Source organism: Columba livia, unplaced genomic scaffold, assembly GCF_036013475.1.
Source record: "Columba livia isolate bColLiv1 breed racing homer unplaced genomic scaffold, bColLiv1.pat.W.v2 Scaffold_206, whole genome shotgun sequence".
Taxonomy (NCBI): Eukaryota; Metazoa; Chordata; class Aves; order Columbiformes; family Columbidae; genus Columba; species Columba livia.
In genome coordinates, this window is record NW_027043202.1 from 123,291 (window position 1) to 193,620 (window position 70,330).

Genomic DNA, 70,330 nt, shown 5'->3' on the forward strand with positions numbered 1-70,330 from the left:
GAATACTGACATGCCTTGCCTCTCCTCTGCCTATGCAGAACCAGCATCACCTTTGCTGGACACCTTACACTTAATCTGTAATCTGTTTTCCAGCCTGCAAACAGGAAGATGCCCCCAGGCAGTGCCCTGTGATCAGGCAGGATCTGTAGGGCCAGGGGGAGGGCACAGAGGGTGGGATGGTCTGTGAGCACTGACAGGGAAGAGACATGGACAGGGAAACACCTCCCAGGGGAGAATCTCCAGGCAGCAGGGAAATGATCAGAAATGAGAGGAAACCAAACCCGGAATGGTTATGGGAGGGAGAACAGAGAAAAGTCCCTGTGACCCCCTGCAGTGCAGATCCCTCCTGTGAGCAGCCCCCTGGCCTCCTGTCCCACCCAGCAAAGCCTCTGCCCTCAGGGCCGGGGGCTCCAAGGCATGAAGCAGCTCCTGTGCAGCCAGAGCTCCAGTTCCTCTGCAGAGCACAGGGGCTGAGAGCAGCTGCCCGGCAGTGTTGGTGTCTGGGAGGTGGCTGCACAGCTGGGGAAGGGTGACGCTGTCTGAGTGCCCGGCTGCCTCTGCCCTGGCCTCTCTCACACCCACCCTCACCGCATTTTCCTTCTCGCTCCCCTGCTCTGGGTCACTGCTGTTGGGATCTTGTTCTTGCTGTCAGGCTCTCTGGGGATGGCAGTTTCAGCTGCAGAGTCACAGCCTGATCTTGTGGGTCCTTTCCTGCAGGTGTGTCCATGGGCACACGTGTCCCAGCTTTGCTCTGACCTGTGGGCTGTGGGCAATGCAGTCTGTGGGGCTGGGGAATGACCTGTGTGTGTCCTGGGCTAAACGTTGGGTGCTGAGACCTTAGGAAAGGGTGAGACCTGTCATGGTCTGAGGTGGATCCCTCTGCTCTCAGCAGTGCCTGGTGGCTTTTCAGGGTAACATGGGAGTGTGAACAGGCTCCATCTCAGAAAGGTGCCAGCCCAGGGCAGCTGGAGCAAGACAGAGGGACAGAGCAGCTGCCCTCACTCTGCACTGACCCACAGGCACCCTCTGGTCTCGCAGGACTCACTCTGTTCTCCCTGAGTGCAGCAGAAATGCTGAGGGTTTCTGACACCCAACAACACTGCCCAGGGTGGGAGGGGAGAAGAAGCTGTAGAAACCCCAAACCTCTCAAAGTCAGTTTCTCAGGCCAGGGGGTACAGATGCTGACAGTCCCTTCTGCACCAGGAGCGGTTCCAGCTGACAAAGCTGAACCCCAGGACCGGCCCCTGCCCACCCGATCACACAGGGCCGGGCTGACTCCTCAGGAGCCCCTGGGCAGAGACCCTGCTCTTCATTGCACACTCATCAAGCACCAACGAGGGCTCAGCCAGGACGTTCTCCTGGAAAAAGAAAAGTGTCTCTTTGTGGGAGGGTCTGTGGGAAATGGTTTTGATTATTCCCAGAGAAGTCTCATCTAAACCTTCACTATATTCTCCTCCTATGACAGGTCCTCATGCCCAAAGGCAGCCAATGTCCAACAGCAGCTCCATCACCCAGTTCCTCCTCCTGCCGTTCACAGACACACGGGAGCTGCAGCTCTTGCACTTCTGGCTCTTCCTGGGCATCTACCTGGCTGCCCTCCTGGGCAACGGCCTCATCATCACCACCATAGCCTGGGACCAGCACCTCCACACCCCCATGTACTTCTTCCTGCTCAACCTTTCCCTCCTCGACACGGGCTCCATCTCCACCATTCTCCCCAAGTCCATGGCTAATTCCCTCTGGGATTCCAGGGCCATCTCATACTTGGAATGTGCGACACAGCTCTTTTTGTTTCTTTTCTTGATCACAGCAGAGTATTGTCTCCTCACAGTCATGTCGTACGACCGCTACGTTGCCATCTGCAAACCCCTGCACTACGGGACCCTCCTGGGCAGCAGAGCTTGTGTCCACATGGCAGCAGCTGCCTGGGCCACTGGGTTTCTCAATGCTCTGCTGCACACGGCCAATACATTTTCACTGCCCCTGTGCAAGGGCAATGCCCTGGGCCAGTTCTTCTGTGAAATCCCCCAGATCCTCAAGCTCTCCTGCTCACACTCCTACCTCAGGGAACTTTGGCTTCTTGTGGTCAGTGTCTGCTTAGCATTTGGCTGTTTTGTGTTCATCGTGGTGTCCTATGTGCAGATCTTGAGGGCCGTGCTGAGGATCCCCTCTGAGCAGGGACGGCACAAAGCCTTTTCCACCTGCCTCCCTCACCTGGCCGTGGTCTCCCTGTTCCTCAGCACTGTCATGTTTGCCCACCTGAAGCCCCCCTCTATATCCTCTCCTTCCCTGGACCTGGTGGTGTCTGTTCCGTACTCGGTGGTGCCTCCAGCAGTGAACCCCCTCATCTACAGCATGAGGAACAAGGAGATCAAGGATGCCCTGAGGAAACTCATATCTTAGTGTTTTCTGAAGCAATGTACTGCCCATCTGCTTCTACACAGGAGTTTTAATGTAGCTAATTACAGGCTCAACCTGTCATCTGGATTTTCTGTTGTTATTTGTTATTTTCTTATTGCGATGATGTTTTCAGCCCCTTTTTAATCCACTGTCTGCTATTCTTTTATAGCCACTGGCTGTTTAAATGAGGAACAGTACACTTCTTGTCTCTAACCAAAATAAAGATTCCTGTAGTGACTTGTTTTTCACTATATCCTTCCTGCAAGGCCTTTTTGCACGTTCAGGGACAGTTCCTGTGCGTGGATGGAGGGGAAAACAGCTCTGGCATGGCAGCATCCGCGAGGGAGCAGCAGCGCTTGTTCTTCCAGAGCTGTTCTGGTTCCATTCCCACACTCTCCTTCTCATCCCTGGTGTTGGTGCAAGGCCTGAGTGCTCTGGCAGCTTGGTCACCGTCCTGCTGTGTGTCAGTGCTGTGGGCGCAGGCAGGGACAGGCAATGGGCACTGCTGTGACAGAGCTGGCCTCACAACAGCCTTTCCAGACATAATGGTGATCTCCTATGGGCAGTGCATGATGGTTTATATCTTCTTGCAAAGTTTCTCTCAAGCATATTCCTACAAAAGTCACTCACAGATGAAACACCGGTGTGCAGCTGAACAGTGTGTGTGTGCAGGGCTGGCACACAGCAGTGTCCTCTCACAGCCAGGCTCCTGCCAGAGACCTGCAGGACCAGCAGAGCAGGGGCTGGGCTGTGCCCCTGTGCACTGGACACCCCATGGAAGGAGCCCCAGGTCAATCACCATGGACTGGCCCCTCACAACCACCATTTTCAATACTGGCCTTTCACCCAGAGAATCTGTTCTTCCCTCCATGGATGGACACTCAATGAATAGTTCAGCAGTCTGTGTTGCTTTGTACAGATGAGATGTGAGCACGCACATCATGGATGTGAGGTGACATGAACACGAGTGAACACAAACACCATCAACTGTTCCTTGGGGTTCCATGAAAACCTGTGGCACACACAAGGTCCTGAGGTCTCTTCCTGTTGGAAGTAACACCCCATGGGAAACTGCCTGAATGCAGCACTGGGTTGTGCTTCCTTAATTGAGCTCCCCGTGTCCATTCCTCATGATGTAGGACATCTCAGATTAGTGCAGAGCAGGTGAAACACCAGAGCTGAGGTGTCTCCCACCCCTCTGGAGTGGCAACGGGACGCCAGAGGGACAATGTGACTTCTGCCTCTGTGTGTAAAAGGGACAGACTGTGTCTGAGCATCCCTGGGTGCATAATGAGCCCTGAGACCAGCTGAGATATTGATGCCTGATGGAACCCTCATATTTCTGTGTGTGACTCCAGGAACAAACCTCAGTGGCCCAGTGAGATTCATCTCAGCTGCTGGGACAGGCTCTTTGCAAGTGCTCCTGTCTGCTCTGTCACCCTTGCCTGTGATTCTGGGTTGTGCTCTCAAAAGTAAGACAAAGTGGTAAGAGGGTTTCTGAGGTCTTGGAAAAGGCAGATATCAAACCCATCTGCATGAAAAGCATGAAGGAGAATTAACAGCTGGTCAACCTGCCGCCATACCCAGAATTTTGCAGGGTCACAGACATGGTGTTCCTTGGTGTCCTAGTAGCCAGATCAGTGATCTCTGGGCTGGAGAATTGGAAGCTGGGTGGGAAGTTGGCTGGACAATCAAGCCAAATGTCATCAGCGGTACAAAGCCCTCCGTGCAGCCAGTTACTAGTAGCATCCCTCAGTGACCAGCACTTGGACCAGCACTGTTAAACATCTTTATTCTCCCTCTGTATGATGTGGCGAGTGCACTTTCAGCTTCTCTGTGGATGATGCATAGTTGTGAAGAACCCTTGAACAACCTCGCCTGGTTCACCCTGCCTGGAGCAGGACAGTGAGACAAGTGAGACAAGGGCTTTCTTCAAACCTCAAGTTATTCTGCGATTCAATGAATCGTTCCTTTGGAGAGGATTTTGAAGGCAGAACAGGCAGAGGAAGAATAAAAAGAATAAAAGACAGAAAAGGAGTTCTAAATGTTGTGAACAAAAATACAGCAGTTCCTCTGAAGAGTGTTTTTCAACTCAAATCTCTAGGAGGGAATATATTTGATAAATTTGATAAAACAAGTATACTTTTATCTGATCGGGTCCTGGGCCATAAAAAAGGTGATGGATAGTTACGGTATTATGAGTTCACTTGTGTCTCAGACACTCATAACCCAGTCAGAATCCTGTGGCTGTGAAGGGGACAGTGAGGTCAGTTCTGTCTCTGGTGGTGACAACCCAGCAGCAGGGACATGGCTGGGAAAGAACCTCAGCCTAAGTATGACAGATCCTACCCAGGAAGAGATCTTGGAGACAGGTTGTCACATCCATCCCACCTGAGAACATGACGGGACAGCAGCAGGGACATGGTCGTGTGTATCAGAGAAGCTGAAAGGCCAGCAGCACTCATGGGATTTAGGAGATCATGGTGAGGTTACTTCTCTCTGGTCCAGTGCAAGACCACATTAAGAATAACAGGTTGGGATCTCTGCTTGATGGGCATTTTCTGAGATGGTAAAGCTTCCAAAGTAGTGGGAAAAAGCAGCAGAGAAAAAAAACTAAAGCCACCAAGTGCAGATTGGGAAGTAGAGACTGGTTATCAGGAAGAAAAAATGTCACTGTAAGAGCAGTGCTGTGGAGCAAGAGGTCACCCAGAGGGAGCTGGATCAGCCCATGGTTTGTGTGCCAAAGAGCAGCCAGTGAGGGTGCAGACACAGCAGTGAAGGTGCAGAAATGCTGGGTGAGAGCAGGTGGGGAAGCGAGATGGGTGTCTGCAGCCTGCAGGGAAAGAGGGGCAGGGGTAGCACCGTGTAGAACAGCCTGTGGTGGAGATGGCAAAGGGCGCTGTAAGGCTGGAAGGGACCCACAGATCCCAGGTCTGTGTCCCCTTGGCCAGGGCAGTTGTCTCTGCCACTGAGGCCCAGGAGAAGACATGTTGTCCTCATGGCACTGGGGCCTCGGTGCCTCCTTGCAGCCCCATGGGCAAGCTGGAAGTTGTTGTCCCAGTGTTGTCCTTCCCTCGGCCTTGCACACCCACATCCCACGGTCCCAGGAAGAGCCCTGAGCCGTGTGTTTACATCTCATCTGTACAATGAAAACATGGAGTTTTGACCTAGTGTTTCATAGAATCATTTTAATTTTTAAGTTTCATTTCATTTAATTATATACATAGTAGTAGTATATTATACTATTTTTATTGTCTTATTAAAATGCTGTTTCTGAACCCACGGGTTTCTCCATTCCCTTTGGTTATCTTCCATATCGCACTTAATAGGTTGGAGGACTACGTGAGCAGCTATTGTGGGCTTAGTTGCTGGCTGGGGTAGAACATTGAGAGGGAAGGACAGTAGTGGCTCAAGAACTCTTGAAAATCACTTTCCAAGATGATGGCACTTTTTTTTTTTTTTGTAGTGGGAAACAGCATGAGAAAGGAAAACCATCAGAAACTGCAGCTCTGGAGGTCCAGAGTGGAGCTCAGGATAAAGAAATGTCATTCTGAGCGCAGTGCTGTGGTCATTCAGAAGGACTCTGGATCAGCCATGGCTTTGTGTTTCAAGAACAGCTGGTGAGGATGGAGAGACAGCAGCACAGCTGGGGACACACTGGGCTGAGAACAAGGTGGGGAAGCGCATGGGGTGTCTGCAGCCTATGGGGAAACAGCCACAGGCCTGGGACAGTGCAGGATGGACTGTGGTGGAGATGGCCAAGGGCACTGGCAAGGCTGGATGTCCCTGAAAGAGCCAAGGTCTTTGTCCCCTTGGCTATGGCTGATGTCCCTGCCAGTGAGGTCTTAGAGGAGACACATGGTTGTCATGGCCATGGCTCCCCATTGCCTCCTTGCAGCCCCAGGGAGTGTCACACCATTGCCCTGCACTGGGCATCGCGCTCCCCACAGCCCCAGGAAGAACCTGAGCCACCTGTGAGGGACAGGATCTCCCTTCCCAGGGGCAGGGGCTCAAGGCTTGGCCATTGTCCTTCATCAGACAAACCAAGGGCTTTCTCAGCATCAGAGCTGCTGCACTTTGCCTTTGCCTGATGCAATCACTGCCTCCAATTATCTGCTCTAACGAGTCCCTGGGGAGGCTTTGTCAGTAACAGCCCTCAGTGGGGCCCATTAAAGCTTCAAGGTACTTTGGAGTTTGTTCTGACTTGGACTTCTTGAGCAGATTCTTCAGCCTGTCCTTGGTATCTGAGGTTCATGGACTCAGCACCAAATACGCCACGGGGCTCATTAAAACACAGAAAGCCCTAACGAGTGATGTTTTTTCTTGTAATTTCCTTCAAATCTTCCAGACATGTAGAACTAACTGGAGAGGTTTCAATGGGACACTTGCTGATGAAGGTTTCAAAGAAGATTTCATAAAGGAGGGTTTTTTCTTTCCAGGGTGTTTTCTGTCATTTTTCAATGTGTAGAAGAAGTGACAGCAGCATTCTACACTGGACATTGATCCCGAGGGTCTCCTGAAGACATCTGGACAGGCAGGAGAACAGTCCTTGAGGCTGGACACTGTATGGACAACCTGGCTCCTCACCCCCACCCCCAGTCTGCCGGTTCCCTCATTGGCCACCACAGATTGCATCACTTTTCCTACATCAGTTTAATAAACAGCAAAACACTTTCCTCAGCTGTGTGTGTAAGCTGGATCTGGTGAGGTCCAGCATCCACAAGGGACACCCACACAAGAACTGGTTTAGACAGAGAGACAGGAGAGGATAGAAATAAACACAATGAACGTGTTGACTGCCATGTTAATTAGAGCTCTGAAGAATGGAGCAAGTTTGTAACTCCCTGAAGCTCAAAGCAGAAACCAGACAGCTGAGAGGCCACTGAATGACCAAAGAGCAAGTGGAGGAGAAACCTGAGAGCACTGGGAAGGGCAAACATCCAGACAGTGCTGGAAAGTTGTCCTTGGACAGGGACATTTAATCAGCAGAGGTGGGAAATCCTGAATGATGAGGGAGATGAAATCATAGAGTGTTGGTAATAGAAGTACGGGGGAAGACCAGTATTTCCTCTCCTATCCTTAGTACACTTCCAGACAGACATCAGTCATCAGCTGTCTCACCATAAACAGCCAGGGCCATTTTAGGGGCCCAGTGTACCTGAGGTGCTGGCCTGGGATTGGCATCTCTCACACAGGACCTGGGGAGACCAGAGCACCTTGCAGTGCAGGTGGAGCCTGGGCAGGGGTTCCCGGGGCATCTACACGGGCACCAGGTGTTTGTGTCCCTGGAGCTGAAGACATTTGTGTCCTAAAGCCATGCCCAGTTCTGGAGAACTCTTTCCTTTCCAAAGAAAAGAGACTCCCCTACAAAGACGTTAAAATGAATAAATAAACAAATAGATAGATAGATAGATAGATAGATAAATAGATAAATAAACAAGCAAATATATAAATACATAAATAAATATGTACGTAAATAAATAAATAAGTAAATAAGTAAATCAGTAAATAAATAAGTAAATAAATAAATAAGTAAATAAATAAGTATATTAATAAGTATGTCAATAAGTAAGTAAATAAGTAAATAAATACATAAATACATAAATACATACATGAATAAATAGAAAGAAAGAAAGAAAGAAAAAGATAGAAAGAAAGAAAGGAAGAAAGAAAGAAAGACACCTTCCTTTGCTTTGGATCTTTGTCTTCAGTTCTTCTTATTTTAATTTTCATTGACATCAACTGACATCTGATGGCCCTGCAGGCATGAAGCCAAGATCATGTTGTGTCTTGCACAGCGCCCCATGCCCTCTGAACCTTCCCTGCCCAGGACTCCTCACACGTTGCCCAGAGCGAGTCACACTGAGGGGTTGGCTGGTTCACTGGCTGAGATGTTGGTTTAGATGGTCACCTACAGCACAGGTGGATCCTGCCCCATCATCGCCTGCTCTGCTCCAGTCTGAAACAGAGCCCAACATCACAATGGAATCATGAGAGAACTGAGGTTGAAGGGACCTCAGGAGTCTGCAGTCCAGCCTGTCACCAACTGGGTCACACCAAGGTGTTCAAGCCTTGATTCAATCAGAGCTTTAGCAGGACTAGAGAAGTGATCATCCCTTTGTACTGGGCACTGGTGAGGCTGCACCTTGGATCCTGGGATCAGTTTTAGGCCCCTCATGGCAAGGAAGACATTGAGGTGCTGGAGAGAGTTCAGAGGAGGGTGACAAGGCTGGTGAAGGGTCTGGAGCACCAGTCTGACGAGGAGCGGTTGAGGGAGCTGGGGCTGTTCAGCCTTGAGAACAGGAGGCTGAGGGGAGACCTTGTCGCTGTCTACAACTACCTCAAAGGAGCTTTTATCATGGAGGGTGTTGGTCTCTTCTCCCAAGTAGCAAGTGATAGGACAAGAGGAAATGGCCTCAAGTTGCACACGGGGAGGTTTAGATTGGATATGAGGAAAAAATTCTTCAGGGAAAGCGTTTTGAAGCAATGGAACAGACTGCCCAGTGAGGTTGTGGAGTCACCATCGCTGAAGATGTTTAAAAGACATACAGAAGAGGTTCTTAGGGACATGGTTTAGTGCCAGATTTAGGTTATGGTTGGACTCGATGATCTTAAGGGTCTCTTCCAACCACAATTGTTCAATGATAAGTCATTTTTGCTATTTTCTTTCTCAAAGGACCATGCAGCCTCCCTGAGAGCCAGGACTTTTCTGAGGTGTTTGGGAGACGTCTCATGGTCACACCAGCCAGTTCCACCAGCCCCTGTCTGTCCCTTCCCAGACCAAACCTTTTCTCCATATCCCAACCCTCCAGGCGAGTTTCTGGGACACAGCAAATGCTGTCCAGGTCCTCTGGGCCTGTTCAGAGAGAGCAGCTTGCCAACATGTTGATGGGCTCTCTGTGCACCTCAAAGCTTTCCTGACCATTTTTCTCAATGTCTTCCTTGTACCCAACCTGTCTGGTCCTTGAACTGTACATGAGGGGATTGAGCAGGGATGTGGGGAAGGAGTAGAAAAAAGACTTTGGCAAACTGTCTCAGGAGGACTGTTCTTGGCATCCCACAGTCAAAGATGTGGGTGTTGGAGAAAACAGTGGCAGTGGTGAGAGGCCCACGTGGAGAAGGCCTTGTGCCTGTGTACACTGGGACAGAGAGCAGTGATGCATTCATGGGATGCCCATGTGAACAGGAAGGGGACAAATGGCTCTAAAATGCCTCCCAGCCAGTTCTTTACCCATCGCACATACACCATCCAGGCCATGAGCTGCAGCTTCTCCAGGAGATGCTGTGGGACACGGTGTCAAAGGCTTTACTGCAGTCTAAGGACACAACACCCACAGCCCGTGTGGCGGATTCACTCCCCACGACAGACTTTCCCTCATCTGCTCAGCCGGTCACCTTGTCACAGAAGAGATCAGGGTGGTCAAGCAGGACCTGCCTTTCATCCAGCCACGCTGATTGGGCCCGATTGCTCGTCTCATGTGTGTGACCTCACAGTCCTTTCCCAGCCCTGTTCCTGCTGTTGGCCAATCCCCTGCAGAGGCAGAAGTGACCTCACAGTGCCCTCCACAGCCATTGGTTCCTACTGGACTATGAGTTCCTGAGACACAGTGACCACATGGCATCGTACCCACCATCACCCTCCTTGTGGTCCAGTGTGTGAGCAGATCAAACTGAGCTGCTTTCATCAAATGTATCCAATAGATTTCTTATCAAGGGTTTGAGTGGAGAAACGTTCCTCAGAGGAGCTGCTGTATTTACTGTGGGGCATTTTACATCTCTGCTTCTGCCTCTTCATTTTTATCTCTTCTTCCTCTGTCTATTCTGACTTGAAAGAGCTCTCCAAGGCAAAGATTCATGGAATCCTACAATAACACAGGTTGGAAGAGACCCCTGAACACCATCTTAGTCCCACTGGCTTTTATGGCACCCCAAGAAATAGCTGATGGCATTTGTGCTCACTTGGGTTCATCTCACCACATGCACACGCTGGACATGCACATGATGTGTATGTTTACATCTCATCTGGACAACGGAAACATGGACTTTTGACCTAGTATTTCATACAATCATAGAATGTCCTGAGTTGGAAGGACCCACAAGGATCATGGAGTCCAACTCCTGTCCCTGCACAGGACACCCCACAGGTCACCCCGTGTGTCTGAGGACGTTGTCCAATCTCTTCTTGAACACTGGGGCCGTGACACCTACCTGGGGAGCCTGTTCAGTGTCCAGCACCTCTGGGGGAAGAACCTCTCCATCATGTCCCACTGACCCTCCCCTGGCACATGCTTCTTCCATTCCCTCGGGTTCTACCATTGGTCACCACAGAGAAGAGATCAGTATGTTCCCCTCCTTCTCCCCTTGTGAGGAAGCTGTAGCCACCATGAGGCCTCCTTTGAGTCTTTTCTTCAGCTCTGATGCTCAGAAACCCCTTGGTTTGCTTTTAAAGCAGAAAGGAGGAGCCATGAGCTCCAGGCAATGGGAAGGGGGATCCTGACCCTCACACACGGCTCAGGGCTCTTCCTGGGACCGTGGGATGTGGGTGTGCAAGGCCCAGGGAAGGACAACACTGGGACAACAACTTCCAGCTTCCCCATGGGGCTGCAAGGAGGCACCGAGGCCCCAGTGCCATGAGGACAACATGTCTTCTGCTGGGCCTCAGTGGCAGAGACAACTGCCCTGGCCAAGGGGACAGAGACCTGGGTTCTGTGGGTCCCTTCCAGCCTTACAGCGCCCTTTGCCATCTCCACCACAGGCTGTTCTACACGGTGCTACCCCTGCCCCTCTTTCCCTGCAGGCTGCAGACACCCATCTCGCTTCCCCACCTGCTCTCACCCAGCATTTCTGCACCTTCACTGCTGTGTCTGCACCCTCACTGGCTGCTCTTTGGCACACAAACCATGGGCTGATCCAGCTCCCTCTGGGTCACCTCTTGCCCCACAGCACTGCCCTTCCAGTGACATTTCTTCCTCCTCATAACCAGTCTCCATCTTCCAAGTCACTTTGTGACTTTTTTTCCTCTTCCTTCCTTTTTTTTCTGCTACTCCACCATCTCAGAAATTGTCCTTCACGAAGGGAACCCAGCCCATTAGGCTTCTTGTGGTCTTTTACCTGACCAGAGAGAAGTCACCTCGCCATGATCTTCTAAATCCCACGAGTGCTGCTGGCCTTTCAGCTTCTCTGACACGACCATGTTCCTGCTGCTGTTCCATCATGTTCTTATGTGGAATGGACATGACAACCCATCTCCAAGGTCTCACTCAGGGTAGGGCCTGTGGGCCCTTGGGCAGAGGTTCTTTCCCAGCCATGTCCCTGCTGCTGGGCTGTCACCTCCAGAGACAGAACTGACCCCACTGTCCCCTTCACAGTCAAAGTCTTTCCACTCAGTTATGAGTTAAGGAGGGTCTACTGCCATCATAATCCCACACCCATCCATCCCCCTCCTCATGGGCCGCGACCTGACTAGATAAAACTATGCTTGTTTTATCAAACTGATCAAATCTATTTCCTGCTAAAGATCTGAGAAGAGAAGCATTCTTGACAGGAACGTGAAATGTTGAAACCTTTTCTATGTCCTCTCCCACCTCTTTTATTTCTTATTGTTTTCCTTCTTCCTGGTTCTTATGGTGAATTCGCTACCTGAAGTGCAAAGCCAATCCCACCCCCAGAGATGAGATCTTGTTTATTCCAGAGTTGTGCAAGTCTGGATGCTGGAATGAAACCAGCACATCAGATAGAGAAGGAACATCTATTATATACAAATCTTATCCCTACATTCACACCCTCCCGGCAGTCCTAAAGAGCCAAGTGCTTACACATTGGCATATTGGTTACATAATCATTTTACCACTACACACGCTTGTTGAGAGAGGGTCCCGGGCTGAGCCTGGGGCTCCCCTCCTGGGGATGTGTGGTTTAGTATTATAATGAGCGTAGAAGGAGCAAAGTTCAGCTAAAGGACACTTTATGTAACCGTCTTGAGACAGATGTTAAAACAAGACTCAGCTATTTGTGCAGGATCCAGAGTGTCTGCGCTGCATGGACAGTATTCTTTGCAGGTTCTGATTGGGTGTTTTAAAAGTCACTTTTATCTTTGTTAGCAGAGCAGACAGACCCAAACTGAGAGGATTTACATATTTTAGGTTAGCAATTGCAGGCAAGATTCATTCTTTTAGCTGGTAAGGACATCTTCTGTCTTCAAACACCTCTCCAAGGTAAAGATTCATTGAATCATAGAATAACTCGGGTGTGAAGAGAGCCCTGAACATCATCTTTTCTCAATCTCCTGCTCAAGGCAGGGTCCACCAGGTGATGTTGTTCTAGGCCTCTGCCAGCTTTGCATCATCCACAAAGGAGCTGAAAATGTGCTCCATGACAGGATGAAGGGGCAGAATAAAGACGTTCAACAGTGTTGGCCCAAGTACTCATCACTGAGGGATGCTGCTGGAAACCGGCTAAACAGAGGACTTTGTACCACTGATGATATTTGGGCTTGGTCATCCAGCCAACTCCCCACCCATCACAACATCCACATCTTTATCCCAGATCTCCCCAATCTGCTCTAAGGCACCACAGGAGACCATGTCTGGGGCCTTGCAAAACTACATGTACACAACACGCCTTTCTTTCCCCTGCCCATTTGGGTTCAGCAATCCCTTCCTTGTCCTTCGACAGCCTGGACATGGCTGCAGGAGAATGTGGCCCTCTCCCATCTCTCTCCCAGGGACAGAGATAGGTTGACCAGACCATAATTCTCCCAGTTCTCCTTCCTGCTATTCTTGAAGATGGGCTTTGTCCTCTGCCATTTTAAAGGACCACTGCACCTCTCTGATTACTGTGGCACTTTTGAGACCACAATCCAGAATTTCCCACAGGGAAAGAGGAGCAGATGCAGGACTGTGTAGAACAGCATGTGATGGAGATGGCAAAGGTGATGGAGCAAACAGGGACACTTGCCGTGAGCCTGTCCAAGTAAGCTGAGATGAATCTCACTGGGCCACTGGGGTTTGTCTGTGGAGTCACACACAGAAATATCAGGGTTCTGTCAGGTGTCCAAGTCTGAGCTGGCTTCACGGACTGTGAAACACATTGAGACATTCAGGGTCAGACACTTTCCCTTATACACACAGAGGCAGAAGTCACAGTGTCTCTCTGGCCTTCTGTTCCTAGAGATTGGGAGGCTCCTCAGCCGCACGGTGTGTTCCCATGTTCTGCATTCATCTTTGATGTCCCTCATCATTAGGAATGGACATTGGCTCAAGGAAGCACATCCCAGTGCTGCATTCTGGTGGTTTCCTATGGGATATTAGTCCCAACATGACGTGACCTCAATAAACTGTCTGTCTCACAGGCCTTCATGGAACAACAAAGAATAGCTGATGGTATTTGTGCTGACTTGGGTTTGTGTCACCTCACGTACGTGATGTGCATGCTCACATCTCATCTGTACAATGCAAACATGAACCTCTCACCTACTCATTCAGTGTAATTCCATTAAGAGACAAAGAACTCTGAGCTGGGGTGAGAGGCCAGTGCTGGAAATGATGGTTGTGAAGGGCCAGTCCATGACAATGCCCTGGGGCAGCTTCTTTGGGGTGTGCAGTGCACAGGGGCACAGCCCAGCCCCTGCTCTGCTGGTCCTGCAGGTCTCTGGCAGGAGCCTGGCTGTGAGAGGACACTGCTGTGTGCCAGCCACACACAGTTCAGCTGTACTCTGATGTTTCAACCTCCAGGCTGCTTTCTTGTGAGAGTTCTTGAAAGAAACTTGAAGAAGACCTAAGCCTTTTGGCACTGCCCATAGGAGATCACCTTTCTATCTGGAAAGGCTGTTGTGAGGCCAGCTCTGTCACAGCAGTGCCCATTGCCTGTCCCTGCCTGCGCTCACAGCACTGACACACAGCAGGACGGTGACCAAGCTGCCAGAGCACTCAGGCCTTGCACCAACACCAGGGATGAGAAGGAGAGTGTGGAGTGGAACCAGAACAGCTCTGGAAGAACAAGCGCTGCTGCTCCCTGGCCGGGCTACCACGCTGGACTCTTTTCCCCTCCTCCCATGTACACATGACCTGTCCCTGCAGCTCCAAACAGGCCTTGCAGGAAGAATATCAGTGAAAAAAAAATCACTGCAGAGCCCTTTATTTTGTTTAAATACACAGAGAGCATGGGTCCATATTTATACAGCCAGTGGGTTTGAAAAAAAGCTGACAATGAATTAGAAAGGGGATGACAAAATTATCATGATTTATTAAAAAATAAACACCACCAACACACACACACACACAAGTCTGGGCCTCTAATGAGTTACATTAAAACTGTTATTTGTTAAAGAGAAGATAATGAACACTTTATTATTTTTCAAATGCATCCCTCCATTAGTTTCCTCAGGGCATCCTTGAGCTCCCTGTTCCTCATGCTGTAGATGAGGGGGTTCAATGTTGGAGGTATCAGCGAGTATAGAACAGACACCAGCAGGTCCAAGGATGGGGAAGAGATGGAGGGGGGCTTCAGGTAGGCAAAAAAGGAGGTGCTAGCAAACAGAGAGATGACAGCCAGGTGAGGGAGGCAGGTGGAAAAGGCTTTGTGCCGTCCCTGCTCAGAGGAGATCCTCAGCACGGCCCTCAAGATCTGCACATAGGACACCACGATGAAAATGCAGCACATAAAAACCAAACAGGCACTAACCACAATAAGCCCAAGTTCCCTGAGGTAGGAGTGTGAGCAGGAGAGCTTGAGGATCTGGGGGATTTCACAGAAGAACTGGCCCAGGGCATTGCCCTTGCACAGGGGCAGTGAAAACGTATTGGCCGTGTGCACCAGAGCATTGAGAAACCCAGTGGCCCAGGCAGCTGCTGCCATGTGGACACAAGCTCTGCTGCCCAGGAGGGTCCCGTAGTGCAGGGGTTTGCAGATGGCAACGTAGCGGTCATAGGACATGACTGTGAGCATAGAATACTCTGCTACTATCAAGAAGGAAAACGAAAAGAGCTGTGCAACACATCCTGAGTATGAGATGTCCCTGGTGTCCCAGAAGGAATTGGCCATGGATTTGGGCACAGTGGTGGAGATGGAGCCCAGGTCGAGGAGGGCGAGGTTGAGCAGGAAGAAGTACATGGGGGTGTGGAGGTGCTGGTCCCAGGCTATGGTGGTGATGATGAGGCCGTTGCCCAGGAGGGCAGCCAGGTAGATGCCCAGGAAGAGCCAGAAGTGCAAGAGCTGCAGCTCCCGTGTGTCTGTGAACGGCAGGAGGAGGAACTGGCTGATGGAGCTGCTGTTGGACATTGGCTGCCTGTGGGCATTAGGACCTATGCGAGGAGGAAAAGGCAGTGACAAGTTAGAAGGACTTCTCTGAGGAAAGTAAACATGCTGTTTCTCAATGAAAACCTCTTCCCTGATAGAAGGATGTTTCAGCTCATTCTCTCTTTCTACCAGCTGAGAAAAACAGCTCATCACAGTTTAAAATGCAGCTTGGGCATCTGGTTTTCATGAACGCATGTCTGGGGCAAGAGCCCCTGAGTTGGTATCAGAAAAAGAAGTGACCCACACTCCCACCCCAACCCCAGAGAGCAAGAGCACCAGGGACAGGTGGAGAAACAGGGAAGGACACTGCAGTGCTACCAGTAAATAAAGCAAGGACAGAAAGGCAGACGGGCATGCTGTGGAACCTTCTCCTGAACCGGCTGTGCTGATGCCACTCACATGACACTGGAGAGCAAGTACTTTTAGCACCTTTTTTGAGTACCCCGTTCCAGGAACCCTTCACCTGGAGGTCCAGCTGCTGAGGTGGAGACTCGTGACCTGGACCCCATGGCTTTGGGGCAGAGGGTCTGCTGGGGAGGAGAGGAGACCAGGGGTTGCACTGGGAAATGTGTCTGCACTGCAGGGGATTGCAGGGGGGTTCCTAAATCCCGTCCCTGGCATATCTGGTAGGAGCTCCTTCTCCCTGCCCATGTCTGTGCTGCCTGCAGCTGTGTGTCTGTCCCTGCTCTGCTCCCTGTCAGTGTCACAGACCCCGTCCCACCCGCTGTGTGCTCAGCTCTGTCCTGCTCACACCTCCTGGCACTGCCCAGGGGCAGCTCTGTGTGTGCAGGGGCTCAGGAGCAGCTCAGACCAGTCCTAACGAGAACTGGGCTCTCAGTGTCTGCTCCAAAGAGATAAATAAATCCCCATCTCCCACTGCACACCCAGCCAACCAAGAGTGGAAAACTGACAGCACAGACTCCTTCCCTTGCAGCTGTTCCTGTCTCGATGTTGTTGTTCAGAAGGACCCTCTGCCATGTCTGTGGGGGGATCTGGAGCTCTGAGCAGCCCTGACCCACACAGCCCCCTTCAACCCCACAAGCTCCCTGCCTGCCCTGCCGGGGGTCGCTCCTTCCACCCACAGCTGCTGCCATGGGATCTCCCGGGCAGGCTGAGCGCTGACCCTGGCAGGCGGCAGAGTCCCTGCCCGGCACAGCCCTGGGGTGCAGGGACCCTGCTCTGCAGGACAGCCCTGGGCACCCCTGGGTGCTCCCCCTGCAATCACCCTCAGCAGAAGCTGCCATCATGCCCTGTCCCTCTGACAGTGCAGCAGGGATGTGCTGGTCTGGAGTGTGTTCTTCTCTACAACAGAGATACTGTGAGAAAGACCTTAGAGATCCTGCAAACTGTGTCTTGTGGCGGCTTTAGGAGATCCCTCCAGGAAATGCAGCTGCCTGGTCCTACAGCGAAAGTCTTACTGTGTCAGGATTCTGAAGATTTGTGTCTCATTGAGTCCATAGCAACCAACCACCTACATTGCCTTTCCCAGGAGAACAGCCCAGCTCAGCAGCTCAGGAGCAGCCCAAGGCACTTTAATGACCCCTCTGGTGGGTTTGGTGCTGAGTCCATGAACCTCAGACCCTGAGGGGAAGCTGAAGAAACTTCTCAAGAAGTCAAAGTCAGATGTCAACTCCAAAGTTTCTTGTAATGTTAATGGGTCCCACTGAGGGACACAGCTGAAGAAATGACCCCAGAGTTCGGTTAGAGCAGAAAACTGGAGGCAGTGATGACAGGTCAGGAAAAGCAAAGTAAAGGTCTCTCTGATGCTGCGTAAACCTGGATGTGTTTCATTAACCAAAGAACTAAGCCCTGACCCCCAACCCTGGGGAGTCAGATCCTGTCCATCCCACGTTGCCCAGGGCCCTTCCTGGGACAGTGTGATGTGGGGCTGTGCAAGGCCAAGGGCAGGACTATGGTCCCACACCTCCCAGGTTCCTGGCTGGGGACAAGGAGGCCATGAGGCCCCTGTGCTGGAAGGACAAGGTGTCTCCTCACAGGCATCAGAGGTGCAGACAACAGCCATAGCCAAGGGGAGAAGGAGCTCATGTCTGGTGGGGCTTTCAGCCTCTTTACATCCCGTGATCATCTCCACGACAGCCTGTCCTGTGCTGTGGCATCCCCTGCACCTCTGTCCCTGCAGGCTGGAGACATCCCCCCTGCTGCCCCACCTTGCTCTTGTCTGAGCATCTTCCTTCCTTTGCTGAGATCTCTCCATCCTCCCCAGCTGGTCCTTGAAGCACAAAGCCTTGGGCTGATGCAGACTCCCTCTGCTGACCTGCTCCCCCACAGCACTGCCCTTCCACTCTCATTCCTTTCTGCCCATGTCCAGCCTGGACCTCCCCAGCTGCACTTTGGGCCATTATTTCTTTCTCAAGCTCTTTCCCACTCTGAAGAAAAACTCCACCACCTCTGAAACCGCCCTTCAAGCACTCTCAGGCTACTCCTGCACTGCTGCAGCCTCCCCAGCGCTGCGGGGCCAAAGCAGCCCAGGTCCCTCAGCACCCCACACCATGTGCACAAGGTGCTGAACCTGCCTTGGCACAGCCCTGCACTCTCCAGTTCCTCCCTGCTGCTCCAAACTGGGAAGCCGCACACTGGCACACACCCGTGTGTGTGGGTCACACCAGTGCTGAACCGAATGGGATGAGAACTGCAGGTGTCTGGGTCCCCACGCTCCTCCTCATGCAGCCCCGTGTGCAGCTGCCTTGTTCATGGTGAGCGTGCACCACGGGCTGGTGTGGGGACCTTGTAGTGCCCAGGCCCTTCTCCTCAGGGTCACTGCTCAGCCTGTCAGGTCCTGCTCTGTCCTGATGGATGGGGTTGTTCTCCTGCCCCAATACAGAACTGGTCACTTCCCTTTTTAAATCTTTAGAGCTTTCTGATGGGCGAACACCAGATTTTCTCAAGGTCTGCACTGTCCCTTGACTGAAGCTCTATTTGTTCAGCTCATAATGTTTGCATGCAGACGGCTTATCCTGATAAGGGTGTCTCTCCCAAGATACCAGGACGTGGAGTTTAAGGGCACTACAAATACCATCTTCTGGAGAAACTGTGGGGCCTTGGGCGTCTGATACTCATAGTGCCAAAGGTCTGGACTTTGAGGGGAAGTTTCTCTTCATATGAGAGAGCAGCAGGAATGCGTGGAGCTCTGCCTGGGGACAGACAATGTCAGCTGAAGGTTGAGGAGTCAGCATGAGAGGGCAGAACAACATGGGCAATGTTGAGGTGACTGGACATCAGGTACAGACTCACTGATGAGGAAGAGGAATGAGATGAGGCCTCCTTCAGACAAATGAAAGAAGCCTCATGTTTCCAGGCCATGTCCTCATGGCAGACCTGAGATATCCCAATATCTGCACGGTACCGGCCATCCAGGAGGGTTTGGAGCCCATTGACAACATTTCCTGACACGGGTGACTGAGGAGTCAGTGGGGTGAGGTGCCCTGTGGGACTTCACACTTACAAACCAGAAAGAGTTGGTCAGGATGGAACAGTCAGGGATGGAAAGTGGAGCTGAGGCTCCTGGGAGATGAGAACAAGGCCAAGAGCAGGATTTCAGGAGAGCAAGCTTTGGCCTGCTGAGGGACCTGCTTGGGTCCTATGGGATATGACCTTGGTGTCTGCAGAGCTTTTCTCTCCCGTCTCCTCCCTCCTGTCTCCCACCTGCTGTTGTGTAGCATTTTTTACCCTTTCTCAAATACAATATCCCAGAGGTGCTGCCAGCATCACTGAGTGGCTCAGATTTGGCAAGGACTGGGTCCATCTTGGAGCAGCTGAAATCGGCTCTGTCTGACATTGGTCAAACTCCTGTTGTCTTCTCAGAGAGGTGACAACTGTAGCACACCCACACCTACCCCCAGTTCCAAGAGTTTATCATGTAAACCCAATAGAGAGTGACAATGTGTTGGGTGTTACAAACTACATGATCATGTAGAAGAAATGGACAAGATCTTCTGTCAGCAACTCAAGGAGGAAGTCACCAGTCAATGAGCAGGTTCCTATGGGGAACTGTAATTGCTATGGGGAACTCAAGGAGGAAGTCACCAGTCAATGAGCAGGTTCCTATGGGGAACTGTAATTGCTCTGACATTAACTGGCCTGGCAAAGTGGCAAGTGCCATCAGTCCAAAGGATCTTGGGCCAACTGCTTAACATGTCTGCATTGTGGGCCAATGAGAGTGATGCTCAGCTGGATCTGGAACTGGGAAACAAGGAATAGCTGGTGAGGGATGTGAACATCAGTGTCCACCTTGGCTGTTGTGACCAGGACACAGTGGGGTCCCAGGCACCAGAGGGGAGGGAGGAAGGCCAGCAGCAGAGCACAGGCTGGTGGGCTCCAGAGGAGAAGACTTTGACATACTGGGGGATGGTGGGCAAAATGGTGCCATGGAAGTAGATCTGAAGGGTGAAGGAGCTCAGGAAATCTGATAATCCTTACAGGAAATCCTGCTCCAAGCACAAGAATGATCTCTCCAAGTACCCATGAACAGAAGCATTTATCTCGTGAGGCTGCTCCTCTGAACTGATGGAGCTCCAGGGCACAAAGGCAGCACACAGAGGTGGGAGCAGGGGAAGCTGCAAAGGAGGAATTTAGAAACCTTGTCCATGGATGTGGGGATGATACCAAAGCTGCCCTGGACTTGGTACCTGCAGGGGAGGCTGAGGGCGGCAAGATGAGCTGACAGAGCTTCCTTACAGAAAAAGGCCAGGATAACATAGACCTGCTGCTGAACTTCATAAGAGTAGAATCAGACAGGACTGAGGTTCTTCATGGCTTCTTTGCCTCCATCTTCACCAGCAAGGTCTCCTGGACTTTGTTCCTGAAGGCAGGAGTCTGGAGAACACCCAGCAGTGGATGGGGCTCAAGTCAGGGGTGACCTGAGCAAACTCAGACACCATTACAGAACAGGAGATGGGTCACTTGACCAGCTCCCTGAACACAAGTATCTCTGTGCTGTGGCACCTGAGATTGCCAGGAACACCCACCTCTTGGTCCAGAGTTGTGTGATTCTTCTTGAGGTGTCCTGGCCTGTCTCCTTGCTCAAGTGATGCTTTAGCACCCACTTCTCTGACACATTCAGTCTTTATCAGGAGATTCTCTACATCAGTATATACTGGAGATTGTTGATAACAGCTGTTTTGGAAATGAGGGCATTGGGACGGGGACGGAAATATAAGAAATCTGGCTTTATTATTATTTATCATGGAAATGGACCATTCAGCCAGCCAGCCACAGTCCAGGAGGTTCCTCCAGTGCATTGGTGAGAACCGCCTCATGCAGATGGTGGAGGAGCCGACTAGGAGAGGTGCACTGCTGGATCTCATCCTCACTAACAAGGAGGGTCTGGACGAAGCAGTAAAGGTTGAGGGCTGCCTGGGCTGCAGTGACCACGAGATGGTGGAGTTCAGCATCTTGTGTGGCAGGAACAGAAGAGCAAGTACAATTGCAACCCTGGACTTTAGCAGGGCTAACTTTGGCCTTTTCAAGCAATTGCTGGGGGAAATCCCATGGGCAAGACTGCTTGAAGGAAAAGGGGCCCAAGATAGCTGGATTGCATTCAGAGATTGCTTCTTCCACGCTCGGGATCAGAGCATCCCCACACGTAGGAAGTCAAGGAAGGGAGCCAGGAGGCCTGCGTGGTTGAATAGGGACCTGTTGGGTATGCTCAAGCAGAAAAGGAGAGTTTACAGGTCATGGAGGCAGGGGCTGGCACCTTGGGAGGAATATAAGGCTGCTGTTAGAGGATGTAGGAAGGCAGCTAGGATAGCCAAGGCCTCCTTAGAATTACAGCTGGCGAGAGGGGTCAAGGACAGCAAAAAGAACTGTTTCAAATACACAGCAGATAAAACTAATACCAGAGGCAATGTAGGCCCACTGATGAATGGGGTGGGTGCCCTGGTGGCAGAAGATACAGAGAAGGCAGAATTACTGAATGCTTCTTTGTCTCTGTCTACTCTGCCGGAGGCTGTCCTGGGGAGCCCTGTACCCCTGAGACCCCCGATGAAGCCAGGTCAGTGGAGGAGTTTGCTTTAGTCGATGAGGACTGGGTTAGGGAGCAATGAAATAGTCTGGGCATCCATAAATCCATGGGTCCAGATGGGATGCACCCGCGGGTGCTGAGGGAGCTGGCTGAAGTCATTGCTGGACTGCTCTCCATCATCTTTGCCAAGTCTTGGGAAACGGGAGAGGTGCCCGAGGATTGGAGGAAAGCGAATGTCACTGCAGTCTTCAAAAAGGGCAAGAAGGAGGACCCGGGTAATTATAGACCGGTCAGCCTCACCTCTGTCCCTGGGAAAGTAATGGAACAGCTTATCCTTGGTGCCATCTCAAGGCATATCAAGGATAAGAGGGTTATTAGGGGCAGTCAGCATGGCTTTACCAAGGGTAAGTCGTGCTTGACCAACCTCATAGCCTTTTATGAGAATGTAACAAGGTGGATGGATGATGGCAGAGCGGTGGATGTGGTCTACCTTGACTTCAGTAAAGCCTTTGACACAGTCTCCCGCAGCATCCTCACAGCTAAGTTGAGGAAGTGTGGTCTAGACAATAGAGTAGTGAGGTGGGTTGCAAACTGGCTTAAGTTGGAGGCCAGTATCTAGTGCAGTGCCTCAGGGGTCAGTACTGGGGCCAATATTATTCAATATATTCATTAACGATTTAGACGAGGGAATTGAGTGACTGTCAGCAAGTTTGCTGATGACACTAAGCTGGGAGGAGTGGCTGACACTGGAAGCTGTGCTGCCATCCAACGGGACCTGGACAGGCTGGAGAGTTGGGCGGGGAATAACCTGATGAAATTTAACAAGGACAAGTGTAGAGTCCTGCATCTGGGCAGGAACAACCCCAGGTTCCAGTATAGGTTGGGAAATTACATATTAGAGAGCAGTGTAGGGGAAAGGGACCTGGGGGTCCTGGTGGACAGCAGGGTGACCATGAGCCAGCACTGGGCCCTTGTGGCCAGGAAGGCCAATGGCATCCTGGGGTTTATTACAAGGGGGGTGGCTAGTAGATCGAGAGAGGTTCTCCTTCCCCTCTACTCCACCCTGGTGAGACCACACCTGAAATATTGTGTCCAGTTCTGGGCCCCTCAGTTCCAGCAGGACAGGGAACTGCTGGAGAGGGTCCAGCGTAGGGCAACAAAGATGATTAAGGGAGTGGAGCATCTCCCTTATGAAGAAAGGCTGAGGGAGCTGGGTCTCTTTAGTTTGGGGAAGAGGAGACTAAGGGGGGACCTCATTAATGTTTATAAATATATAAAGGGTGAGTGCCCTTATCTTTGCTTTGGAACTTGAGGCACTGGGGGAAAACTTGGAGGAATGTCAATTTCTGATGCTTCTGCTTCAGTCTCTTGATCGAAGGGACCTTGTCCCTCTAGCAAAGAGATGTCCAAACATCCCGTGCAGAAGAGAAGCAGCAGCTCTTTGCCGGTGATATTGAGAGCGGACTAAAGAGCAGGGCCCTGGAAGAGATGGAGGTGTTGTTCTTTTAGTTGCATCCAGCAAACGATTCAATAATTCGAGAATGAAACCATCCTGACATGAAGCACAGCGCTGGCCATTCCCGACTTCCATCACCAAAAGCAAAAGGCAGACCAGCTGCTTCTTTAAGGCAGCATAGACAAAATAAAGACGCTTAGAACCACAGCAACTCTTCTGTGCAAAACCTGATCATTTGATTGCTATGGAGAAATTCAGCCTCCCTGGGAAAAGAAGTTGGAATTTTGGGGAAATGACTCACCCAAGGCCTTCTTGGAGGAACGTTACGTTTGAATCCCATTTGACTCTCCAAACCAGCCTTTAAAGCTTGGTGTAGGAAAGAAGCAAACAGATTGATGTCTCCGGGAGCTCTGTGGTGCGATCAGACCAACTCTCTGGGCACTGCCCAGCGAGACACATGAAACTTCCCGCACGGACACAGCTCCCGAGCACGACTCCAGCCCTCCCTCATTGCTCCCTTGCATTTGTCAGCATGGCTTTTGCTGTTAATTTAGCAAGAACTCCTCCTGTTGGCAAATTACTGTTGGTAATACATAATACATAATGCATAATACATAATACATAATTGATAATAGATAATAGATAATAGATAATACATAATACATAATACATAATTAATACATAATACATAATTAATACATAATACATAATACATAAAACATGATACATAATACATAATACATAATACATAATACATAATTAATAATAGATAATAGATAATAGATAATAGATAATAGATAATACATAATACATAATACATAATACATAATACATAATTAATACATAATTAATACATAATACATAATACATATTGCATAATACATAATACATAATAGATAATACATAATACATAATACATAATACATGATACATAATACATAATTAATAATAGATAATAGATAATACATAATACATAATACATAATACATAATTAATACATAATTAATACATAATACATAATACATATTGCATAATACATAATACATAATACATAATACATAATACATAATACATAATACATAATACATAATACATAATACAGATTAAAGTGAAGTACACATTGCTGAGTCAACACCTTGAACTGGGCACCTGCTGAATTGGAACTGGGAGGCTTAGAGGAGCCAACACAGCTGTGATTTAGGGCCCAGCAAGTCCCGTGTGTCAAAAGTGTTCCAAATCGTGCCGAGGAAACAGATGCTTCCCACAGAACGATGTGGGTATCTCTAGATGTACATCACTACCTTTCTGGCCACGGCCCCAACTGACTCGTTGCGGCACAGCCCCGCAGCACCAGAACATGTCGCCGGTCACCTCCCGCCTGAGGAGCGCAGGTTGGACAGCTGTGGCAAGTTACTTGCTTTGTTCCATGTCAGTTTTACTCCTTTGGCTTTTCGGGAAGTGAGGCTGTTTCACGTCCACTCCATCATGACGTTCCAATTCCCCTGAAAGTGCTGGCGTCACCTTCTCCCAGAGAAGGACCGCGCTGTGAGCAGGAGGAATACACCAGTCCAAGCCAGGAAAAGAAGGGCTCTGCTCCGGGGACGTGGCGGTGCTGTGCTTTGTCCTGAGCCCCCGGCCGATCGCAATACAACTCTGCCCTTCCCAGGCAGAAATTCCCCGCAGGGCAACTGGGCAGCTGGAGCCTGGGGAGAGAGATGCTGCTGCTGCCCGGTGCTGCCCCAGCCATTGCAATCAGCTCTGGGTCTGTGCAGTGCACGGGGGTGCTGGGGAAGAGGAGGATGCTGCGAAGGCTGCAGCCCGGGCCATGCAGCAGCCACAGACAGCCATGGCTGGTTTGCAATGTGCCACACAGGGATCAGCAGCTGCTGCGGCTCTTGGCTGACTGGGTTTATACCTGAGCCTCCCTCCATTTCTGGGCCCCAGAAACCCAGGGCAGAGTAACTCGCATCTGAGACAAAGCTCTGAGCGGGTGGATTTCTTGTCAAGACCAGCACTGTTTGCGGCGCTTCTCCCCGGTGTCTCGGGCCTGAACGTGCTCTCGTGACGCTGGCAGCCTTGTGCATCAGAGCCTTGTGCAGAGATGGGTCATGGCTCAGATCTCCAGCAAGGGAGCGAGCAGCCGGCTCTTCCTGACTTGGAAGACCCTCGGTGGAGGAGAGGGACCACATGCGGGTTTGGAGGGTCTCGCCTGTATCAGCTCATGCAGGTGCTCCGAAACACCCCCGCAATGGGGAGGTTCCTTGTGAGACGAAGGGGATGCCGTACAGTGCAGGTCAACCAGGCCAAGTCGGCAATAGATCTCAAATGTTCCAAGTCCTGGACTGGAACTGGAGACAGGCGGGTGGGAAGGGAGCTTGAGGGGGATCCAGCCAGACTGCCGGCTTGCGGCAGCACCAGCCCAGGGCTTCCGGCAACCAAGGCCGGGACACCCCGAGGACAGAGATTTCCTGCAGCCTTCTTTGTCCCGAGGTGGAGCAGGAACAGAGGAGCACAGGGGGAAACTTGTCATTTTTTTTAATTGGCTTTATTGCTTTTGAAAACAATCCAAGGCCGAGCAGAGGCTGGCAGCACCATGTCCTCAGGGCAGGTGAACGCCGCGGTCGCGGCTCTACTCCTCTTGCTGTCCCGCGGTGCAGCTGCAGCGGAAAGCCCTGCGCAGAGCCCGGAGCGCCCTCCTGAACCGGGAAGGCTGTCGCCGTGGAGCCGGGCCCTGCGCTGGGCAGGCGATGTCTGCGCTGGTCTCTCCCCCATGCTCTGCAGACATTGGAGAAACCGTGTTCTCTTCTTCCTCCTTTGCAGCTGGGACGAGAGGGGCTGTGCTGGCCTGTCCCTCATCCTCTCCTGCCAAATGAGCCTCAATGGCTTCAAGTCCTGCAGGTGCTGGTGCTGCCATTGGAACATCCGTGCATTGGGCCAGGTCCTGCTGTTCCAGCGGTTGCTGGCCAGGTCCCTGGATCTCAGCCTCAGCCCTGCGCACCGCCTCACTGACGATGTACTCCACAATGTCTGACAGGTCCACATCGTCCTCTGTGGGGCTGTGCTGGGCAGGTGCTGGGCGCTCTGCCTCTGCTGCCGCCTCCGTGTCTGTGCTGGTCAAGCCAGACCCCTCCTGGGGACCTGCAGGGGCGTCCTGCAGGTGCTCCTGGACCGAGGGGTTGATCCAGGTGCTGTGGATGGTGTCTCCGCCTTGGCACCCCTCTTTGCTGTTCTCATCTTGCAAGTCCATGTGCTGGGCCAGGTCCTGCTGTTCCTCCGGTTCCTGGCCAGCTGCCATGATCTGAGCCACAGCCCTGCGCACGGCCTCACTGACGATGCGCTGGGCTGTGTCCCACAGAGCCGCGTCGTCGGCTGTGGCGCCCTGTGGGGCAGGTGCCGGGCACTCTGCCTCTGCTGCTGCCTCGCTGTTGGTGCTGCGAGGCCAGCCAGACCCCTCCTGGGGACCTTTATGGTGGTCCTGCGAGCGCTCCTGGACCGAGGGGGTGACCCAGGTGCTCTGGAGGGTGTGCTGGCCCAGGCTGTGGCCGATCTGCGGGCAGGAGGAGGAGCAGGACACCTCCTTGTCAGTTGGCATCTTGGGTCTCCTCTATCAAAGAGCCGCAACGGGCACCCAGGGGAGATGCTGCCTCGTGAGAAGCTGCTGCTCCTGAGAAGCTGCTGCTCCTGAGAAGCTGCTCTCCTGGGAGTGAGCACCCCAGGGCTCTCGCTCCTTAAATACCCGCACGGTCCGGGCGGGGACCCCCGTGTCACAATGGCCTCTGGTGATGTCGACCCCGTGTCACAATGGCCTCTGGTTATGACGTCACAGAGCCCGGGCAGTCGTCATGGAGACACCCACCTCCGGGCCCGGCTGGGACTGGCTGTGCATGGCGTGTGGCAGCCCCTGCTTGGAGGAGGAGGGAGCAGAGAATGGCGAGGGAAGCTGTCCCCAGCACACAGGACCCCCTCCCCCAGAGCTTTGCTCAGATGCTGCTGCCTGCTCCGCTGCACCTGCAAGAATCCGCATTCAGAGCTTGTTTGCAGGACAAACCAAGGGCCACTCGACAGCCTCACCACGCTGATTCTTTGTTTTTGTCGTGGTCTGATCGTGGGGAGACAATCAAAACCGTGGGAGAAGGTTTCCCTTCACCCTTTTTCCCCCTTCCCCCTTCAGGCCACAGTAGTCTACAGTTAATCTCCACTCATCGCTAGACTTACGCACTGGCCAAATTGGGCTATTGAAAGGTGAGCGAGTCTTCCTGATCACACCCCGGCTTTCCAGTTGACCAACCAATTTCCGAATAGGAATCCAAGGGTCCCGGTTGGTGCGATACTGTCGACAACGCACCGTTGTGGTAGCAATTGGCACCTGCTGATCATCAACCATCAGCAGTCCTACAACAGAAGGGTCATCTGAAAGACCAGGCAAATCAGACAGCTGTTCAATTCTCTCAGTGTCCACAGATGCTGTACCAAATGCCCACCTATACCCTTTTGGGTCCTTAAAATACCCTCTCCTGAGGTAGTCTATGCCAAGGATGCACGGAGCATCTGGGCCAGTCACAATGGGATGTTTTTGCCAGGTTTTTCCAGTTAGGCTCATTTCAGCCTCTACAACAGTCAGCTCTTGGGATCCCCCAAGTCACTCCAAAAATACTGTTGAGTTGTGTCCCCTTACAGCCTGAAGGAATTATGGTGCACTGAGCAGCAGTGTCCACCAAAGCCTTGTACTCCTGGGGGTGTGTTGTACCAGGCCATCCTATCTGTACCGTCCAGTAAACTCTGTTATCCCTTTCCTCCGCCTGGCTGGAGGCAGGGCACCTCTAATCTCGGTCTTCCACGGTCACTCGCTGTGAATTAGAGGTTCCTTCACGAGCACCAGAATCTCTTTTGTAAACCAGGCAGCCCTTTTCCTAGAAGCCTGCCCTGTTAACTCATGCACTCGTTCTTGAAGTTCCCCAGTAGGTTTACTGTGCCACTTACTCATATCTTCTCCCTGCTCACGTAGGAAGGACCACAGCAAACCTCTGCTGGTGGCCTGCCTGTGTTCTCTCTCTGGAGATTGGGAACGCCTTCTCTCTCTCTCTGGGGACTGGAAACGCTTTCTCTCTCTCTCTGGATATTGGAAATGCTTTCTCCTAATAGCTGAAGCATTGGTTCGTACAGATTGAGAGCCACGTGTGTGTTCCCTGAGTGCTTTCATTTCTCTCAACAGCTTTTCAAAACAGTCAACAGTCGTTTCACTCAGTTTCTCCACCCTAGAGACATAAGCCCCTAGGGGATCAGAAAGGTTTTCCTCAAATTCCCGGAGCCGCTCAGTCATGTCATTAACACTTTGTCTACCGCCAGTTGACACGAACGTTCCTGCCAATATCTTAGCATATGGAGCTGGTGCACTCTGTGAGAATCTGCGCCACATAGACCGTGTACACTCAACTCTATCTGGATTCACCCCCTCCTGGCTATCTGGCCCAAAACAGATAATCTCTCGCACAGCTAACTCTCTCAGGAACTGGATACCTCGCTCCATAGCATTCCATTTCCTTGATGTGCATTGACAGTCATCCTTGTTACGAAATCTTGTTTTCGTGGCTGTCAAGAGTCGGGTCCAGAGGGCCGTGGGGTTGGGCTCACTGGCAATTGCCCCATCAAGGGTGGAATCCCTTGACAGAGATCCCAACTGCTTGGCTTCTCCGCCCTCCAGTTCTCTTGGGTCAGCCCCGTTATCCCAGCATCGGAGCATCCAGGTTAACACATTCTCACCATCTTTACGAGTATAGTCTTTTCGCAACTCTCTCAGCTCACTTGGAGAAAAAGACCGGCTAACGGTCACTTCCTCCCCTGATGATGCCCCTGGGGATGAATGCAGCCCCTTGCCATCATCTGCAGCCCGATTAGTCTTCTTAGTCGCTTCTTACAACCAGCTACTGATGCCAATATGGGTTTAAGATTATTGCTGGGCTTGTTTTTGCTACAACAGGAACAATGCCCCTTTGCAGCAGAGGATCTGCCCGTGGGCATGTCTTTACTCTTCTGCAGTTAATGAAGCGCTTCCAACACGGCACCACCTTGCATTACCCAAGTGCTTGAATTAGGGATAATTACCATGTCTGAGCTGTCAGGCAGCCATCTGCCAGCCCACAGAACCTGGTGCCTGAGCCCAGAGGCTATGCCTATGCTTTCACACCTATGCTTTCCATAGCAGGTGCCCTGGGGTTTAGCTGAGACCTGCTCCCCCGCCTGTTTTCCTACCTGGACATCTAGGAGGTGAGAGAGGCCACATGCCAAACACATGGAGCCGGCACCAAAACGTTGAGATTCTTTAATGGAATAGACGTAGGCTGGCAGGTTCCTGCACCCATGGCAGCACTTTCGCAGAGCAATTCATTACCATCATGTACTAGAGGATTGTTTTTCATAGTTTCTTTTAGTAACTCTAAAGGGAAAGAGAAGAAGTTCCTTTGTATGTGAACAACCTCCTCAGTAATTTCATGCCACCGCCATTGCCAGGTGGTTTCAGCCATGCCCAGTGCGTGACCACCAAGAGCAGGGACAGCGCCCTGGGCCTCCTGGGCACAAGGACAGCCTCGGGGCCAGCAGCACCCCGAAGTCCTTCCTCCAAGGAGTGCTGGGTGCATGGGCAGTGGGTGGGGTGGGACACTGGGGGCCCATGTCACCTCCGTGTCACAATGTGACCACGGGGCAATGCTGATGTCACAATGCCCCGGGGCAGTATAAAAGGGAGCAGCGTCCCGTGTCTGCTGCCAGAGCTGGCCTGGAGGCAGCCTGAAGACATCGGAGAGGAAGTCCTTGAGGAGCCGGTGGAATCCCTTGACAGGGGCTGAAGGAGGAAGAGCTGGACGAGGCAGCTGGAGTTTCTCCGCTGCAAGGCCATCTCCCAGCAGGGCAACCTTCCAGGTTCATCTGATGGATGAACATCCTTTTCAGCTGGATAGCAGCAGCAAAATGAAGGGAATGCCTTCTTGAGGAGCACTGCAGAGCTCACCATCCTGATGGAGTGGGGAGCTAGGGTCAGCAGCTGTAGGAAGTGGAATGCAGAGTGGTTTGAAGGGGGCCCGGTGCTCTCCCGGCCACCAGAAGGTAGATGCGTGGTTGGCATAAGGTGATGGAGCGACTGGCTAAACTGGGCAAGGTTCCAAGTGTTTGTCAGGGATTTCCCCAGCATGCACTGGTAGTGAAAGGAGGGGGAAGGAAAAGAGGGAGAGAGAAGAAGAGGGAGAGGGAGAGAGAGAGGGAAGAGGTGAAGCAAGAGGAGAAGAGAGAGAAGAGAGAAGAGAGAAGAGAGAAGAGAGAAGAGAGAAGAGAGAAGAGAGAAGAGAGAAGAGAGAAGAGAGGAAGAGGAGGAAGATGAAGAGGAGGAGGAGGAGGAAGAGGAAGAGGAAGAGGAGGAGGAAGAGGAGGAGGAAGAGGAGGAGGAGGAGGAGGAAGAGGAAGAGGAACATCCTTTTCAGCTGTATAGCAGCAGCAAAATGAAGGGAATGCCTTCTTGAGGAGCACTGCAGAGCTCACCGTCCTGATGGAGTGGGGAGCTAGGGTCAGCAGCTGTAGGAAGTGGAATGCAGAGTGGTTTGAAGGGGGCGCGGTGCTCTCCCGGCCACCAGAAGGTAGATGCGTCCTTTGCACAAGGTGATGGAGCGAATGGGTAAGCTGGGCAAAGTTACAAGTGTTTGTCAGCAATTTCCTCAGCATGTAGTGCTAGTGAAAGGAGGGGGAAGGAAAAGAGGGAGAGAAAAGAAGAAGAGGGAGAGGGAGAGAGAGAAAGGGAAGAGGTGAAGCAAGAGGAGAAGAGAGGGAAGAGAGAAGAGAGAAGAGAGAAGAGAGAAGAGAGAAGAGAGAAGAGAGAAGAGGAGGAAGAGTAAGAGGAGGAGGAGGAGGAGGTGAAGGCCGTGGTGAAAGGAAGAGGAAGAGGAAGAGGAAGAGGAAGAGGAAGAGGAAGAGGAAGAGGAAGAGGAAGAGGAAGAGGAAGAGGAAGAGGAAGAGGAAGAGGAAGAGGAAGAGGAAGAGGAAGAGGAAGAGGAAGAGGAAGAGGAAGAGGAAGAGGAGGAAGAAGAGAAGAGAAGAGAAGAGAAGAGAAGAGAAGAGAAGAGAAGAGAAGAGAAGAGAAGAGAAGAGAAGAGAAGAGAAGAGAAAGAAGAGAAGAGAAGAGAAGAGAAGAGAAGAGAAGAGAAGAGAAGAGAAGAGAAGAGAAGAGAAGAGAAGAGAAGAGAAGAGAAGAGAAGAGAAGAGAGAAGACATCATCATCCTATCATTCTATCCTTCTATTATTCTGTGGTCTTCTGGGAGGCATGACCAGCCTGTGGGCCAAGGAGCCAGGTCTTGCTCAAATGCTTAGGGAACAGCCGATCGCCAGTGTTGGGGTCAGGAAGGAATTTTCCCCCGGGGCAGACTGGCCCTGGTCCCCGGGGTTTTTTTGCCTTCCTCTGCAGCATTGAGCATGACCACCTGTCAGAGCTCCTCTGGGCCCTTTTGGCTCGGTTCATGCCCACTGCTCTTGCCCTCCAAGGCACCACTCGTGCCCTGGCTTTCTCGGGTTCTTTCTCCCAGGGCAAGTTTGCAGCAGGAGCCAGCTCTCCTCCTTCTCCTTCTTCTATTAAAATTTGTAATTTTAATAAAATAAATATAAATATTAAAAAAAAAAAATAAAATAAAATTCTGTTTCCAGTTGTATCCTTTGTGTATGTGTCCCTGAAATATTTTTTAGATCTAAAACCTCACTGGCATTTCAGTCACAGGTGGCTTCCATGAAGAATTTTTTCCTCACATCCAATCTAAACCTCTCCATGTGCAACTTGAGGCCATTTCCTCTTGTCCTATCACTTGCTACTTGGGACAAGACACCAACACTCTCCATGATAAAACCTCCTTTCAGGCAGCTGTAGAGAGTAATAAGGTCTCCCCTCAGCCTCCTGTTCTCAAGGCTGAACAGCCCCAGCTCCCTCAACCGCTCCTCGTCAGACTGGTGCTCCAGACCCTTCACCAGCCTTGTCACCCTCCTCTGAACTCTCTCCAGCACCTCAATGTCTTCCTTGCTATGAGCAGCCTAAAACTGCCCCCAGGATTCAAGGTGCAGCCTCACCAGTGCCCAGTACAAAGGGATGATCACTTCTCTAGTCCTGCTAAAGCTCTGATTGAATCAAGGCTTGAACACCTTGGTGTGACCCAGTTGGTGACAGGTTGGACTGCAGACTCCTGAGGTCCCTTCAACCTCAGTTCTCTCATGATCCCATTGTGATGTTGGGCTCTGTTTCAGACTGGAGCAGAGCAGGCGATGATGGGGCAGGATCCACCTGTGCTGTAGGTGACCATCTGAACCAACATCTCAGCCAGTGAACCAGCCAACACCTCAGTGTGACTCGCTCTGGGCAACGTGTGAGGAGTCCTGGGCAGGGAAGGTTCAGAGGGCATGGGGCGCTGTGCAAGACACAACATGATCCTGGCTTAATGCTTGTAGGGCCATCAGAAGTCAGTTAATGAAAGAGTTTTCCAGAACTGGGGCTGGCTTTAGGACACAAATGTCTTCAGCTCCAGGGACACAAACACCTGGTGCCAGTGTAGATGCCCCGGGAACCCCTGCCCAGGCTCCGCCTGCACTGCAAGGTGCTCTGGTCTCCCCAGGTCCTGTGTGATAGATGCCAATCCCAGGCCAGCACCTCAGGTACACTGGGCCCCTAAAATGGCCCTGGCTGTTTATGGTGAGACAGCTGATGAATGATGTACTAAGGGATGGAGAAGAAATATTGGTCTTCCCCTGTACTTCTATTACCAACACTCTATGATTTCATCTCCCTCGTCATTCAGGAGTTCCCACCTCTCCTGATTAAATGTCCCTGCCCAAGGACAACTTTCCAGCACTGTCTGGACGTTTGCCCTTCCCAGTGCTCTCAGGTTTCTCCTCCACTTGCTCTTTGGTCACTCAGTGGCCTCTCAGCTGTCTGGTTTCTGCTTTGAGCTTCAGGGAGTTACAAACTTGCCCCGTTCTTCAGAGCTCTAATTAACATGGCAGTCAACACGTTCATTGTGTTTATTTCGATCCTCTCCTATCTCTCTGTCTAAACCAGTTCTTGTGTGGGTGTCCCTTGTGGATGCTGGACCTCACCAGATCCAGCTTACACACACAGCTGAGGAAAGTGTTTTGCTGTTTATTAAACTGATGTAGGAAAAGTGATGCAATCTCTGGTGGCCAATGAGGGAACCGGCAGACTGGGGGTGGGGGTGAGGAGCCAGGTTGTCCATACAGTGTCCAGCCTCAAGGACTGTTCTCCTGCCTGTCCAGATGTCTTCAGGAGACCCTCGGGATCAATGTCCAGTGTAGAATGCTGCTGTCACTTCTTCTATACACTGGAAAATGACAGAAAACACCCTGGAAAGAAAAAACCTCCTTTATGAAATCTTCTTTGAAATCTTCATCAGCAAGTGTCCCATTGAAACCTCTCCAGTTAGTTCTACAAGTCTGGAAGATTTGAAGGAAATTAGGGAAAGAAACATCGCTCGTTAGGGCTTTCTGTGTTTTAATGAGCCCCGTGGCGTATTTGGTGCTGAGTCCATGAACCTCAGATACCAAGGACAGACTGAAGAATCTGCTCAGGAAGTTCAAGCCAGAACAAACTCCAAAGTACCTTGAAGCATTAATGGGCCCCACTGAGGGCTGTTCCTGACAAAGCCTCCCCAGGGACTCGTTAGAGCAGATAATTGGAGGCAGTGATTGCATCAGGCAAAGGCAAAGTGCAGCAGCTCTGATGCTGAGAAAGCCCTTGGTTTGTCTGATGAAGGACAATGGCCAAGCCTTGAGCCCCTGCCCCTGGGAAGGGAGATCCTGTCCCTCACAGGTGGGTCAGGGCTCTTCCTGGGGCTGTGGGGAGTGCGATGCCCAGTGCAGGACAATGGTGTGACACTCCCTGGGGATGCAAGGAGGCAATGGGGTGCCATGGCCATGACAACCATGTGTCTCCTCTAAGACCTCACTGGCAGGGACATCAGCCATAGCCAAGGGGACAAAGACCTTGGCTCTTTCAGGGACATCCAGCCTTGCCAGTGCCCTTGGCCATCTCCACCACAGTCCATCCTGCACTGTCCCAGACCTGTGGCTGTTTCCCCACAGGCTGCAGACACCCCATGCGCTTCCCCACCTTGTTCTCAGCCCAATGTATCCCCACCTGTGCTGCTGTCTCTCCATCCGCACCAGCTGTTCCTGGAAACACAAAGTCATGGCTGATCCAGAGTCGCTCTGAATGACCACAGCACTGCGCTCAGAATGACATTTCTTTATCCTGAGCTCAACTCTGGACCTCCACAGCTGCAGTTTCTGATGATTTTCCTTCCTCATGCTGTTACCTCTACCAAAAACAGTAGAATAAAAGAAAATAAAAGGTGTCATCTTGGAAAGTGATTTTCAAGATTTCTGAAGCTACTACTGCCCTTTCTTGTCATGGTTTTACCACAGACATCAACCAAGACCATGAGAGCTGCTCACATCCTGCTCCCAGTCCCCAGGTGGGATAAGGGAGAGAAGTGAATGGGAAGGGAGAAACTTGTGGGTTTAGACAAAAAAAAATAATAAGACAATAAAAAGAATACATTACTATTAATATTATACTTGTACTAAGATATACGTAAAGTAAAATATGACACTCAGTGCCATGTCCCACAGAACTCCCATCGTGCTGAAGAGGCAGCCCAAAAGAAGAGAGCACCCTGGTACTGAACAGCTGATCCCAGCAAGAGAAAGTACACGTGCAAAAGGCAGAGAGGCCCAAGGGCCAATTGAAAAACCGCAAAACATCATAAAACTGAACTAACACCGAACTCCCAATAGAATGGAACTTCCGAACAGAGCTAACCAATGTAGCCAGAAAACCAAAACAAACTGGCTGGAAAAGGCATCTCCAGCTTTATACTGAGCATGACAGTAATTGTAGAGAATAGCTCTTTGATTGACCTGGATGTCAATCAAGGTGCTGTCCTGTCAGTGCCCTCTCCTGCCGATTTGCATCTGCAGCTGCACTCCAGAGAAGTCCTTGGTTTCATTGACAATAGTCAAGGTAAGTTAAATAGAAATAGATAAATTAAATTAAGAAAATATACTCAGTGCTATCCCCCGTGTAACTCCAGTCACACGGAGCAGCCAGTCCTGCAGAAGGGAGCACCTTGGTCCTGAACAGCCCATCCCGGCAAGAGAGAGCAAAAGGGCAACAGGCAGAAAGGCCCAAAGGCCAACGGCAAAATGGCAGAACGGCAAAAGGCCGAACTGACATCGAACTCCTGACAGAATTAAACTTCTGAATGGAACTGACCAAACCAGCTGGAAAACCCAAAGTAATGGATGTAACAAGCCCTAAAAGCCGGCTGCAGCTTTAGACTGAGCATGGCGCTAATCATAGGGAATATTTCATTGATCAACCTGCGTGTCAATCCAGGTGCTGTCCTGTCTGTGTCCCCTCCTGCCAATCTGCATCCACAGCTGGATGGCCAAAGAAGTCCTTGGTTTCCTTGACAACAGCCAAGCTATCAGTGAGTTCTGACATTCCTTTCATAGTAAATTTCAAACACTGTAAAGCTGTTAAAAGACAAAATGAACTCAATCCCAGGGAAGAAATAGCGTTATCTCATTATTCTCATAGTAAATCTAAACAAAAGACTGTACTGGCTGTGAAGGAGAGAGGTTCAAAATGCATGAAGAAAATTAACTCAATTTCAGTAAAACCAGCACGTTTCCTCAGTCTCCCCTTCACCAGGCTAAAGAAGTTTGGGTCTCTCAACATCTCCACACATGACCCAGACTTTCTCTGGCCACACGACAGCTCCTCCCGTTCCTCCAGAATGAGGAACCTCACACTGGTACACACGGCTCCAGATGTGACCACACCAGTGCTGAGTCACGATGGGCAATAACCGCCCTTGTCTGGGTGGCCACGCTCCTCCCATTGCAGCCCAATGTGCTCATGGGCATGTTCCTGTTTAGCACCACTGAGATTTGGCTGAACATCCAGGCTCAGAGGGTTGTGACCAGTGGCACAAAGCCCAGCAGGAGGTACCATGAGGAGCACTGAAGGACACCATATCCCCACCCAACATCTCCTCCTCTCTTGGGTCCCTGGAACCACCTCAGCGACAAGGGAAAGAGCACTGCCTGTATGGGTGGAGGAGATGGGGTCTGGAATGAGGGTCCAGGGGCAGTTTCTCCTGGTTGTTTATGCAGTAACAAGGTGGGCTGGGGGGGGATGGTCTCCAGTTTCCTGCACACTGCCTTTTCTGGTGGAGATCACAGAGGCTGCCAGCCCTTTAGAGGACCCAGGACAGGCCTTGTCCTTCCTCTGGTCACAGCTGGACCTCAGTTCTCCAGCTCAGCCCCAGCTCAGGAACCTTGTCTAGGGATGACTTTTGGGGTAAGGTTGACAAGAGGAGTGCATAAGTTTGTCTCAAGGACATGTGATGAGCACCAGGACTGAAGTACCAGAGCAAAATGGTGTGGCTTCTGGGTGAATACTTTCTGCAGTGCAGGTCCGGACACAGGGTCCCAGACTTACTTTCCATGCCACCCCTTAGGAGGGAAAATGCACTAAGAGATGGCATGTGGGGGACACCAATCCTTCTCCAGCTATTTCCCAGGCCTGGTGAAGCACCAGGACAGCAAGGACTTCTGGCCCTGCACCCTTAACTCTGGGTGTTATCTTGGGGCAGCTGAACAACAGCATTTTTCTCTCCAAGGCAATTTCCAGCCCAGGTCAGCTCCTGTCTCATCTCCCCCATCCCTCCTCTGATCTGCTCTGGTGCTCCTGGCCCCATCCTGTGCTCCCCACAGGGCCCCATCCTGGCACTGATGCTCTGCAGAGCAGGTTGGCTGCAGGACCATGGGGTGACTGCACACTGGTTGTGCTGCTCAGTGAGGGACACAGATGCAACTGGCTGGGCTGCACTCTAACTGAGCTCTTTCCTGGGGGTCTAAAGCTCTGGAATGGGTCCAGAGCATTTCTTGTGACTCACTGGGTTTTCCACTCATTTGGGTTCAGCAATCCCTTCCTTGTCCTTCAGGTTCCCGGAAACTGGTGCAGGAAGATGCCGCCTATCCCCTTCCCAGGGACAGAGGTAGGCTGACCAGCCCTTAATTCTTCAAATCCTTCTTCAGGCCCTTCTTGAAGATGGGCTTGACATCTTCCTTTCCCAAGGACCTCAGAACTTCTCTGATTCTGCTGTCACTTTTGAAAGCACAATCCAGAATCACGGGCAAGGGTGATGCAGCAGACAGGAGCACTTGCAATGAGCCGTCCCAGCAGCTGAGATGAATCTCACTGGGCCACTGGGCTTGTTCCTGGAGTCACACACAGAAATGCCAGGGTTCCATCAGAGCTGGTCTCAGGACTCCTTATGCACTCAGGGATGTTCAGAGACAGAGTCTGTCCCTTTTACTTACAGAGACAGGAGTCACATTGTACCTCTGGCTTCCTGTTGCTACCCCAAAGGGATTGGAGGCACCTCAGCTCCACATCATGAGAAATGGACACGGGGACCTCAGTTCAAGGAAGAAGATCCCAGTGGGTGGTTTCCCGTGGGCTGTTACTCCCAATGTGAAGTGACCTCGAGACAGGCCTTCATGCAACCCCCAGGAATAGCTGATGGCGTTTCTGCTCACTCAGGTTCATGCCATCTCACGCACATGATGTGCATGCTCGCATCTCATATGTACAATGCAAACATGGACTGCTGACCTGCTCATTCCGTGTCCCTCCATGGAGGGAAGAACAACCTCGGAGAGCTGGGGAGAGAGGTCAGTGTTGGAAATGGTGGTTGTGAGGGGCCAGTCGATGATGATTGACCTGAGGCTCCTTCCATGGGGTGTCCAGTGCACAGGGGCACAGCCCAGCCCCTGCTCTGCTGGTCCTGCAGGTCTCTGGCAGGAGCCTGGCTGTGAGAGGACACTGCTGTGTGCCAGCCCTGCACACACACACTGTTCAGCTGCACACTGGGGTTTCATATATAGGTCACTTTCTTGGGCATGTTCTTGGGAGAATCTCTGTAAGAAGAATTAAACCTTCAGTCCCTGCCCATAGGAGATCACCTTTCTATCTGGAAAGGCTGTTGTGAGGCCAGCTCTGTCACAGCAGTGCCCATTGCCTGTCCCTGCCTGTGCCCACAGCACTGACACACAGCAGGACGGTGACCAAGCTGCCAGAGCACTCAGGCCTTGCACCAACACCAGGGATGAGAAGGAGAGTGTGCGAGTGGAACCAGAACAGCTCTGGAAGAACAAGCACTGCTGCTCCCTGGCAGGGCTGCCAGGATGGACTCTTTTCCCTCCTCCCATGGACACAAGAACTGTCCCTGCAGTTCCATAAGACCTTGCAGGAAGGATATAGTGAAAAACAAGTCACTAAAGAGCCCTTTATTCTTTTTAGAGACAAGGAGAGCACTGCTGCTCATTTAAGAGGAAAACAGTTATAAAAGAAAAGCCAGCAGTGAATTAGAAAGGGGTTGACAACATTATCACAATAAGAAAACAACCAACAACAACAGAAAATCCAGTTGACAGGCTGGGCTTGTAATTAGCTACATTAAAACTCCTGTATAGAAGAAGATGGCCAGTTTATTGCTTCAGAAAACAGAGGGATATGAGTTTGCACAGGGCATCCTTGAGCTCCTGGTTCCTCATGCTGTAGATGAGGGGGTTCACTGCTGGAGGCACCACCGAGTACAGAACAGACACCACCAGATCCAGGGAAGGAGAACAGATGGATGGGGGCTTCAGGTAGGCAAATGAACCAGTGCTGACAAACAGGGAGACCACGGCCAGGTGAGGGAGGCAGGTGGAAAAGGCTTTGTGCCGACCCTGCTCAGAGGGGATCCTCAGCACGGCCCTCAAGATCTGCACATAGGACACCACAATGAAAATGAAACACGTAAAAAATAAACAGGCACTGACCACAAGGAGCCCAAGTTCCCTGAGGTGGGAGTGTGAGCAGGAGAGCTTGAGGATGTGGGGGATTTCACAGAAGAACTGGCCCAGGGCATTGCCCTTGCACAGGGGCAGTGAAAATGTGTTGGCCGTGTGCAGCAGAGCATTGAGAAACCCAGTGGCCCAGGCAGCTGCTGCCATGTGGACACAAGCTCTGCTGCCCAGGAGGGTCCCGTAGTGCAGGGGTTTGCAGATGGCAACGTAGCGGTCGTACGACATGACGGTGAGCATAGAATACTCTGCTGTTATCAAGAATGCAAATGAAAAGAGCTGTACAGCACATCCTGTGTATGAGATGGCCCTGGTGTTCCAGAGGGAATTGGCCATGGACTTGGGGACAATGGTGGAGATGGAGGCCAGGTCAAGGAGGGCGAGGTTGAGCAGGAAGAAGTACATGGGGGTGTGGAGGTGCTGGTCCCAGGCTATGGTGGTGATGATGAGGCCGTTGCCCAGGAGGGCAGCCAGGTAGATGCCCAGGAAGAGCCAGAAGTGCAAGAGCTGCAGCTCCCGTGTGTCTGTGAACGGCAGGAGGAGGAACTGGGTGATGGAGCTGCTGTTGGACATTTGCTTTTCCTGAGCACGGGGCGCTGTCATGAGGAAAAAAAAGACAGTGAGAAGCCAGGGAAGAGTTCTGCGACAAAAATGATACCAAGTCCCATAGACCCTCCCCTGTCACACACAGACACCCTTTTCTTTTCCTAGGAGAACTTTCTCCAGCAGTGTGGCTATAGCCCTGCTTGGTGCTGGAAAATGTGCAACCAAGAGCAGGGGCTCTGCCCATGGGCCGTCGAGAAGTCAGCCCAGCTCTGCAGAAGTGGGGCCACAGGAACGGTGGGGACTGTCCTGGTTCTGCTAATACAGAAGGGCTATCAGCACTTGCTTTCCCAGTGATAGGGAACACAGATGGTGAAGGTAGTTTGGGCTTTCCAGGTTTTTTTACACCTCCCTCCATATTCATTGCGGAGCGTTCTTGTTTTTCATGGTTTTTTTCAATGTTTTTCATTGACTAACATGGCAGTTGTGATAGTAAAGACCTACCCATACATGTTTCTGGATTAATTTCTCTCCTATAGCTTATTTTTGTTATTTAAAATTCGCATATCTACTTAGTTGAAACCAATATTCTCATCCTTCTCAAAATGTCTGTATGCCTTTGTATGTGTATTCTTCTCCTGGTTTTCCCCAGATAAAACATTCCTCTATATAAACTTAAAGCACACTATACCATAGAAAAAGTGTTTCAACTCAGGTGTTGAACATAATCCAAACAGCAGCAGGAGCAGTCTCCCCAAAGTAAGTGCTGAACACACACGAAGACTAGCACAGTTTGCTAAAAAGAGCTGCCAGAACCCTACTGCTATGCTCACTGTAAAATATATACCTATACATATATATATTGAATTCATATAGAGACGTATTTGGCAACAATCACAGTTCCAAAGATGTATTCCTTTGTAGGTTGTGGAAAGTACTTTTTGGGCCTTTTTTTATTTATTTTTTCCACAGAACAAAATAAAATTTATATCCATCCTGTTGTTTCTTCCATTTACTCAGCAGTTTCCAAAGCAATAGGTCTGTGCAATTCTCCTAATTCTGCCTTTTGGACAGGAGGATCTATCCTAGGGCATCAACCATGTGGCAAAGCTGAGCTTTCTCAGTCCAATTCAATATTCTGCTGAGGGCCTTCCTCTTCTCTGGATGATGTCTCCAGATGTCCTTAGTTCTCTTTATCCTGACGTTCTTGGGTGTCAGAAACCCGCAGCATTTCTGCTGCACTCAGGGAGAACAGAGCGAGTCCTGCGAGACCAGAGGGTGCCTGTGGGTCAGTGCAGAGTGAGGGCAGCTGCTCTGTCCCTCTGTCTTGATCCAGCTGCCCTGGGCTGGCACCTTTCTGAGATGGAGCCTGATCACCCTCCCATGTTACCCTGAAAAGCCACCAGGCACTGCTGAGAGCAGAGGGATCCACCTCAGACCGTAACAGGTCTCACCCTTTCCTAAGGTCTCAGCACCCAACGTTTAGCCCCGGACACACACAGCTCATTCCGCAGCCCCACAGACTGCATTGCCCACAGCCCACAGGTCAGAGCAAAGCTGGGACACATGTGCCCATGGACACACCTGCAGGAAAGGACCCACAAGCTCAGGCTGTGACTCTGCAGCTGAAACTGCCATCCCCAGAGAGCCTGACAGCAAGAACAAGATCCCAACAGCAGTGACCCAGAGCAGGGGAGCAAGAAGGAGAATGCGGTGAGGGTGGGTGTGAGAGAGGCCAGGGCAGAGGCAGCCGGGCACTCAGACAGCGTCACCTTCCCCAGCTGTGCAGCACCTCCCAGACACCAACACTGCCGGGCAGCTGCTCTCAGCCCCTGTGCTCTGCAGAGGAACTGGAGCTCTGGCTGCACAGGAGCTGCTTCATGCCTTGGAGCCCCCGGCCCTGAGGGCAGAGGCTTTGCTGGGTGGGACAGGAGGCCAGGGGGCTGCTCACAGGAGGGATCTGCACTGCAGGGGGTCACAGGGACTTTTCTCTGTTCTCCCTCCCATAACCATTCCGGGTTTGGTTTCCTCTCATTTCTGATCATTTCCCTGCTGCCTGGAGATTCTCCCCTGGGAGGTGTTTCCCTGTCCATGTCTCTTCCCTGTCAGTGCTCACAGACCATCCCACCCTCTGTGCCCTCCCCCTGGCCCTACAGATCCTGCCTGTTCACAGGCACTGCCTGGGGGCATCTTCCTGTTTGCCGTCTGGAAAACAGGACAGGTCAGACTAAGGCTGACGGGTCCAGCCAAGGTGGTGCAGGTGCTGTGCACAGGCAGAGGGGTGGGGAAGGGATGTCATGAGCCTTCTGGCAGATGGACTGATCACTCAGAGCTGCAGTTCAGGAGTCTCAGTGACGTGTTTAAGCATGAGAGCTCCTTTTCATTTTATCCTTTCCTGCACCCCCCACCCCTTGGGAGAGGAAACTGAAAAGACAGGCTCAGGAAAGCTCCTTATCTGTCTGGTAATCCTTGTATTGATCTTGTCATTGGGGCATCCACTTGGAAACATGCCAGGGGTGATCTGGAGCTGTGAGCAGTGCTGACCCATACAGCACCCTCTCCACAGCACGACCCTGCCCTGCCAGATCTTGCTCCTTCCCCCCCCACAGTTTCTCCCCACAGCACCGTGGGGATCTCCCGGGCAGGCTGAGCGCTGACCCTGGCAGGCGGCAGAGTCCCTGCCCGGCACAGCCCTGGGGTGCAGGGACCCTGCTCTGCAGGACAGCCCTGGGCACCCCTGGGTGCTCACCCGGCTTCACAGCTGTTCAACATGGCCTGACAAGAGCCCCGTCCTTACAGACCCCACAAGCTGTGCCTGTGCCAGTTTCAGGAGATGCCTCCAGGAGCTACAGCTGCACTGCCCTGCACCCAGAGACTTACCATGGCAAGGGCTGCAAAGGTTTCTCCTCCAGTGAGCTCTCAGTCATCCTCCCAGTCCTGACCACCTTTAATCTCTCTCTGCCTTGCTCGTCTCCTGAGATCCCCAGGCAGAGCCCTCAGCCCTGCTGCATGTGCAGAGGAGCTGCTCCTGGGCAGAGCTGTCTCTCTGCAGCGCTGCCGCTGCCATGAGCTCCCTGTGTCCCAGGAGCCCAGCCCAGCTCAGCAGCACAGGAGCAGCCCATGATGTCCCTTTCTCTGTCTCCTCTGGGCTCCTCCAGGTGTCCCTGGGCCTCCACTGGCACAGCTTCACAGTTTAAGTAATCAGTGGTGTTGATTCTCTCTCCTCTTCAGAGACACTTCTTTCCAGCATTGTTTTTTTCATTTTAAAAAATAAATCGGTAAATCATATTTTCTTGTCCCATCATTAGACAGGACATCAGGAATGTTACAGCAAAGTATCTAATTTCTCCAGGCTAGGGGAGGAATATCTTCATTTGAATGAACTTAGGCATTTTGTTCTGGTTTTACACTCCTAGGTCTAGAGAGACATTCATCGGTCTTTGGCCATGTCATGTCTGTGCTCTGATGCAAAGCCTTTGCACACATGGGCTCTTGGACACTTGGTACCAGGTTTCTTGTGCAGGTCAGAGCTGGGCTGGTGCCACAGCTGGGGTGGCTCAGCCCAGATGTGAGGCAATGTCCTCAGCCAGGGACCTGACTGGGGGAGCTGGAGCTGTCAGTGCTGCAGACAGAGCTGTGACACGGATGGAATGAACTGCCAGGCAGGGTGGCAGGAGTGAGTTCATCTGGTCTCAAGGACAGCAGCCTCCAAGCACACCAACAGTCCAGATCAAAACTCAGTCCAGACCTGGAAGGCAATTCAAGGGCCCCATAATGAGATGTTACTACTACAGGAACAGTTAAAGGAGAAACAAAGACACTGTGTGGACACTTATGAATTTAATATGTGAAACAACTGATATTCTCTGTATCTCTTGTCCTCCCTCTTCACCAGTCATGTGTCCCAGGCCTCTGTGACTGGAGGCAGAACAACCAGCAGTGGATGTGGATCAAGTTGTGGTCACTGGAACTAACACAATCCTCTCCAGTCTATGGGACAGCAGGGGCAGCATCCCAGGAGCTGGGACAGCAGGACGATGTCACAGTGAGGCCACTCTCCACCATCTGTGAAAGCTCATGGAGACTGGGGGGACTCCCTGACCACTGGCAGCTCTCACACAGTGTGTGCACTTTTCAAAATGGCCAATGGGTGAGCAGGGAACTAAGGGCTGTGCCCCAGAGCATGTCCACTGGGACCCCATTTCTGGGTGTCTGGAAGAGAAGGTGACGGGGTTTGCCCAGGGCAGGTTGTGCCTGTCCATCCTCTTTGCTTTCTGTGAGGAAAGGACAGGGTTGTGGATGTGGAGAGAACATTGGTGGTCTGTTACCTGGAAGTCAGCAAGACATTCAGTGTCATCCCCTGCAATATTCTTGTGTCCAAGGTAGGATATTATGGTCTGTGTTAGTGTGCAAGTAGATGAGTAAAACCAATCTGGATGGTTGGGCTTGGAAAGGTGCTGTAGAAAGGGAGAAACTTTCCAGTCCTGAGGACAGTCAAGCACTGGAAGCTGTTTCCCAGGAGTGCGCACCCACTCTGTCCCAGAAAGTGATATCCAGTTTGGATAAAGCCCTGAGTAATCTGGTCTGACCCTGCTGTGAGCAGGAGGTTGGTCAAGACACCTCCCGAGGTCCCTTTGAGCCTGAAGGACACTGTCCTTCCTTTCCCTTCATGTTTTCAATTTAGGGACAGCTCTCAGGTTCTCCCTGACCAAAGGAATAATTTACATGTGCAGGGCTGCTTTACAAGTGCCTCCAAACAGTCCTGACCACAACTTTTGCATTCCTTTTCATTTGTCCCAATCCAGGGTCTTTTTTGCTCTCCTAATGCCCTTGCAGAAAGAACAACCCTCCTTGTTAATCCTTTCAGAGCAGGTTGTTCAAGAGGTGTCAGCATCCATGTACAGAGTCTGCACAGCAGCCAGGCAGCAAAGCCACTGTTACAGAAATGGAGATGAGACGCTTGACCAGCTCCTTGCACCCAGATATCAGCGTGACATGTCTGCTGAGATTCCCGGGAACACCTGAACTGTAAGAGCAGAGCATGTGAGTCCTGGTTGGGTATCCTGGCTTGTCTCCTGACCCATGTGGTGCTTCAGGCTGTGAAGAGAATCAAAACCAGCCATTGGACTGGGGTAGTTCCATTTTACACGTGTCACACAGGGCAGATGAAGGGAGCTCAGAACTCCAGACTCTGCTGCACGGTTGGGACTGCAGAGACTGGAAATGCAGGTGACAGTGTGTGTCAGTGCACACACATAAAGATTCGGGCTTCCTTTGATCCTTTGCACTGACCTGGGATCTGTTCCTTGGCCTTCTTTGTCTCAAAAAGAAACTATTCTCCTATGCAACCTCCACATCACACCACATAAGAAATAATTAAAAGGTAGAAAAATAACGAAAGAAGCACAATTTGGGGGTAATTCTGTCCAAGAGGTGTACTCTTTAAATGATTAAATAAAAAGCAAGTGAGAGAAAAAGCATTGTTCTAAAAACTTATTCCAAGACACAACTGCTGAGGTGTAGTAGATGCTTAGAAAAGCAATAATGACTGTTCGGACTGAAATTAAAGAGATTTAAATCATGACTGTTTGGACTGAAATTAAAGAGATTTAGGTCATCATGATCCTCGGTGAGAATAAGGAGTTCCCTGTTACTGTTACTAGTGACAGCACCACTGTTCACAAACATCCTTCAGAGCATCTCCATTGTTCCTGGGCTCCAAAGCTCATCCTGCTCAGAGTTTGACAGGATTGCTGCAAACCCCTGTGACCCAAATCTCTACAACTGTCTCTGCTCAACAGCCTCTTACCCCAGGAAGGGGAAAACTGCCAATGCAGACACCAACCCAGTGCCCAACCAGCCTGGAGAGCCAGGACGGTTGTGCCACACAACAGCAGACTCCGAGGGAAGCTGGAGGTGATGGGATTGGAACGGTTTCAACCCAAATCAGAGAATCAGAGAATCATGGAATCATTTAGGCTGGAAAAGACCCTTAAGAACATGGAGTCCAACCATAAATCAAACACTGCCAAGACCACCGCCAAACCATATCCCAAAGTGCCACATCTGCCCATCTTTTAAACACCTCCCGCAATGGAAGCTCAATCCTGAGCTGGCAGGACACCATTGGCTGCAGTTGGACATAAGATACTGGTCATGGCTGTGAGTTCAGCCCTCGCTGGCAGAATGTCTCACACCCTCACTGAGGAGGGCAGGGGGCTGGGAGATGGGAGCACGTTTCAGTTTCCAGATCCCAGCACAGAGCCCAAACCATCCTGCCCTTGGACTCTGGCATCACATTTCCTGAGATGCAAAGCTGGTGGCCTTCTGAGGATAATCATGTTAAAGGCATGAATAATCCTTCAGGTGTTTGTGTAACATGTCTAGGAATGTCAGTCGTATATGCTTATATTGACATATCTATAAAATAGTACACTGCGTCTGTGGTAGCCCCTCTGGCAATGACAATTGAATAGGTATTTGCACTATATGGCTCCATACCTCATCCACAAGCACACATCTAAGTGGTTCAGATGAAGAGTGGTGTGGCAAACGTCACCCTTTGTGTCCCCAGGTGATGGACACTGCTCATGTGCCTCTGCAGAGAGTGGCAGGAGCTGGATCCCCTTCTCGGGACAGACTCCTTCCAGGAGAGACACAGACACAGGGGGAACTCATCAGGGCTTTACGGCATTTCACTTGGCATCAGTTTTGACGTATTGGGTGCTGTCCTGTGACTGCCCTTTCTGCACAAATGATCATACAAACACAACCATTTAGTAAGACATGGTCATAAAGGGCTGTTATGGACAAGGAAGCTCACCATGAACTCTGGAGAGAGTGAGGAAGTTTATAATAAGCACCAGGAAGAACCAAGAAGCTCAAGGCCTCTTCTGAAGAGCGGGAGGCCTGAGCAGCCGTGATTGGCCATTGTAGGTGTGGGAGAGGGTCAGGGCATGTCAGGGAGAAGCAATGAGATGGGTGATGGCTTCAGTGAACCCTTCCAGCCATGTCTGAGCCCAGAAATGGAAAGCAGTTGATGTCTGCAGGTGGAGGAGGAACAGGAGGAAGATTTTCCTGGGAATACGGAAGGAAGAAAGGCCTCTCTTGGGCTAATCCTGTATGGCAGTGCCATTTGCATGCTGTGGGCATGGCTGTGCCTGGGAGATGGGGAACGGCTGCTGCTGGGGTGGCTGTGCTCAGTCATGGCCCATGAGCTGACCCTGCTCTGCTCCTCTCTTACACTGCCCACACTTGGATGGTCCTCAGGAATCATCCATGAGCCTGGTGGATCCATGAACCTCCTGGAGTGATGGGTATGGATCCAAATAGGGGATTCAAGCAAGTTTGGGACTGGGACATTGTGGTGATTGGTGACCATTGCCAGGTGTATGAAAGAAGCTGGATGAGTTGTGCTTTGCTCACAGGCATTTCCAGCTCCACAGAAAAGCAGAGCCTTGCAGTTAAAGCAACAGCACTTGACATAAAACCCACCCCCAAAACACAAAACACTCACACTGACCACAGGAAAAGCCTTAAAAAACGTTTGAGAAAAATCTACCAGGTCCCAGGGGTCAGGGCTCAGCCATTCTGGTGATGAACAAGCATCAAGGGCTGACATGGCATCAGAGCCACCTCCACATGGCCCTCACCACCTGGAACCAGTGTCTCCAAGTCTTTCCTTCACGAGTCCCCAGGGACAGGGACCTGCACTGGTTGTTTCCTTCACAGCTGTGTCAGTGATGGCCCTTTGTGGGGTCCCAAACACCCTCAGAAACTTGGTATTGCTTCTGCCTTTCATTTCATTAGAAGTCTGTTCATTCTCTCAGTAGCTGCAGTTCAGGATCACGGCAGCAGAGGGCGCACTAACATCTAAAATGCTCTTACAAGCCGAGGCTCTGTCCGTCATTTTCCTAAAGCTTTTGAGTCCCGTGTGAATGATTAGAGAGATTTCAGAACTGTTGCCAAACACAGAGCATATCCATGATAAATAATAATAAAGCCAGATTTCTTATATTTCCGTCCCCCTCCCAATGCCCTCATTTCCAAAACAGCTGTTATCAACAATCTCCAGTATATACTGATCTAGAGAATCTCCTGATAAAGACTGAATGTGTCCGAGAAGTGGGTGCTAAAGCATCACTTGAGCAAGGAGACAGGCCAGGACACCTCAAGAGGAATCACACAACTCTGGACCAAGAGGTGGGTGTTCCTGGCAATCTCAGGTGCCACAGCACAGCGATACTTGTGTTCAGGGGACCGGTCAAGTGACCCATCTCCTGTTCTGTAACGGTGTCTGAGTTTGCTCAGGTCACCCCTGACTTGAGCCCCATCCACTGCTGGGTGTTCTCCAGACTCCTGCCTTCAGGTACAAAGTCCAGGAGACCTTGCTGGTGAAGATGGAGGCAAAGAAGCCATGAAGAACCTCAGTCCTGTCTGATTCTACTCTTACGAAGTTCAGCAGCAGGTCTATGTTACACTGGTCTTTTTCTGTAAGGAAGCTGTGTCAGCTCATCTCGCTGCCCTCAGCCTCCCCTACAGGTATCAAGTCCAGGGCAGCTTTGGCATCATCCCCACATCCATGGACAAGGTTTCTAAATTCCTCCTTTGCAGCTTCCCCTGCTCCCACCTCTGTGTGCTGCCTTTGTGCCCTGGAGCTCCATCAGTTCAGACAAACACCCTCACGAGATAAATGCTTCATTTCGCTGGTTCTCAGATAGATCATTCTTGTGCTTGGAGCAGCCTGTCCTGAAAGGCTGATCAGATTTCCTGAGCTCCTTCACCCTTCTGAGCTGCTTCCCATGGCACCACCTGAATCAGCACCCCCAGTATGTCAAAGTCTTCTCCTCTGGAGCCCACCAGCCTGTGCTCTGCTGCTGGCCTTCCTCCCTCCCCTCTGGTGCCTGGGACCCCACTGTGTCCTGGTCACAACAGCCAAGGTGGACACTGACGTTCACATCCCTCACCAGCTATTCCTTGTTTCCCAGTTCCAGATCCAGTTGAGCATCACTCTCATTGGCCCACAATGCAGACACATTAAGCAGTTGGCCCAAGATCCTTTGGACTGATGGCACTTGCCACTTTGCCAGGCCAGTTAATGTCAGAGCAATTACAGTTCCCGATAGGAACCTGCTCATTGACTGGTGACTTCCTCCTTGAGTTGCTGACAGAAGATCTTGTCCATTTCTTCTACATGATCATGTAGTTTGTAACACCCAACACATTGTCACTCTCTATTGGGTTTACATGACAAATTCTTGGAACTGGGGGTAGGTGTGGCTGTGCTACAGCTGTCACCTCTCCGGGAAGACAACAGGAGTTTGACCAATGTCAGACAGAGCTGATTTCAGCTGCTCCAAGATGGACCCAGTCCTTGCCCAATCTGAGCCACTCAGTGATGTTGGCAGCACCTCTGGGATATTGTATTTGAGAAAGGGTAAAAAACACTGCACAACAGCAGGTGGGAGAGAGAAGGGAGGAGATGGGAGAGAAATGCACTGCAGACACCAAGGTCATATCCCATAGGACCCAAGCAGGTCCCTCAGCAGGCCAAAGCCTGCTCTCCTGAAATCCTGCTCTTGGCCTTGTTCTCATCTCCCAGGAGCCTCAGCTCCACTTTCCCATATCTGACTGTTCCATCCTGACCAACTCTTTCTGGTTTGTAAGTGTGAAGTCCCACAGGGCACCTCACCCCACTGACTCCTCAGCCACCCGTGTCAGGAAATGTTGTCAATGAGCTCCAAACCCTCCTTGTCCCCAGCCAGGAACCTGGTAGGTGTGGGACCATAGTCCTGCCCTTGGCCTTGCACAGCCCCACATCACGCTGTCCCAGGAAGGGCCCTGGGCAATGTGAGAGGGACAGGATCTGCGTTCCCAGGGCTGGGGGTCAGATCTTGGCCCTTTGGTTAATGAAACACATCCAGGTTTACTCAGCATCAGAGAGACCTTTACTTTGCTTTTCCTGACCTGTCATCTCTGCCTCCAGTTTTCTTCTCTAACCAAACCTGAGTATTGTTTCTCAGTAGTGTCCCTCAGTGTGACCCATAAACCTTACAATAAACTTTGGAGTTTGAATCTGACTTTGACTTCTTGAGAGGTTTCATCAACTTCCTCCAGGGTCTGAGGTCCATGGACTCAGCACCAAACCCACCAGAGGGGTCATTAAAGCTTCTTGGGCTGCTCCTGTGCTGCTGAGCTGGGCTGGGCTCCTGGGACACAGGGATCTCATGGCAGCGGCAGCGCTGCAGAGAGACAGCTCTGCCCAGGAGCAGCTCCTCTGCACACGCAGCAGGGCTGAGGGCTCTGCCTGCAGCACCGAGGGCACAGGAGCCAGGCACAGAGAGGGAAATGCAGTCTGGGCTGGGAGGATGCTGAGAGTTCACTGGAAATGAAATCCTCTCAGATATGAAGCCTGTGGCTGCAGGGCATTGAATCTGCAAATCATGGTAGGATCTCAGAAAGCTGTCACATTGCAGAGCCTGCGAGAGATGTAAGTACAGCTCTCAGAGGTTCTCTCATCAGAGGGGAGGATGTGCTGCAGAGCAGGGATTGCCTTCTGCACTGTCAGAGTGACAAGACGTGAATGCTGCGTTCTCCCCAGGATGGCTGTGGGGTGTAAATGTAAATGTGCAGGCAGGGGTGCCCAGGGCTGTCCTGCAGAGCAGGGTCCCTGCACCCCAGGGCTGTGCCGGGCAGGGACTCTGCCGCCTGCCAGGGTCAGCGCTCAGCCTGACGGGGGATCCCAGCAACACCGAGGGGAGAAGATGTGGTGGAGGAGCAAACCCTATCGGGCAGGAAAGGTGACTCTGCAGTGGAGAGGGTGCTGTGTGGGTCAGTGCTGCTCACACATCCAGATCACCCCCAGCATTTTTCCAAGGGGATGCCTCAAGGAGAAGATCAATGCAAGGATTGCCAGACAGATAAGGAGCTTTCCTGAGCCTGTCTTTTCAGTTTCCTCTCCCAAGGGGCGGGGGGTGCAGGAAAGGATAAAATGAAAATGAGCTCTCATACTTAAACAAGTCACTGAGACTCCTGAACTGCAGCTCTGAGTGATCAGTCCATCTGCCAGAAGGCTCATGACATCCCTTCCCCACCCCTCTGCCTGTGCACAGCACCTGCATCACCTTGGCTGGACCCGTCAGCCTTAGTCTGACCTGTCCTGTTTTCCAGCCTGCAGACAGGAAGATGCCCCCAGGCAGTGCCCTGTGAACAGGCAGGATCTGTAGGGCCAGGGGGAGGGCACAGAGGGTGGGATGGTCTGTGAGCACTGACAGGGAAGAGACATGGACAGGGAAACACCTCCCAGGGGAGAATCTCCAGGCAGCAGGGAAATGATCAGAAATGAGAGGAAACCAAACCCGGAATGGTTATGGGAGGGAGAACAGAGAAAAGTCCCTGTGATCCCCTGCAGTGCAGATCCCTCCTGTGAGCAGCCCCCTGGCCTCCTGTCCCACCCAGCAAATCCTCTGCCCTCAGGGCCGGGGGCTCCAAGGCATGAAGCAGCTCCTGTGCAGCCAGAGCTCCAGTTCCTCTGCAGAGCACAGGGGCTGAGAGCAGCTGCCCGGCAGTGTTGGTGTCTGGGAGGTGCTGCACAGCTGGGGAAGGGTGACGCTGTCTGAGTGCCCGGCTGCCTCTGCCCTGGCCTCTCTCACACCCACCCTCACCGCATTCTCCTTCTTGCTGCCCTGCTCTGGGTCACTGCTGTTGGGATCTTGTTCTTGCTGTCAGGCTCTCTGGGGATGGCAGTTTCAGCTGCAGAGTCACAGCCTGATCTTGTGGGTCCTTTCCTGCAGGTGTGTCCATGGGCACACGTGTCCCAGCTTTGCTCTGACCTGTGGGCTGTGGGCAATGCAGTCTGTGGGGCTGGGGAATGAGCTGTGTGTGTCCGGGGCTAAACGTTGGGTGCTGAGACCTTAGGAAAGGGTGAGACCTGTCATGGTCTGAGGTGGATCCCTCTGCCCTCAGCAGTGCCTGGTGGCTTTTCAGGGTAACATGGGAGGGTGATCAGGCTCCATCTCAGAAAGGTGCCAGCCCAGGGCAGCTGGAGCAAGACAGAGGGACAGAGCAGCTGCCCTCACTCTGCACTGACCCACAGGCACCCTCTGGTCTCACAGGACTCGCTCTGTTTCCCCTGAGTGCAGCAGAAAGAAACACAAGAACACCCAACAGAGGAAATGGGGAGCAAATGTAAAAAACATAGAACTCTTAAACTGCCTGGACACTTCCCATCCCATAGCACTGGCAGTGCAGATGCTGACAGGCCTTTCTGCATTACAAGTGGTTTCACCTTAGAAAGCTGAACACCAGGACTGATCCCTGTCCCAGCTCAGTTCTGTAGAGGCGGATTGATTTATGAAGAGCCCGCAGGCAGAGGCATCAAACAAGGCTCCGGCCATGGAGCTGAAGGAATATGCCCTGTAAAAAGAAGAGTCTCTGTCTGTGATAGGTAGAGCGTCTTTGGAAAATAGTTTTCATTGTACTTGAAAAAGTCTCACCTAACTTGTAACAGTGTTTCCTCCTATTACAGTGCCTCCTGTCCGAGGATGCAAACGTCCAACAGCAGCTCCATCACCCAGTTCCTCCTCCTGCCGTTCACAGACACACGGGAGCTGCAGCTCTTGCACTTCTGGCTCTTCCTGGGCATCTACCTGGCTGCCCTCCTGGGCAACGGCCTCATCATCACCACCATAGCCTGGGACCAGCACCTCCACACCCCCATGTACTTCTTCCTGCTCAACCTCGCCCTCCTCAACCTGGGCTCCATCTCCACCACTGTCCCCAAATCCATGGCCAATTCCCTCTGGGACACCAGAGCCATCTCCTACACAGGATGTGCTGCCCAAGTGTTTCTGTTTCTCTTTTTAGCTTCAGCAGAGTATTGTCTCCTCACTATCATGTCGTACGACCGCTACGTTGCCATCTGCAAACCCCTGCACTACGGGACCCTCCTGGGCAGCAGAGCTTGTGTCCACATGGCAGCAGCTGCCTGGGCCACTGGGTTTCTCTATTCTCTGCTGCACACGGCCAATACATTTTCACTGCCCCTGTGCAAGGGCAATGCCCTGGGCCAGTTCTTCTGTGAAATCCCCCAGATCCTCAAGCTCTCCTGCTCACACTCCTACCTCAGGGAACTTGGGCTTCTTGTGGTTAGTGGCTGTTTATTTTTTATGTGTTTTATTTTCATTGTGGTGTCCTATGTGCAGATCTTCAGGGCTGTGCTGAGTATCCCCTCTGAACAGGGTCGGCACAAAGCCTTTTCCACCTGCCTCCCTCACCTGGCCGTGGTTACTCTGTTTGTCAGCACCTCTTTTTTTGCCTACCTGAAGCCCCCCTCCATCTCCTTCCCGTCCTTGGACCTGGTGGTGTCTGTTCTATACTCATTGATACCTCCAACATTGAATCCCCTCATCTACAGCATGAGGAACAAGGAGGTCAAGGATGCTCTGAGGAAACTAATCACTGGAGGCATTTCAAAAATAATAAAGTGTCTGTCATCCACCCTTTAACGGATAACAGCTTTAATGTAACTCATTAGAGGCCCAGATTCTGTGTGTGTGTTGGTGGTATTTATTTTTTAATAAATCATGATATATTTGTCATCCCCTTTCTAACTCATTGTCTGCTTTTCTTTTCAAACCCACTGGCTGTATAAATATGCAGCCATTCTCTCTGTTTATTTAAACAAAAAAAAGGGCTCTGCAGTGACGTTTTTTTCACTGATATTATTCCCCCAAGGCCTGTATGGAGCTGCAGGGACAGTTCCTGTGTGCATGGGAGGAGGGAAAAGAGTCCATCCTGGCAGCCCTGCCAGGGAGCAGCAGCGCTTGTTCTTCCAGAGCTGTTCTGGTTCCACTCCCACACTCTCCTTCTCATCCCTGGTGTTGGTGCAAGGCCTGAGTGCTCTGGCAGCTTGGTCACCGTCCTGCTGTGTGTCAGTGCTGTGAGCGCAGGCAGGGACAGGCAATGGGCACTGCTGTGACAGAGCTGGCCCCAGAACAGCCTTTCCAGATAGAAAGGTGATCTCCTATGGGCAGTGCCAAAAGGCTTAGGTCTTCTTCAAGTTTCTTTCAAGAACTCTCACAAGAAAGCAGCCTGGAGGTTGAAACATCAGACTACAGCTGAACGGTGTGTGGCTGGCACACAGCAGTGTCCTCTCACAGCCAGGCTCCTGCCAGAGACCTGCAGGACCAGCAGAGCAGGGGCTGGGCTGTGCCCCTGTGCACTGGAAACACTTCAGAATCTGCCCCAGGGCATCGTCATGGACGGGCCCCTCACAACCACCATTTCCAGCACTGGCCTCTCACCCACAGAGGTTGTTCTTCCCTCCATGGATGGACAATGAATGAGTAGTTCAGCAGTCTGGGTTTGCTTTGTACAGATGTGATGCGAGCACGCACATCATGTATGTGAGGTGACATGACCATGAGCCAGCACTGGGCCCTTGTGGCCAGGAAGGCCAATGGCATCCTGGGGTGTATTACAAGGGGAGTGGTTAGTAGATCGAGAGAGGTCCTCCTTCCCCTCTACTCCGCCCTGGTGAGACCCCATCTGGAATACTGAGTCCAGTTCTGGGCCGCTCAGTTCCAGAAGGACAGGGAACTGCTGGAGAGGGTCCAGCGTAGGGCAACGAAGATGATTAAGGCAGTGGAGCACCTCCCTTATGAAGAAAGGCTGAGGGAGCTGGGGCTCTTTTAGTTTGGAGAAGAGGAGACTGAGGGATGACCTTATTAATGTTATATAAATATATAAAGGGTGAGTGCCACAAGGATGGAGCCAGGCTCTTCTCGGTGGCAAACAATGATAGGACAAGGGGTAATGGGATCAAGCTGGAACACAAGAGGTTCCACTTAAATTTGAGAAAAAACTTCTTCTTCTTCTCAGTAAGGGTGCCAGAGCACTGAAGAGGCTGCCCAGGGGGTTGTGGAGTCTCCTTCTCTGGAGACATTCAAAACCTGCCTGGACATGTTCCTGTGCAACCTCACCTGGGTGTTCCTGCTCCAGCAGGGGGTTGGACTGGATGATCTTATGAGGTTCCTTCCAATCCCAAACATACTGTGATACTGTGATACTGTGTGACACGAACACGAGTGAGCACAAACATCATCAACTGTTCCTTGGGGTTCCATGAAAACCTGTGACACACAAGGTCCTGAGGTCACTTCCTGTTGGAAGTAACACCCCATGGGAAACTGCCTGAATGCAGCACTGGGTTGTGCTTCCTTAATTGAGCTCCCCGTGTCCATTCCTCATGACGTGGGACATCTCAGATTAGTGCAGAGCAGGTGAAACACCAGAGCTGAGGTGTCTCCCACCCCTCTGGAGTGGCAACGGGAGGCCAGAGGGACAGTGTGACTCCTGCCTCTGTGTGTAAAAGGGACAGACTGTCTCTGAGCATCCCTGGGTGCATAACGAGCCCTGAGACCAGCTGAGATACTGATGCCTGATGGAACCCTGGCATTTCTGTGTGTGACTCCAGGAATAAACCTCAGTGTCCCAGTGAGATTCATCTCAGCTGCTGGGACAGGCTCATTGCAAGTGCTCCTGTCTGCTGTCACCCTTGCCTGTGATTCTGGGTTGTGCTCTCAAAAGTAAGACAAAGTGGTAAGAAGGAGAATTAACAGCTGGTCAACCTGCCGCCATACCCAGAATTTTGCAGGGTCACAGACATGGTGTTCCTTGGTGTCCTAGTAGCCAGATCAGTGATCTCTGGGCTGGAGAATTGGAAGCTGGGTGGGGAGTTGGCTGGACAATCAAGCCAAATGTCATCAGCGGTACAAAGCCCTCCGTGCAGCCAGTTACTAGTATCATCCCTCAGTGACCAGCACTTGGACCAACACTGTTAAACGTCTTTATTCTCCCTCTCTATGATGTGACGAGTGCACTTTCAGCTTCTCTGTGGTGAGGCATAGTTGTGAGGAACCCTTGAACAACCTCGCCTGGTTCACCCTGCCTGGAGCAGGACAGTGAGACAAGTGAGACAAGGGCTTTCTTCAAACCTCAAGTTATTCTGTGATTCAATGAATCTTTCCCTTGGAGAGGATTTTGAAGGCAGAATAGGCAGAGGAAGAATAAAAAGAATAAAAGACAGAAAAGGAGTTCTAAATGTTGTCAACAAAAAAACAGCAGTTGCTCTGAAGAGTGTTTTTCAACTCAAATCTCTAGTTTATCAAATTTATTTGATAAATTTGATAAAACAAGTATACATTTATCTGATCGGGTTCTGGGCCATAAAAAAGGTGATGGATAGTTATGGTATTATGAGTTCACTTGTGTCTCAGACACTCATAATCCAGTCAGAATCCTGTGGCTGTGAAGGGGACAGTGAGGCCAGTTCTGTGTCTGGAGGTGACAGCCCAGCAGCAGGGACATGGCTGGGAAAGAACCTCAGCCTAAGTATGACAGATCCTACCCAGGAAGAGATCTTGGAGACAGGTTGTCACATCCATCCCACCTGAGAACATGACGGGACAGCAGCAGGGACATGGTCGTGTGTATCAGAGAAGCTGAAAGGCCAGCAGCACTCATGGGATTTAGGAGATCATGGTGAGGTTACTTCTCTCTGGTCAGGTAAAAGACCTCAAGAAGCATAATGTGTCGGTTTCCCTGCATGAAGAGCAGTTTACGAGGTGGCTGAGCTTTCCTTGGTAGTGGGAAAAAGCAGGAGAGGAAAAAAACGTCACGAAGTGCAATTTGGAAGGTGGAGACTGGATATCAGGAGTAAGAAATGTCAGAGGAAGGGCAGTGCTGTGGGGCAAGAGCTCACCCAGAGGGAGCTGGATCAGCCCATGGTTTGTGTGCCAAAGAGCAGCCAGTGAGGGTGCAGACACAGCAGTGAAGGTGCAGAAATGCTGGGTGAGAGCAGGTGGGGAAGCGAGATGGGTGTCTGCAGCCTGCAGGGAAAGAGGGGCAGGGGTAGCACCGTGTAGAACAGCCTGTGGTGGAGATGGCAAAGGGCGCTGTAAAGCTGGAAGGGACCCACAGAACCCAGGTCTGTGTCCCCTTGGCCAGGGCAGTTGTCTCTGCCACTGAGGCCCAGGAGAAGACATGTTGTCCTCATGGCACTGGGGCCTCGGTGCCTCCTTGCAGCCCCATGGGGAAGCTGGAAGTTGTTGTCCCAGTGTTGTCCTTCCCTGGGCCTTGCACACCCACATCCCACGGTCCCAGGAAGAGCCCTGAGCCGAGTGTGAGGGACAGGATCCCCCTTCCCATTGCCTGCAGGTCATGGCTCCTCCTTTCTGCTTCAGAAAGCAAACCAAGGAGTTTCTGAGCATCAGAGCTTAAAAAAGGACTCAAAGGAGACCTCATGGTGGCTACAGCTTCCTCACAAGGGGAGAAGGAGGAGAAGGGACTGATCTATTCTCTCTGGTGACCAATGACAGTCCCCAAGGGAAAAGCAGGAAGATGAGACAGGGGAGGTTTAGGTTGGACATGAGGAAAAGGTTCTTCACCCAGAGGTGCTGGACACTGAACAGTCTCCCCAGGGAGGTGTCACGGCCCCAACCTGACAGTGTTCAAGAAGAGATTGGACAATGCCCTCAGACACACGGGGTGACCTGTGGGGTGTCCTGTGCAGGGACAGGAGTTGGACTCCATTATCCTTGTGGGTCCTTCCAACTCAGGACATTCATTGATTCTATGAAATACTAGGTGAAACATCCATGTTTTCATTGTACAGATGAGATGTAAACACACACATCATGTGCATGTCCACTGTGTGCATGTGGTGAGATGAACCCAAGCGAGCACAAATGCCATCAGCTGTTCCTTGGGCTGTCATAAAGGTCAGTGGGACAGAGATGGTGTTCAGGGGTCTCTTCCAACCTGTGTTATTGTAGGATTCCATGAATCTTTTCCTTGGAGAGCTCTTTAACATCAGAATAGACAGAAGAAGAAGAACAAAAAATCAGAGGCAGAAGCAGAGATATAAAATGTCCCAGAGTAAATACAGCAGCTCCTCTGAGGAACATTTCTCCACTCAAACCCTTGATAGGAAATCTATTGGATAAATTTAACGCAACCAGCTTAGTTTGATCTGCTCACACACTGGATCACAAGGAGGGTGATGGTGGGTACGATGTCATGTGGTCACTTTTGTCTCAGGAACTCATAGTCCAGTAGGAACCAATGGCTGTGGAGGGCACTGTGAGGTCACTTCTGCCTCTGCAGGGGATTGGCCAACAGCAGGAACAGGGCTGGGAAAGGACTGTGAGGTCACACAGACGAGACGAGCAATCGGGCCCAATCAGCATGGCTGGATGAAAGGCAGGTCCTGCTTGACCACCCTGATCTCTTCTGTGACAAGGTGACCGGCTGAGCAGATGAGGGAAAGTCTGTCGTGGGGAGTGAATCCGCCACACGGGCTGTGGGTGTTGTGTCCTTAGACTGCAGTAAAGCCTGTGACACCGTGTCCCACAGCATCTCCTGGAGAAGCTGCAGCTCGTGGCCTGGATGGTGTATCTGCGATGGGTAAAGAACTGGCTGGAAGGCATTTTAGAGCCATTTGTCCCCTTCCTGTTCACATGGACATCCCATGAATGCATCACTGCTCTGCCCCAGTGTAGACAGGCACAAGGCCTTCTCCTCCTGGACCTCTCACCTCACTTGTGCCACTGGTTTCTCCAGCACCCTCATCCTGGACTGTGGGATGCCAAGAACAGCCCTCGCAAGACAGTTTGACAAAGCCTTTTTTCTACACCTTCCCCACATCCCTGCTCAATCCCCTCATGTACAGCTCAAGGAACAGAAAGGTTGGGTGCAAGTGGGGCATTGAGAAAAATGGTCAGGAAAGCTTTGAGGTGCACAGAGAGCCCATCAACATGTTGGCAAGCTGCTCTCTTCTGAACAGGCCCAGAAGAGCAGCACAGCATTTGCTGCGTCCCAGAAACTCGCCTGGAAGGTTGGGATATGGAGAAAAGGTTTGGTCTGGGAAGGGACAGACAGGGGCTGGTGGAACTGGCTGGTGTGACCGTGAGACGTCTCTCCAACACCTCAGAAAAGTCCTGGCTCTCAGGGAGGCTGCATGGTCCTCTGAGAAAGAAAATAACAAAAATGACTTATAATGGAATCATAGAATAATTGTGGCTGGAAGAGACCCTCAAGATCATCAAGTCCAACCATAACCTAAATCTGGCACTAAACCATGTCCCTAAGAACCTCTTCTGTATGTCTTTTAAACACCTTCAGTGATGGTGACTCCACAACCTCACTGGGCAGTCTGTTCCATTGCTTCAAAACCCTTTCCATTAAGAATTTATTCCTCATATCCAATCTAAACCTTCTCATGTGCAACTTGAGGCCATTTCCTCTTGTCCTATCACTTGTTACTTGGGACAAGAAACCATCAACCTCCATGATAAAACCTCCTTTCAGGTAGTTGTAGACAGTGACAAGGTCTCTCCTCAGCCTCCTGTTCTCAAGGCTGAACAGCCCCAGCTCCCTCAACCGCTCCTCGTCAGACTGGTGCTCCAGACCCTTCACCAGCCTTGTCACCCTCCTCTGAACTCTCTCCAGCACCTCAATGTCTTCCTTGCCATGAGGGGCCTAAAACTCACCCCAGGATTCAAGGTGCAGCCTCACCAGTGCCCAGTACAAAGGGATGATCACTTCTCTAGTCCTGCTAAAGCTCTGATTGAATCAAGGCTTGAACACCTCGGTGTGACCAGTTGGTGACAGGTTGCACTGCAGACTCCTGAGGTCCCTTCAACCTCAGTTCTCTCATGATCCCATTGTGATGTTGGGCTCTGTTTCTAACTGGAGCAGAGCAGGCGATGATGGGGCAGGATCCACCTGTGCTGTAGGTGACCATCTAAACCAACATCTCAGCCAGTGAACCAGCCAACCCCTCAGTGTGACTCGCTCTGGGCAACGTGTGAGGAGTCCTGGGCAGGGAAGGTTCAGAGGGCATGGGGCGCTGTGCAAGACACAACATGATCTTGGCTTAATGTTTGTAGGGCCATCAGAAGTCAGTTAATGAAAGAGCATTCCAGAACTGGGCATGGATTCAGGACACAAATGTCTTCAGCTCCAGGGACACAAACACCTGGTGCCCGTGTAGATGCCCCAGGAACCCCTGCCCAGGCTCCACCTGCACTGCAAGGTGCTCTGGTCTCCCCAGGTCCTGTGTGATAGATGCCAATCCCAGGCCAGCACCTCAGGTACACTGGGCCCCTAAAATGGCCCTGGCTGTTTATGGTGAGACAGCTGATGAAAGATGTACTAAGGGAAGGAGAAGAAATATTGGTCTTCCCCTGTACTTCTATTACCAACACTCTATGATTTCATCTCCCTCGTCATTCAGGAGTTCCCACCTCTCCTGATTAAATGTCCCTGCCCAAGGACAACTTTCCAGCACTGTCTGGACGTTTGCCCTTCCCAGTGCTCTCAGGTTTCTCCTCCACTTGCTCTTTGGTCATTCAGTGGCCTCTCAACTGTCTGGTTTCTGCTTTGAGCTTCAGGGAGTTACAAACTTGCCCCATTCTTCAGAGCTCTAATTAACATGGCAGTCAACACGTTCATTGTGTTTATTTGGATCCTCTCCTGTCTCTCTGTCTAAACCAGTTCTTGTGTGGGTGTCCCTTGTGGATGCTGGACCTCAGCAGATCCAGCTTACACACACAGCTGAGGAAAGTGTTTTGCTGTTTATTGAACTGATGTAGGAAAAGTGATGCAATCTCTGGTGGCCAATGTGGGAACCGGCAGACTGGGGGTGGGGGTGAGGAGCCAGGTTGTCCATACAGTGTCCAGCCTCAAGGACTGTTCTCCTGCCTGTCCAGATGTCTTCAGGAGACCCTCGGGATCAATGTCCAGTGTAGAATGCTGCTGTCACTTCTTCTATACACTGAAAAATGACAGAAAACACCCTGGAAAGAAAAAACCCTCCTTTATGAAATCTTCTTTGAAACCTTCATCAGCAAGTGTCCCATTGAAACCTCTCCAGTTAGTTCTACAAGTCTGGAAGATTTGAAGGAAATTACAGAAAGAAACATTGCTCGTTAGGGTTTTCTGTGTTTTAATGAGCCCCATGGCGTATTTGGTGCTGAGTCCATGAACCTCAGATACCAAGGACAGACTGAAGAATCTGCTCAAGAAGTCCAAGTCAGAACAAACTCCAATGTACCTTGAAGCATTAATGGCCCCACTGAGGGCTGTTCCTGACAAAGCCTCCCCAGGGACTCGTTAGAGCAGATAATTGGAGGCAGTGATTGCATCAGGCAAAGGCAAAGTGCAGCAGCTCTGATGCTGAGAAAGCCCTTGGTTTGTCTGATGAAGAACAATGGCCAAGCCTTGAGCCCCTGCCCCTGGGAAGGGAGATCCTGTCCCTCACGTGTGGCTCAGGTTCTTCCTGGGGCTGTGGGGAGTGCGATGCCCAGTGCAGGACAATAGTGTAACACTCCCTAAGGGGTGCAAGGAGGCAATGGGGTGCCATGGCCATGACAGCTATGTGTCTCCTCTTTGGCCTCGCTGGCAGTGACATCAGCCATAGCCAAGGGGACAAAGACCTTGGCTCTTTCAGGGACATCCAGCCTTGCCAGTGCCCTTGGCCATCTCCATCACAGTCCATCCTGCACTGTCCCAGGCCTGTGGCTGTTTCCCCACAGGCTGCAGACACCCCATGCACTTCCCCACCTTGTTCTCAGCCCAGTGTGTCCCCACCTGTGCTGCTGTCTCTCCATCCTCACCAGCTGTCCTTGAAACACAAAGTCATGGCTGATCCAGAGTCCCTCTGAATGACCACAGCACTGCGCTCAGAATGACATTTCTTTATCCTGAGCTCCACTCTGGACATCCAGAGCTGCAGTTTCTGATGGTTTTCCTTTCTCATGCTGTTTCCCACTACCCAAAAAAAAAAAAAAAAAAAAGTGCCATGCTCTTGGAAAGTGATTTTCAAGATTTCTGAAGCTACTACTGCTCTTTCTTGTCATGTTTTTACCATAACCACCAACTAAGACCTTGAGACTTACTCACATCCTGCTCCCAGTCCCCAAGTGCGATGAGGGAGAGAATTGAAAGGGAAGGGAGAAACTTGTGGGTTTTTAGAAAAAAATAATAAGACAATAAATATAATAAAAATAATATACTACTACTGCTAATATGCTTATACTAAAATACACAAATATATGATAAAATATATGATACTCAGTGCAATGTCACATATAACTCCAGTTGTGCTGAACAGACAGCCCAAAAGAAGAGATCACCCTGGTCCTGAACAGCTGCTCCCAGCAAGAAAAAGTACAAGTGCCAAAGGCAGAGAGACCCAAAGGCCAACTGAAAAACAGCAAAACATCGTAAAACTGAACTAACACTGAACTCCCGATACAATGGAACTTCTGAACAGAGCTAACCAGTGTAGCCGGAAAACCAAAACTAACTGGCTGGAAAAGGCATCTCCAGCTTTATACTGAGCATGACACTAATGGTAGGGAATAAAGGTGCTGTCCTGTCTGTGCCCTCTCCTGACAATTTGATCCTGCAGCTGCACTCCAAAGAAGTCCTTGGTTTCACTGACAATAGTTCAGGTTAATTAAATATCAATAGATAAATTAAATTAAGAAAATATACTCAGTGCAATGCCCCATGTAACTCCAGTCACACGGAGCAGCCAGTCCTGCAGAAGGGAGCCCCTTGGTCCTGAACAGCCCATCCCGGCAAGAGAGAGCAAAAGGGCAACAGGCAGAAAGGCCCAAAGGCCAACGGCAAAATGGCAGAATGGCAAAAGGCCGAACGGACATCGAACTCCTGACAGAATGAAACTTCTGAATGGAACTGACCAAACCAGCTGGAAAACCCAAAGTAACGGATGTAACAAGCCCTAAAAGCTGGCTCCAGCTTTAGACTGAGCATGGCGCTAATCATAGGGAATATTTCATTGATAAGCCTGCGTGTCAATCCAGGTGCTGTCCTGTCTGTGTCTTCTCCTCCTCCTGCCAATCTGTATCCACAGCTGGATGGCCGAAGGAGTCCTTGGTTTCCCTGACAACAGCCAAGATATCAGTGAGTTCTGGCATTCCTTTCATAGCAAATGGCAAACACTGTAAAGGTGCTAAAAGACAAAACGAACTCTATCCCAGAGAAGGAACAGCGTTATCTCATTATTCTCATAGTAAATCTAAACAAAAGACTGTACTAGTTGTGAAGGAGAGAGGTTCAAAATGCATGAAGAAAATTAACTCAATTTCATTAAAACCAGCACGTTTCCTCAGGCTCCCCTTCACCAGGCTAAAGAAGTTTGGGTCTCTCAACATCTCCACACATGACCCAGACTTCCTCTGGCCACACGACAGCTCCTCCCGTTCCTCCAGAATGGGGAACCGCACACCGGGACACACGGCTCCAGATGTGACCACAGCAGTGCTGAGTCACGATGGGCAATAACTGCCCTTGTCTGGGTGGCCACGCTCCTCCCAGTGCAGCCCAATGTGCTCATGGGCATGTTCCTGTTTAGCACCACTGAGAACTGGCTGAACATCCAGGCTCAGAGGGTTGTGACCAGTGGCACAAAGCCCAGCAGGATGCACCATGAGGAGCACTGAAGGACACCATATCCCCACCCAACATCTCCTCCTACAGGTGTCTCTTGGGTCCTTGGAACCACCTCAGTGCCAAGGGGGAGAACACTGCCTGTATGGGGTGGAGGAGATGGGGTCTGGCATGAGGGTCCAGGGGCAGTTTCTCCTGGTTGTTCATGCAGCAACAAGCTGGGCTGGATATTTGGAGAGAGGAACTGTTTCTAAGGGCCTCCAATGGGCTTGGGGATGGTCTAGATGCATTCAAGGACCTTTATGTCCTTGTTGGAAAAATATGTGGGGCCCAGAAGTGCACACAGCACTCAAGGTGAGGCTGCACCAATGCTGAATACAGCAGCATAGTCACCTCTTCTGACCACATGGCCATGCTGTGTTTGATGCACCCAGGATGCCGTTTACCATCTTGACTGTTGGGGGACAGTGTTGCCTCCTATTGACCCTGTGGCCAAGCATCATGCCAGATCCCTTTCTGCAGGGCTGCTCTCCAGCCGCTCTCTCCCAATCTACACTTGCGCTCAGTGTTACTCCATCCCAGGTGAACAATCCAACACTTGGACTTGTTCAATTTCATGCCAAGTGCTGGGTCCTGCACTTGGGTCACAACAACCCCAGGCAGCACTACGGGCTCAGGGAAGAGCAGCTGGAAATCTGCCCAATGGAAAAGGCCCTGGGGGTGTTGACGGACAATGACTGAACATGAGCCAGTATGTGCCCAGGTGGCCAAGAAGGCCACCAGCATCCCAGCATGCATCAGGAATAGTGTGGCCAGCAGGACCAGGCAAGTGATCATCCCTCTGTTCTTGGCACTGGTGAGGATGCACCTCAAATCCTGTGTTCAGTTTTGGGCCCCTCACTACAAGAAAGACCTTGAGGTGCCGGAGTGAGTTCAGAGAAGGGCAACAAAGCTGGTGAGGGGTCTGGAGAACAAGTCCGATGGGGAGCAGTGGAGGTAACTGGCGCTGTTTTGCCTGGAGAAAAGAAGGCTGAGGGGAGATCTTATTGCTGTCTACAGCTACCTGAAAGGAGGTTGGAACATGGAGGGTGTTGGTCTGTTCTCCCATATGGCAATTGGAGAAGGAAAGGAAACAGCCTGAAGTGGCACTTGGGAAGGTTCAGTGTGGATATTAGGAAAAATTTTGTCTTAGAAGAGTTTGTCAGGCATTGGAATAGGCTGCATAAGGAGTGGTTGAGTCACCATCCCTGGAGGTCTTTAAACTACATATAGATGATGTTCTTAGGAATACGGTTTAGTGCCAGAGTTGGGTTAATGGTTGGACACAGTGATCTTGAGGGTCTCCTTCAACCTAAATGATTCTGTGATCTCACTGGGATGAGAAACATGGTGAGGCAGCTCTCCCAGATGGAGTACTGATATGTATGTATGTATGGATGGATGGATGAATGAAGAGATGGACTGGGACAGAGAGGAGGATCAGCCTATCAGCCTAAGGGCTGGGGCCAGCCATGGCATGATGGAAGCAAGGCCAGCCCCACTTTGTCCCCTGCTCTTGTTTCCAAGAAAGCCTTTATACCCGTTGGTGGCAGCCCTCCTGTGCCAGCCCCTCTCACCAGCACACGACTCCTGGCCAGGAGCTCTTCATGCTGCTCCTGCTACCGCAGTGACAGAGCAGCCTGCCCTGAGCTGGGGAATGCAGAAATAGGGTTCTGTGGGTCATTCATTCTCCTGTTGAAGCACAGAGCACAGGGAGCAGGCTGTGGTGCCTGGAAACCACAGCGAGACAGTCCAAGGCAGATCACTGAAGGTCCTTCACCATCTCCAGGAACACTGGGCACCCACAGATGGACACTCAAACCAGCACCATGACGTAACATGGTGCCCCATGTCCTCCCCTGAGCCATGAAAAACACAAGTACGGCAGCATGGCCTTGTGGGGGAAATTTATTCAGGCTGACCACAGCTTTGGAGGAGGAGCCCAAGATTCAAATACTGAGACTGAGGAAATCCGCTTTTGTTGGGTGTTTCAAAAAGATGGCCCCAATTTCAGAAATACAGTGATTTCAAAATGGGTCCACACCTGTATTACAGAGAAGTGACACAGGACACCAGCTGTACCAGGGCCCCAGAAAGAGGTAGACAGGCCTCTGAGTCACTGCTCTGGAGAAGTGCCGTGGGTGAAGAAATTCCTTGACAAACATGGTTATCACAGATAAAATGCACAATGCACAGTAGGTTCCTGAGATGAACTGGAAATCACTTCTGAAGACACACGGGTAACTTATTGTTGCCGACAGAAAAATGACTGAATCAGCTTCTTCAGTGCCACTTTCAGCTCCTGGTTCCTCATGCTGTAGATGAGGGGGTTCACTGCTGGAGGCACCACCGAATACAGAACAGACACCACCAGGTCCAGGGATGGGGAGGAGATGGATGAGGGTTTCAGGTGGGCAAACATGCCAGTGCTGACAAACAGGGAGACCACGGCCAGGTGAGGGAGGCAGGTGGAAAAGGCTTTGTGCCGTCCCTGCTCAGAGGGGATCCTCAGCACGGCCCTCAAGATCTGCACATAGGACACCACTATGAACACAAAACAGCCAAATGCTAAGCAGACACTGACCACAAGAAGCCCAAGTTCCCTGAGGTAGGAGTGTGAGCAGGAGAGCTTGAGGATCTGGGGGATTTCACAGAAGAACTGGCCCAGGGCATTGCCCTTGCACAGGGGCAGTGAAAATGTATTGGCCGTGTGCAGCAGAGCATTGAGAAACCCAGTGGCCCAGGCAGCTGCTGCCATGTGGACACAAGCTCTGCTGCCCAGGAGGGTCCCGTAGTGCAGGGGTTTGCAGATGGCAACGTAGCGGTCGTACGACATGATGGTGAGGAGATAAAATTCTGCTGTAATCAAGAAGAGAAACAAAAAGAGCTGTGTCGCACATCCCAAGTATGAGATGGCCCTTGAATCCCAGAGGGAATTAGCCATGGACTTGGGGAGAATGGTGGAGATGCAGCCCAGGTCGAGGAGGGCGAGGTTGAGCAGGAAGAAGTACATGGGGGTGTGGAGGTGCTGGTCCCAGGCTATGGTGGTGATGATGAGGCCGTTGCCCAGGAGGGCAGCCAGGTAGATGCCCAGGAAGAGCCAGAAGTGCAAGAGCTGCAGCTCCCGTGTGTCTGTGAACGGCAGGAGGAGGAACTGGGTGATGGAGCTGCTGTTGGACATTGGCTGCCTGTGGGCATGAGGACCTGTCATAGGAGGAAAAGACAGTGACAGGTTAGGGGAGACTTCTCTGAGGAAAATAAACATGCTGTTTCTCATGGAAAACCTCCTCCCTGATGGAAGGACGTTTCAGCCAATTCTGTTTCTACCAACTGAAAAAAACAGTTCATCACAGCTTAAAATGCAGCTAAGGCATATAGATACTATGAACACACCTCTGGGTCAAGACCCCCTGTGTTGGTGTCAGAACAAAAACTGACCCACACTCGCACCCCAACCCCAGAGAGCAAGAGCACCAGGGACAGGTGGAGAAACAGGGAAGAACACTGCAGTGCTACCAGAAACTAAAGCAAGGACAGAAAGGCAGACGGGCATGCTGTGGAACCTTCTCCTGACCCGGCTGTGCTGCTGCCACTCACATGATGACACTGGAGAGCAAGTACTTTTAGCACCTTTTTTGTGTACCCCGTTCCAGGAACCCTTCACCTGGAGGTCCAGCTGCTGAGGTGGAGACTCGTGACCTGGACCCCATGGCTTTGGGGCAGAGGGTCTGCTGGGGAGGAGAGGAGACCAGGGGTTGCACTGGGAAATATGTCTGCGCTGGAAAGGTTGTGAGAGACGTTTCTAAATTCCGTCCCCAGCATTTCTGGCAGCAGTTAACTCTCCCTGCCCAGGTCTGTGCTGCCTGCAGCTGTGTCTCTGTCCCTGGTCTGCTCCCTGTCAGTGTCACAGACCCCGTCCCACCCGCTGTGTGCTCAGCTCTGTCCTGCTCACACCTCCTGGCACTGCCCAGGGGCAGCTCTGTGTGTGCAGGGGCTCAGGAGCAGCTCAGACCAGTCCTAACGAGAACTGGGGTCTCAGTGTCTTCTTCAAAGAGAGAAATAAATCCCCATCTCCCACTGCACACCCAGACAACCAAGAGTGGAATACTAAAAGCACAGATTCTTTCCCTTGCAACTGTTCCTGTCTCGATGTCCTTGTTCAGAAGGACCCTCTGCCGTATCTGTGGGGGGATCTGGAGCTCTGAGCAGCCCTGACCCACACAACCCCCTTCAACCCCACAAGCTCCCTGCCTGCCCTGCCGGGGGTCGCTCCTTCCACCCACAGCTGCTGCCGTGGGATCTCCCGGGCAGGCTGAGCGCTGACCCTGGCAGGCGGCAGAGTCCCTGCCCGGCACAGCCCTGGGGTGCAGGGACCCTGCTCTGCAGGACAGCCCTGGGCACCCCTGGGTGCTCACCCGGCTTCACAGCTGTTCAACATGGCCTGACAAGAGCCCCGTCCTTACAGATCCCACAAGCTGTGCCTGTGCCAGTTTCAGGAGATGCCTCCAGGAGCTACAGCTGCACTGCCCTGCACCCAGAGACTTACCATGGCAAGGGCTGCAAAGGTTTCTCCTCCAGTGAGCTCTCAGTCATCCTCCCAGTCCTGACCACCTTTAATCTCTCTCTGCCTTGCTCGTCTCCTGAGATCCCCAGGCAGAGCCCTCAGCCCTGCTGCGTGTGCAGAGGAGCTGCTCCTGGGCAGAGCTGTCTCTCTGCAGCGCTGCCGCTGCCATGAGCTCCATGTGTCCCAGGAGCCCAGCCCAGCTCAGCAGCACAGGAGCAGCACAAGGCGCTTTAATGACCCCTCTGGTGGGTTTGGGGCTGAGTCCATGGACCTCAGACCCTGGAGGAAGGTGATGAAACCTCTCAAGAAGTCAAAGTTAGATTCAACTCCAAAGTTTCTTGTCATGTTAATGGGTCACACTGAGGGACACAACTGAGAAACCTTCCCAGGTGTCTGGTCAGAGAAGAAAATTGGAGACAGAGATGACAGGTCAGGACAAGCAAGGTGAAGGTCTCTCTGATGACCAGTAAACCTGACCACCAGCCCTGGGAAGTCAGATCCTGTCCCGCCCACGTTGCCCAGGGCTCTTCCTGGGACAGTGTGATGTGGGGCTGTGCAAGGCCAAGGGCAGGACTATGGTCCCACACCTCCCAGGTTCCTGGCTGGGGACAAGGAGCCATGAGGCCCCTGTGCTGCAAGGACAAGGTGTCTCCTCACAGGCTTCAGAGGTGCAGACAACAGCCACAGCCAAGGGGAGAAGGAGCTCATGTCTGGTGGGGCTTTCAGCCTCTTTCCATCCCGTGATCATCTCCACGACAGCCTGTCCTGTGCTGTGGCATCCCCTGCACCTCTGTCCCTGCAGGCTGGAGACATCCCCCCTGCTGCCCCACCTTGCTCTTGTCTGAGCATCTTCCTTCCTTTGCTGAGATCTCTCCATCCTCCCCAGCTGGTCCTTGAAGCACAAAGCCTTGGGCTGATGCAGACTCCCTCTGCTGACCTGCTCCCCCACAGCACTGCCCTTCCACTCACATTCCTTTCTGCTCATGTCCAGCCTGGACCTCCCCAGCTGCACTTTGGGCCATTATTTCTTTCTCATGCTCTTTCCCACTATGAAGAAACCTCCACCACCTCTGAAACCGCCCTTCAAGCACTCTCAGGCTACTCCTGCACTGCTGCAGCCTCCCCAGCGCTGCTGGGCCAAAGCAGCCCAGGTCCCTCAGCACCCCACACCATGTGCACAAGGTGCTGAACCTGCCTTGGCACAGCCCTGCACTCTCCAGTTCCTCCCTGCTGCTCCAAACTGGGAAGCCGCACACTGGCACACACCCGTGTGTGTGGGTCACACCAGTGCTGAACCGAATGGGATGAGAACTGCAGGTGTCTGGGTCCCCACGCTCCTCCTCATGCAGTCCCGTGTGCAGCTGCCTTGTTCATGGTGAGTGTGCACCCACAGGCTGGTGTGGGGACCTTGTAGTGCCCAGGCCCTTCTCCTCAGGGTCACTGCTCAGTGTGTCAGGTCCTGCTCTGTCCTGATGGATGGGGTTATTGTCCCACCCCAATACAGAACTGGCCACTTCCCCTTATCAAACCCTAACCTAGCTGAATCCCAGATTTCCTCCAAGTTGCGTCTCTCCCCAGACAGAAGCTCCATTCGCTCAGCTGTTAATGTTTCCATGCAGACGGCTTATCCTGATGAGGGTGTCTCTCCCAAGATAACAGCATGAGGAGTTACAGGACACTATAAATAGCCCCTACTGGAGAAACTGTGGGGCCTTGGAGGTCTGGTACTTATAATGCCAGAGCTCTAGACTTAGAGGGGAAGTTTCCCTTCATATGAGAGACCAGCAGGAATGCGTGGAGCTCTGCCTGGGGGCAGACAATGTCAGCTGAAGGTTGAGGAGTCAGCATGAGAGGGCAGAACAACATGGGCAGTGTTGTGGTGATTGAACATCAGCTACAGAGTCACTGATGAGGAAGAGGAATGAGATGAGGACTCCTTCAGACAAATGAAAGAAGCCTCATGTTTCCAGGCCGTGTCCTCGTGGCAGATCTGAGATATTCCAATATCTCCAAGGTACCGGCCATCCAGGAGGGTTTGGAACCCATTGACAACATCTTCTTAACACGGGTGACTGAGGAGTCAGTGAGGTGAGGTGCCCTGTGGGACTTCACACTTACAAACCAGAAAGAGTTGGTCAGGATGGAACAGTCAGGGATGGAAAGTGGAGCTGAGGCTCCTGGGAGATGAGAACAAGGCCAAGAGCAGGATTTCAGGAGAGCAAGCTTTGGCCTGCTGAGGGACCTGCTTGGGTCCTACGGGATATGACCTTGGTGTCTGCAGAGCTTTTCTCTCCCATCTCCTCCCTCCTCTCTCCCACCTGCTGTTGTGCAGCGTTTTTTACCCTTTCTCAAATACAATATCCCAGAGGTGCTGCCAGCATCACTGAGTGGCTCAGATTTGGCAAGGACTGGGTCCATCTTGGAGCAGCTGAAATCAGCTCTGTCAGACATTGGTCAAACTCCTGTTGTCTTTTCAGAGAGGTGACAACTGTAGCACACCCACACTCACCCCCAGTTCCAAGACTTTGCCATGTAAGCCCAGTACAGGGTGACAACATGTTCGGTGTTACAAACTACTTGATCGTGGAGAAGAAATGGAAAAGATCTTCTGTCAGCAAC

The 70,330-nt window shown here is 51.5% G+C and overlaps 4 protein-coding genes across 4 annotated transcripts; 1 reads left to right on the top strand and 3 right to left on the bottom strand.

Moving 5' to 3' along the window:
* Positions 1-14,754: 14,754 nt before the first annotated feature.
* On the bottom strand, positions 14,755-15,678 carry LOC135577984 (olfactory receptor 14J1-like). The gene has a single exon (XM_065048139.1). The coding sequence runs from the start codon at positions 15,676-15,678 to the stop codon at positions 14,755-14,757; it is 924 nt and encodes a 307-aa protein (XP_064904211.1).
* Positions 15,679-37,248: 21,570 nt separating this feature from the next.
* Positions 37,249-39,492, bottom strand: LOC135577985 (olfactory receptor 14J1-like). The gene is made up of 2 exons (XM_065048140.1): positions 38,818-39,492; positions 37,249-37,455 (listed from the first exon to the last, which is right to left on the bottom strand). Exons 1-2 carry the CDS (start codon positions 39,490-39,492, stop codon positions 37,249-37,251), a joined length of 882 nt encoding a protein of 293 aa, XP_064904212.1.
* A 12,695-nt stretch (positions 39,493-52,187) lies between these two features.
* Positions 52,188-53,135, top strand: LOC135577986 (olfactory receptor 14A16-like). The gene has a single exon (XM_065048141.1). It carries the CDS (start codon positions 52,347-52,349, stop codon positions 53,133-53,135), a length of 789 nt encoding a protein of 262 aa, XP_064904213.1. The 5' UTR covers positions 52,188-52,346.
* A 12,257-nt stretch (positions 53,136-65,392) lies between these two features.
* On the bottom strand, positions 65,393-66,328 carry LOC135577987 (olfactory receptor 14A16-like). The gene has a single exon (XM_065048142.1). It carries the CDS (start codon positions 66,326-66,328, stop codon positions 65,393-65,395), a length of 936 nt encoding a protein of 311 aa, XP_064904214.1.
* Between the last annotated feature and the right edge of the window lie 4,002 nt (positions 66,329-70,330).

Bases quoted from the DNA above. Each gene is read 5' to 3' on its own strand.
- LOC135577984 (XM_065048139.1), bottom strand. From the start codon at position 15,678: ATGTCCAACAGCAGCTCCATCAGCCAGTTCCTCCTCCTGCCGTTCACA.
- LOC135577985 (XM_065048140.1), bottom strand. From the start codon at position 39,492: ATGTACTTCTTCCTGCTCAACCTCGCCCTCCTTGACCTGGCCTCCATC. The intron at 37,456-38,817 runs GCAGTGAACCCC...GTGTGACTCCAG, and splicing joins TGTACTCGGTGGTGCCTCCA to GAACAAGCCCAGTGGCCCAG.
- LOC135577986 (XM_065048141.1), top strand. From the start codon at position 52,347: ATGTACTTCTTCCTGCTCAACCTCGCCCTCCTCAACCTGGGCTCCATC.
- LOC135577987 (XM_065048142.1), bottom strand. From the start codon at position 66,328: ATGTCCAACAGCAGCTCCATCACCCAGTTCCTCCTCCTGCCGTTCACA.